The sequence below is a fragment of the Gorilla gorilla genome, chromosome 16 (assembly GCF_029281585.2).
Source record: "Gorilla gorilla gorilla isolate KB3781 chromosome 16, NHGRI_mGorGor1-v2.1_pri, whole genome shotgun sequence".
NCBI classification, from domain to species: Eukaryota; Metazoa; Chordata; class Mammalia; order Primates; family Hominidae; genus Gorilla; species Gorilla gorilla.
Genome location: NC_073240.2, coordinates 20,396,427 through 20,467,500, shown reverse-complemented (window position 1 = coordinate 20,467,500; position 71,074 = coordinate 20,396,427). Strand labels below are relative to the sequence as shown.

The window sequence follows — 71,074 nt, the reverse complement described above, 5'->3', positions numbered from 1 at the left end:
GGTCTCAATCTCCTGACCTCGTGATCTGCCCAACTCGGCCTCCCAGTTTACTATTTTAATATTTATATAAGCTTACTTTTATCTCTTTTTTATTAATGGGGCTTTAGAAGTTATTTATATTCAGATCTGTTATTTTCTCCTTCTATGGCTTCTTCCATTGCTTTTAAGTTGGTAATGCCTAAAATTTATTGGAATTTTCTGCCAAGCACTGTACATGTTAATTTGTTTAGTTATATATATATATATATAATGTAATTATAGATAAATAGACATTCATATCCATACATAAGACTGCATCTATATGTAACTTTGTTTTTGATATCATCCTCATTTTAAAGATTAGGAAACTGAAAGTTGGTGCAAACCAAAGAGCGCCAAAATCTGAATCATATCTATCTGACTCAGAGACCTCGTTCTTAAATGCTACTCTATCATGGAGTTTTCTCTAGTCTAAACAAATCGTATATTCACACATAATAATTTCTGCCTTAAAATATTAATTTCTAATTTACAGAAAAGTTACAAAGTTGCAAACACTGCAGAAAGAATTCTCATATGTCCCTCGCTAGATTCTCAATATTTTACATCTTACCACTTTAGGCTTTACTATTCTCTCATGCTCTTTTTATATATAGATAAACACACCTACAAACACATACCCATATTTTTTTCTGAATCAATTGATAATAAATTGTGGACATGATACCCTCTCACCTCTAAATACTTTATTGTGTATTTCCTGAAAGGTAAAGGCACTTTGTTAAATAACCAAAGGATACCCATTAATATCAGGAAGTTAGCATTAATACAATACTATCGTCTAATTCAAAGACCCCACTCAAATTTCACTAATTACACTAATAAAGTCCTTTCTAGGAAAAAACTTCTTTTGTCCTAAGTCTGTTGAGGACCATATGTTGTGCTTAGTTGCCTTGTTACTTTTAATGTTCTTCAATGTAGAGTAGTTTTTTACTATTTCCTTGTCTTTCAGGACCTTGACATTTTTGAAGAATACAGACCAGTTATTTTTTCAAATACCCTTAAATTTGAATTTTCTATTCATGATGATTCAGGTTTTTCATTTTTACAAGAAATAACACAGAGGTCATATTGTGTCTCTCTCCTTGTATCATGTCAAGGAGACGCATGATGTTGAGTTGTGCTTTTACAAGTGATGTCAACTTTAAACATTTGATTAAGGTATTATCTTCCAGGTTTCTTCATTATAAAAATCACTCCTTTCTCTTTGGTAATTAATAAGTATTTGATGGATAAATACATTGAAACTATATAAATATCCTGTTCTTCAACAAAATTTCACCTGCTTGTTTTAGTGCGCTGATGATTCTTACTAAAAATTATCTTTATTGTGATGACTGACAAATGATGTTTTCTAAGACATTTATTAAGTTGGCATATCTACTGGAAGGAAGAACTTGTTTTACTACTGCACTCTATCTATCTATCTATCTATCTATATCTATGTATCTACCTATCTGTCTACCTGTCTATCATCTTTTATATCTGTATGGACTCATGTATTCAATGTGTTATATCAACAGTTGGCATACTTTCTTTGCAAAGGGCCAGATAGTGTTTTAGGCTTAGGGAGCCATAAGGTCTCTGTTGCACATAGTTAGCTCTGACATTGTATCGCAGAAATAACCACAGAGTGTATGTAAACGAATAGGTGTGGCTTGTTCCAGTGAAACTTACAAAAACAAGTGGCCTGATGGCTTTAGTCCTAGGGCTGTGGTTTATCTGTCTCCTGGGTTGTATCATTATTTTGATGCTTGAGATTTGGCCAGTAGGACCCTTCACATGGATTATGGGACAAATGCCCCTAAGATTATAATACTTTATTACTTTCTGAAACAAGATGTTTTTGACTTTTCTTACACTTCCCTTATCCCAGCCCTGAAATCAGCCATTTTTCCAAGAAGCCCTGGTTTGCTTGGTGGATATGGTTTTTAGAAACCAAGATCTGGATGTGAGGTGTGCTTCTTGGTTTTTGAATGTCGTTGCTTCTACGTACTCTTAGTGGACAGATCTAGGAAATGATGTTTGTATCTATGTATATAGGTACATCTTAACTGATTTATCTATATTAAAACCATGAGTTCACAGCAGTACCTTCAATTCCAGTCCAAAGTCACATGGCTTGACCTAGCCTCAAACTTCTTAAATGTGTAGCTTTCTTCTTCAACAGTGAGAAGTCTTGCTCCTATTGTCTTTAATGTATTTATATATTTTCTTATTCTACTTTACAAAACCAGTGTTTTCATACACATGCCATAACCTTCTCAGCTTTAACATTGCTAGTCATCTCTAACCATACCCTCAGATTTGATTCTTAATGGTCCTTGTTGTCTCCTCAGCCCCAGTTGTTTCTTTGGCGCTGGCCACCCTCCTGACCTCTACTGGCTCCTTGGCCCTGACCCTGAAAGTCCTTCCAGACTCACTTGCCTCTTTGGCTCTATAAGACCCTGGGTATCACCAGGGCCTCTGCTCCCTCCATAGAATCCGTGTCCCTGAGGCCTCACTGGCTCTAGCTACATCAAAGAGAGGGAAAGGAAGAGAACCAGTACCTATATTTTAAGTGAAAGTGACAGGAAAGTGGAATGAGCACACTTACTTTTATCATTTAAATTATTACTTTAACATTTTAATACTTTGAAATTAATTTTGTTATATAGTAGAATGTAAGGTTCTGACTTGAAGTATGTAGTTTTCTAAATGACAGCATTTTTCAATACCATTTTAAACAAACGCTTTCTTTTAAGGACACTCTAAAGATAATTTGCACTACACTAGTTTTCGTAGAACTATTCATGTGTAGGCACTCACCTTGAGAAGTAGGATTTTTTTTTACTTAACACTTTTGTCTCTTAAATTATTATTATATATAGTTAGCTGTAAAAACATTGAGATATATTAAAAATATTATAGGACAGGTAATACATATTCATGGTAGCAAGTGAAATAATACAAAGGTTTATGAATAAAAAGTTACTACTCTCCTAGGTAGCCAATGTTGCCGGTCTTGCATGTCCTTCTACTGCTTTTTGTCTGCTCATGCAAACATGAACTTACTCATGTATACACATAGGTGTTTCAAAGCTTTATTTTGAATACATCACGAACACAAAGTGGTATAATTACCACTGATTACACTGGTATAATTACACTAGTGGTATAATACACAAAGTGGTATAATTACACTAATGTGTAATATATAAACATGTTATAAATATGAAATAAATATAAAATGAACCCTATTTAAACATCACTAAGCCTAAGAAACAGAACATTACCAGTGAGTCTGAATATTCTATTGCGTGGCCACATCTCTTTTCTGTTCCCCGTCATAGAAATCACTCCATCCCAAATTTTACGTTATTTCTTTTCTTTACTTCGGTGCTTATTATTTTTTACTATGCTTTACTGTTTTGCTATTTATGTATGTATTAATTTATTGTTTAGCTTCTATATTTTATTTTACATAAATAGTATTTTGGGATTTGTTTTTTCATTGAGTTTTATATTTGTTAGATAAATCGGTTTGTATTTTGTTTTGCAGAAATGGATTTATATCATACACAAAGCACACATATATATATATTTCTTTGCAACATGCTGTTTGTATTGTGCAGTATACAATAAAAGTAATTATTGCTAACATTTGAGTGCTTATGATTAAAATGGACCTGGTACTAGTCTAATTCCTTTACATATGTTGATCCATTTAATCCTCACAAGATGTCCTATGACAAGCAGTATTATTATTCTTACCCTAACAATAAAGAAGAAAACAAACCTTAGGTACAGAGATGTTACAAAACTTGTCCAATTTTATTAAGTGGTGGCAGAAATAGAAGTAAGATTACAGAAATTATTACTAAGACGGAATCTGTCTTTTCTTGGATAGAGTGGGGATGTGATCAGGAACGGGAATGTGGCAAAGAGCTGAGGTCTGGAGCATGGTGAGGGCTTTGGCATGCAGGGCAGGATGGGAACACAATCAGTTGTTAGATATTCAGGAATTTTATGAGCTGGTTGTTAAACCATTGGTAGCTTGAACTTGAAATCAGATTATTATTAATATGATAGAAATCAGAAATAGTAAATGCTCAAAATCAGGACCTCATCCCTCCACTCTGCAGATAATTCCTTTACCAGCATACCAATAGTTGACGGGTTTCCCTGTCAGGCTACTGTCAGTGTTCAATTTCTTGGTCAAAGAACTGTTTATACAGGTGTTCATTTTATGATAATTCATTAAGTTGTTCATGTATGTTTTCTGTACGTAGGCAATATTTTACAATGGAAAGTTTTTTTTTTAAGTAATACCAAATGTCAATAGAAGGGGAAGAGTACTCTGTGCATCTTGATGGGAGTGGGCCAATAAAAGGTGGAGAGCAGTCTGGGAAATAGGGAAGATATTTCTTTTATTCTAATAGGCAGGATGGATTTTTTGGATAATAACTTGCTTGCAGATGTAATCTTCATGTAAATATTAAGTGAATAAGCAGATGCTATAAATTGTGTATGAAGGGCACATGTACCCTGAAACTTAAAGTATAATAATAGTAAAATTTAAAAAAATTTTTTAAAGCAGTAGATAAATACTAGCTGCTACAAGAAAGGCTTAATGTTAAAGGATTTTTATGAATCTAGCTACATTTCTTAAAAGTATACTTTATTGTATATTATGCATATTACATATATTACTTTATATTTTCATTTTTATTAGTAGATATTTTGAAATTACTTTAAAATTTCTACATTATGATAGAACTGATATGTACATTTGAACATTTTATGCTCATTTTCACTTATTGATGCAGCATTTATTAAATGCCCACCATAATATGTATTTTCTTTATACAAGTGACATAGAAGAAATAGGCTGCAAAACAAATAATTAAAAGAGTGTCACTTTTTCTGAGCTTTGTTAAATAATGTGCAGGGTGAAAATGGAGCTAGTCCTTAAATGAAGACAAGTTTAATTGAGAATGGAAAACATATTGGGAAGCCTATTAATGTAATAAAAACAGAAAAATGTATTCAGGTATTAATGTAAATACTGGGGGATTATACATTTATAAATGCATACTAATATGTTAGAACTTTTTAAACAATTCTTTTTTCCACAAAATCAGACATTCAGTAAATAATTTGAAATTGCCAAAAATTTGAAAGTTAATTTTTGGATACCCATATATTATTAAAATTTTTATACCATTAATATAAATATTGTAATTTTAATAAATATAATTATTCAAGAATGCCATAGTATCCCAACATAACTGCATTAAGCTTATTTAATATCTTGTATTTTTTATTTTTACTTTTTTTCTGTTTTGTTCTAGATGGTCCCCAGCCATCACAAAAAGAAATTATATCACTGAGGGCATTTATGCTACTTTTTCTGAAACAGCTCATACTAAAAGTAAAATAATTTTATATAATTTAGAATTACAGTATATAGGTAGAAAGGAATTTCTGGCATGTTTTGAAATTATTATTGTTAAATTAGTAATAGCTACCTTTAATTAATGAATTGCTTCCAAAATTCTGCACATCTTTTTTTTTTTGCATTAATTTCTTTTAAAATAATCTTTATTTAGGTATAGTTTACATTTAACAACATACTCATTTAAGTGTATAGCTTGATAAGTCTTCACTGTAAACCAAAAATAAAATTCTAAGCCCCCCAACCATCTGAATGGACCCCTCTTCTTGGCCAAGAGCATTCCAAAGTTAACCTGAAAAAACTAGTTCAGGTCATGATGGAAGGGAAGGTTGGACATGCCCCAGTTTACCCTTCTCCCTTTTGGAATTCAGGAAAAGCTGACCAGCATTAACATCAACACAGACCTTATGTCTGATAGGAAACTTTGACAATCTATTCCCTCTGAAGCTTGCTACCTGGAGGCTTCATCTACAAGATAAAACCTTGGTCTCCACAACCGCTTATCATAACCCAGACATTCCTTTCTGTTGATAATAATCTACCTTGTAACCTGGAAGCTCCCTGCTTCAAGTTCCCCCACCTTTGCAGATTGAACCAATGTAAACCTTACATGCATTGATTGATGTATTATGTCTCCCTAAGATGAATAAAAGCAAGCTGTATGTTGACTACCTTCAGCACAGGTTGTCAGGACCTCCTGAGGCTGGGTCACGGATGCATCCTTAACCTTGGCAAAATAAACTCTCTAGATTGACTGAGACCTATCTCAGATACTGTTGGGTTCAAATATATAACTTATGAAACTAATACACAAATCAAGTCATAGAATATTTCCATCACTCCTCATCTACCCCCAAATTTCCTTATGCGTCTTTGCAGTCAACCTCCCACCCCATCCCCAGGCAACTGCAGATCTGCTTTTTGTCTCTGCACCTTCAACTGACCCTTTCTGTGATTTCATATGAATGGAATCATGCGCTGAAAGGTCTTTTGTGTCTGGCTTCTTTTGCTCAGCATAATGTTTTTGAGGTTTGTCCATGTTTTTATGTTTGTCAATGGTTAATTTCTCTCCATTGCAGAGTAGTTTCCTATTGTACATGTGTACCACAATTTGTATATCCATTCCATTGCTGATGGACATTTGATTTGTTTCCAGATTTTGGCAATTATGAATAGAGCTACCATGAACACCCAGGTACAAGTCTTTGTGTGGACTTATGTTTTCATTTCTCTTGGAATGGAACTGTCATATCAATAAGTATATGTTTAACTTTGTAAGAAACTGCCAACAAATTATCTGCGATGTTTATGCCATTTTGTTTTTCTACCAGCAATACACGAGCATTTCAGTTGCTCCACAATTTTGCCAAAACTTGTTTTCTTTAATTTGGACATTTAAGTGGTGTACAGAGGCATCTAATTGTGGTTCTAGTTTTCTTTGCCCTGATGACCAATGGTGTTGAACATCTTTTCATGTGCTTTTTGACCATTTACATATCCTCTTTTGTGAAGTGCCTGTTCAAATATTTTTGCCCATTTAAAACATTTGGGGGTTTGTCTTTTTTTTTTTTTATTATACTTTAAGTTTTAGGGTACATGTGCACATTGTGCAGGTTAGTTACATATGTATACATGTGCCATGCTGGTGCGCTGCACCCACTAACTCGTCATCTAGCATTAGGTATATCTCCCAATGCTATCCCTCCCCCCTCCCCCCACCCCACAACAGTCCCCAGAGTGTGATATTCCCCTTCCTGTGTCCATGTGATCTCATTGTTCAATTCCCACCTATGAGTGAGAATATGCGATGTTTGGTTTTTTGTTCTTGTGATAGTTTACTGAGAATGATGGTTTCCAATTTCATCCATGTCCCTACAAAGGACATGAAATCATCATTTTTTATGGCTGCATAGTATTCCATGGTGTATATGTGCCACATTTTCTTAATCCAGTCTATCATTGTTGGACATTTGGGTTGGTTCCAAGTCTTTGCTATTGTGAATAATGCCACAATAAACATACGTGTGCATGTGTTTTTATAGCAGCATGATTTATAGTCCTTTGGGTATATACCCACTAATGGGATGGCTGGGTCAAATGGTATTTCCAGTTCTAGATCCCTGAGGAATTGCCACACTGACTTCCACAATGGTTGAACTAGTTTACAGTCCCACCAACAGTGTAAAAGTGTTCCTATTTCTCCACATCCTGTCCAGCACCTGTTGTTTCCTGACTTTTTAATGATTGCATTCTAACTGGTGTGAGATGGTGTCTCACTGTGGTTTTGATTTGCATTTCTCTGATGGCCAGTGATGATGAGCATTTTTTCATGTGTTTTTTGGCTGCATAAATGTCTTCTTTTGAGAAGTGTCTGTTCATGTCCTTCACCCACTTTTTGATGGGGTTGTTTGTTTTTTTCTTGTAAATTTGTTTGAGTTCATTGTACATTCTGGATACTAGCCCTTTGTCAGATGAGTAGGTTGCGAAAATTTTCTCCCATTTTGTAGGTTGCCTGTTCACTCTGATGGTAGTTTCTTTTGCTGTGCAGAAGCTCTTTAGTTTAATTAGATCCCATTTGTCAATTTTGGCTTTTGTTGCCATTGCTTTTGGTGTTTTAGACATGTAGTCCTTGCCCATGCCTATGTCCTGAATGGTAATGCCTAGGTTTTCTTCTAGGGTTTTTATGGTTTTAGGTCTTACATTTAAGTCTTTAATCCATCTTGAATTGATTTTTGTATAAGGTGTAAGGAAGGGATCCAGTTTCAGCTTTCTGCATATGGCTAGCCAGTTTTCCCAGCACCATTTATTAAATAAGGAATCCTTTCCCCATTGCTTGTTTTTCTCAGGTTTGTCAAAGATCAGATAGTTGTAGATATGCGGCGTTATTTCTGAGGGCTCTGTTCTGTTCCATTGATCTATATCTCTGTTTTGGTACTAGTACCTTGCTGTTTTGGTTACTGTAGCCTTGTAGTATAGTTTGAAGTCAGGTAGTGTGATGCCTCCAGCTTTGTTCTTTTGGCTTAGGATTGACTTGGCGATGTGGGCTCTTTTTTGGTTCCATATGAACTTTAAAGTAGTTTTTTCCAATTCTGTGAAGAAAGTCATTGGTAGCTTGATGGGGATGGCATTGAATCTATAAATTACCTTGGGCAGTATGGCCATTTTCATGATATTGATTCTTCCTACCCATGAACATGGAATGTTCTTCCATTTGTTTGTATCCTCTTTTATTTCCTTGAGCAGTGGTTTGTAGTTCTCCTTGAAGAGCTCCTTCACATCCCTTGTAAGTTGGATTCCTAGGTATTTTATTCTCTTTGAAGCAATTGGGAATGGGAGTTCACTCATGATTTGGCTCTCTGTTTGTCTGTTGTTGGTGTGTAAGAATGCTTGTTATTTTTGTACACTGATTTTGTATCCTGAGACTGCTGAAGTTGCTTATCAGCTTAAGGAGATTTTGGGCTGAGACAATGGGGTTTTCTAGATATCCAATCATGTCATCTGCAAACAGGGACAATTTGACTTCCTCTTTTCCTAATTGAATACCCTTTATTTCCTTCTCCTGCCTAATTGCCCTGGCAAGAACTTCCAACACCATGTTGAATAGGAGTGGTGACAGAGGGCATCCCTGCCTTGTGCCAGTTTTCAAAGGGAATGCTTCCAGTTTTTGCCCATTCAGTATGATATTGGCTGTGGGTTTGTCATAGATAGCTCTTATTATTTTGAGATACGTCCCATCAATACCTAATTTATTGAGAGTTTTTAGCATGAAGGGTTGTTGAATTTTGTCAAAGGCTTTTTCTGCATCTATTAAGATAATCGTGTGGTTTTTGTCTTTGGCTCTGTTTATATCCTGGATTACATTTATTGATTTGTGTATATTGAACCAGCCTTGCATCCCAGGGATGAAGCCCACTTGATCATGGTGGATAAGCTTTTTGATGTGCTGCTGGATTCGGTTTGCCAGTATTTTATTGAGGATTTTTGCATCAATGTTCATCAAGGATATTGATCTAAAATTCCCTTTTTTGGATGTGTCTCTGCCAGACTTTGGTATCAGGATGATGCTGGCCTCATAAAATGAGTTAGGGAGGATTCCCTCTTTTTCTATTGATTGGAATAGTTTCAGAAGGAATGGTACCAGTTCCTCCTTGTACCTCTGGTAGAATTCGGCTGTGAATCCATCTGGTCCTGGGCTCTTTTTGGTTGGGAAGCTATTGATTATTGCCACAATTTCAGAGCCTGTTATTGGTCTATTCAGAGATTCAACTTCTTCCTGGGTTAGTCTTGGCGGGGGGGGGGAGGTGTATGTGTTGAGGAATTTATCCATTTCTTCTAGATTTTCTAGTTTATTTGTGTAGAGGTGTTTGTAGTATTCTCTGATGGTAGTTTGTATTTCTGTGGGATCGGTGGTGATATCCCCTTCATCATTTTGTATTGTGTCTATTTGATTCTTCTCTCTTTTCTTCTTTATTAGTCTTGCTAGTGGTCTATCAATTTTGTTGATCCTTCAAAAAACCAGCTCCTGGATTCATTAATTTTTTGAAGGGCTTTTTGTGTCTCTATTTCCTTCAGTTCTGCTCTGATTTTAGTTATTTCTTGCCTTCTGCTAGATTTTGAATGTATTTGCTCTTGCTTTTCTAATTCTTTTAATTATGATGTTAGGGTGTCAATTTTGGATCTTTCCTGCTTTCTCTTGTGGGCATTTAGTACTATAAATTTCCCTCTACACACTGCTTTGAATGTGTCCCAGAGATTCTGGTATGTTGTGTCTCTGTTCTCATTGGTTTCTGGGATCTAATTAAACTAAAGAGCTTCTGGTTCCATATGAACTTTAAAGTAGTTTTTTCCAATTCTGTAGTTCAACCATTGTGGATGTCAGTGTGGCGATTCCTCAGGGATCTAGAACTAGAAATAGCATTTGACCCAGCCATCCCATTACTGGGTATATACTCAAAGGACTATAAATCATGCTGCTATAAAGACACATGCACACATGTTTATTGCGGCACTATTCACAATAGCAAAGACTTGGAACCAACCCAAATGTCCAACAATGATAAACTGGATTAAGAAAATGTGGCACATATACACCATGGAATACTATGCAGCCATAAAAAATGATGAGTTCACGTCCTTTGTAGGGACATGGATGAAATTGGAAATCATCATTCTCAGTAAACTATCGCAAGGACAAAAAACCAAAGACTGCATGTTCTCACTCACAGGTGGGAACTGAACAATGAGAACACATGGACACAGGAAGGGGAATATCACACTCTGGGGACTGTTGTGGGGTGGGGGGAGGTGGGAGGGATAGCATTAGGAGATATACCTAATGCTAAATGAGGAGTTAATGGGTGCAGCACACCAGCATGGCACATGTATACATATGTAACAAACCTGCACATTGTGCACATGTACCCTAAAACTTAAAGTATAATAATAATAAAATTTCAAAAAAACAAACAAATTATAAACTCTTCCTTATGTCAGCTAAGCAAATGAAAAAAAGGTTAAGGTGGAAATGTACTTTTACCTCATTTTGACTTTTCTGCCAAAATTCTCATCTTTGTTTTTGAATATTAATCTCTGCTCCTGAAATGTCAATCTTTACTTCAATAATTATTTGTTGGACATGTACTCTGTTTCAGGCCCTCACTGGATGCCAGAGATCCACTAGAATACAAGATGTGTTTCTGTGTCTTTGAGGGACATGTATCCAGCAATTAGTTACATCAGTCCCTTGTAGATGTCAATTCCAGTGTCACAAATTTCTTGTTTTGCAACGTTGAGCAAGTTTTTTTCAATGTTTCTAAGCCCCAGTCTTCTTACCTACAAAATGTGGTAATAATATTTAATCATTAGTAATGTTGTGAAAATTAAGCAAAAATACATGTAATATATTTAACAATGCTTGGTGTTCGTTAATGCTTTAATATATACTAACTACTTATATTATTGTTGCTGTTGTGTTAAACATGCATAAGACAGCAGGTACTAGAATGGAAATAAGGGTTCTTACTTGAAATTAAATGGCAGAATTTCATACTGTAATAGGATGTATCAATTTACCTAGTATTAATTATTGTTAAAATACTGGATTTTTGTCCATTATTATTAGTCTTTGATGCATTTCTGTAGCTAGCATTGTCCTTTGTATGTGTTGGGCTTTGCATATTTTTCCAAAGAAGTATTATATACTTTTGGGGTTTCTTATTTTGAATTGAAGAATATGCCAAGAGTGCATAAAAGGAAAAATAATAAATACACTATGTTCAATAGGTCAATGTCTTGTTTTTTGTTTTTTGTTTTTTTTTCACAGCAATGATTTTAAATAAAATAAACATAGTTTAAAAGTCTGAAGTATTTTGTCCTTCATCTCTTACGTATTCAAAAGATAGTAATGGAAATGCTGTCTTCTATAAATTAACTGAGAAGTAAATGACTTAATAGTTATCTATTGAATTTTTTAAAAACACGTTAATAAACAAGGCAGACTTTGTCCAGATTTATAAAAATATAACAAATTGTTTATTTTGAGACATGGTAGAATGTACTGTTCAGGAAATTGTTAAAAATAGAACCATAAAATTAAAGCATGAAGTAAGACATTTCATCTAATAAAAGCCCTAAAGCTGGAGAATAAATAATCTCTACCGGGGAATTTCTGGTAGTAGAGCTCATTTGGGGGGAATCAGCTAAGCCCTGAACTGTGCCCTCAAAGCCTTACTCATGGAGCCTAGTTAAAATTTCTGGATAAATACAGCACGTCAGATTAGCCATTCTTCAACTTGTTCCACATGCCAGTATCTGAATATGGCTCTCACATTTGCAGTACCCTTGACTCCTCCTCAGACTGCAGTTTAGGTGACACTTTAGAGCCCTTGTCATCAAAGAAGGAAGATGAGTCAGAGGTACAAAGAGAAGAAATTGGAGGTAGAATGAGAGGAAAAATGGATGCAGTCAAATAAATAGTTAGCTATTAATAAATTCACAATTTTGATTCCCCCTTTTTTCTCATCCACTACTCCATACAATCCACTAAATAGTCCTCCTATTTTAAAAATATATATTGACTTAATTTATGTCTCTTCATCTCTGCTGCCATCTCCCTAGACAAGGCAGTTGTCTAGGCTACTAAGACAATGGCTAGCCAGTTATCCCAACACCATTTATTGAATGGAGAATTCATTTTCCATTGCTTGTTTTTGTCAGGTTTGTCAAATATCAGATAGTTGTAGGTGTGTGGTCTTATTTCTGGATTCTCTATTCTGTTTCTTAGTCTATGTGTCTATTTTTGTGCCAGTACCAAACTGTTTTGGTTACAGTAGCCCTGTAATATAGTTTGAATTCAGGGAGCATGATGCCTTCATCTTTGTTAGTTTTGCTTAGGATTGCCTTGATTATTCAGTCTCTTTTATGGTTCTATATGAATTTTAAAATAGTTTTCTCTAGTTCTGTGAAGAATGTCAATGGTAGTTTGATGGAAATAGCACTGTATCTATAAATTGCGTTGGGCAGTATGGCCCTTTTAACGATATTGATTCTTCCTATCCATGAGCATGGAGTATTTTTCCATTTGTTTGTGTCATCTCTGGTTTCTTTGAGCAGTGTTTTGTAGTTCTCCTTGTAAAAATATTTCACCTCCCTAGTTAGCTTTATTCCTAGGTATTTTATTTTTTTTGTGACAATTGCGAATGGAATTTCATTCCTGATTTGGCTCTCAGCCTGACTGTTGTTCATGTATAGGAATACTAGTGATTTCTGAACATTGATTTTGTATCCCAAGACTTTGCTAAAGTCGTTTATCAGCTTAAGAATATTTTGGGCTGAGACTATGAGGTTTTCCAGTTACAGGATCATGTCATCTGCAAATAGGGATAGTTTGACTTCCTCTCTTCCTATCTGAATGCCCTGTATTTTTCTTTCTCTTGTCTAATTGCCCTGGCCAGAACTTCCAATATTATGTTAAATAGGAGTGGTGAGAGAGGGCATCCTTGTCTTGTGCCAGTTTTCAAGTGGAATGCTTCCAGCTTTTGCCAACTCATTATAATGTTGGCTGTGGGTTTGTCATATATGGCTCAATATTTTGAGGCATGTTCCTTCAAAGTCTAGTCTGTTGAGTGTTTTTATCATGAAGGAATGCTGACTTTTATTGAAAGCCTTTTCTGCATCTACTGAGATAATCATGTGGTTTTTGTTTTTAGTTCTGTTTATGGAACATTACTATTTTAAAATTGGTTTAGCTATTAGATTCTCACTAGATCTTATTCAGTGTGTTCAGAAAGCACTTGTATTACTATATCACCATTGAAAAAATATTTGAATACTACAGTTTAGTATAATTGATTTTCTTTGTGTTCTTATATTCTTAAGTTTAATTTATTTTTAATTGACAATAATTCTACATATTTATGTGGTACATAGTGATGTGATACATATAATATGTAGAGATCAGATCAGGGTAGTTAGCATACCCATCATTTCAAACATTTATAATTTTTTGTTGGGAATATTTGATATCTTTTCTTATAGCTATTTGAAAATATAAAGAATATTATTTTTGGCTATAGTCATCCTACAGTGCTATAAAACATAAGAACTTATGTCTCTAATCTAGCTGTGATTTTGTGTCCTTTAACAAATGTCTCCTTTCTCCTTTTTTCTCTACATTTTTCAGCCTCTAGTAATCTCTATTCTGCTTTTTCCTTCTGTAAGATCAAGATTTTGTTTTTTGTTTTTTTTTTTTTTTGAGACGGAATCTCGCCCTGTTGCGTAGGCTGGAGTGCAATAGCACGATCTCTGCTCACTGCAACCTCTTCCTCCGGGGTTCAAGCGATTCTCCTGCCTCAGCCTCCCGGAATAGCTGGGAACGCAGGCGCCCGCAACCATGCCCGGCTAATTTTTGTATTTTTAGTAGAGACAGAGTTTCGCCATGTCGGCCAGGCTGGTCTCAAACTCCTGACAGGTGATCCCGCCTGCTTCGGCCTCCCAAAGTGCTGGGATTACAGGCGTGAGCCACCTCGCCTGGCCAAGATTAACTTTTTAAAATTTCCACATAAGAATGAGAACATGTGATGAACAGCTTTTTGTTCCTGCTTTATTTCACTTAACATAATGTACCCCAGTCTCATACATGTTGTTGCAAATAACATGATTGTTATTTTTATAGCTGAGTAATATTCCATTGTATATTTGTACTGCATTAAAAAAATCTCTTCATCTGCTGTCAGACACGGGTTGATTCCATGTCTTGGTTATTGTGAATAGTGCTGCAATAAATATGAGGCTACAAATGTCTCTTTGATATACTGATTTTCTTTCCTTTGGATAAATGCCCAGTAGTGGGATAGATGGATCATATGTAGTTCTATTTGTAGTTTTTTTGTTTTCTTTTGGTTTGGTTTTTAAAGGAAACTCCTATTGTTCTTCATAGTGGCTGTGCTAGTTTATTTTCCCACCAATAGTGTATAAGAGATCTTTTTTCTGGCTCACGCCTGTAACCCCAGCACTCTGGGAGGCCGAGACAGGTGGATCACGAGGTCAGGAGATTGAGACCATCTGGCTAACATGGTGAAACCCTGTCTCTACTAAAAATACAAAAACTTAGCTAGGCGTGGTGGCGGGTGCTTGCAGTCCCAGCTGCTCGGGAGGCTGAGGCAGGAGAGTGGCATGAACCCTGGAGGCAGAGCTTGCAGTGAGCCGAGATGGCGCCACTGTACTCCAGCCTAGGCGACAGAGCAAGACGCCATCTCAAAAAAAAAAAAAAAAAAAAAGTTCTCTTTTCTCCACATCCTCACCAGAACTTATTATTTTGTCTTTTTGATAATAGCCATCCTAACTGGGGTGAGACAGCCTATCACTGTGGTTTTGATTTGCACTTTCCTGATGATAAGTGATGTTGAGCATTTTTTCCACATATTTATTGGCCATTTGTAATTCCCTGTATATTTTATCTTATGTGTACAAGATATTATTCTGAGAAGGGTCCAGACTTCACCAAACTTCCAAAGGGATATATGATGTATTTGTATATGCACACAAACACACACACACACAGAGCTGAGAATCCCTGGAGTGGGGATCAAGAGCACCGTAATTGAAACTGGATTGCCTGATTTGTATCTAGCTTTTCACCATTTTCCAGGTTTGTGGCTTGGGGAATGTTAATTAGCTTCTCTATTCTAATTTTCTCATCATCTTGTAAGCAGAGTTTGTAAGTTACCAGGCTGCAAGCCATAACTGTCCTCTATTCCCAACATGTTTCGTGTTCCCTCAAAGATTTATAAAGAAATCAAGTTAATTACCAAAATTAGATAGTGGAAAATTTCACAAATAAATACAGATTTATTTATTTTCATGAAAAATGAAACAAACAAATATAAGCCCGACAATATTTGGCCAGAATTCCAAGTTGGAGCTCAGCTTTTAGATCGAATTATAACCAGAGACCTCATCTCTGTTTTGTTTTGCACCAGGCCACTCCATTCATGTATATTACACCAGCAGTTCTGCCTACATGAATAAAGCAGCCTCGTGCAAAAGAGAACATGCCCTTTCTACCACCATGCCTACAACTTTTTTTGGATTTCTAACTCTCACTTTACTGTAATCCACCCTTGTTCCTAGCCTTTCATGCCTTACTCTCAACAAACATTAGCATTTGTTGAATCACCAGGAATATAATGTTTTTACAAATTATTCCTATATGAGACTTTAGGTCAAGCAGGATCATAGAATCTGTTATACTTTTATCCTCTTCTTGTTTTATACCTCTCTTCCTTGTGTCCTGATTCGTTTTCTGTTTGTACTCTAGCAGAAATCTGTTTTCAGTCATTGGCATTTCATTATACACTGAAGAGCTATGCTAGCTCTTCCAAGGATATGTCTAATTATAAGAGGATAGGATTTTTCTCTAGGTGAAGTATCTTAGAATTAGTTAGTAGGGAGGAGATGACTGTCATAAGTTGGATTTTCTGCCTTTTAGGCTACTCTCAGTAAAGATAATCCAAGAAATGTTTTTTGGCCCTTTTTACGTATCAGAATCTGTGAGATGTACTGAGGAAACAGAAATGATAACACAACTTTCCTATCCTTGAAGAGATTATATTCTAACAAGAGGAAAGATAATTGCCATGGTGTAAATTTGCATGTAGTGATATGGGAACCTAGGAAAAGGCAAGTCTAAATGTCCCTGGCAAAGTCAGAGTAAGCTTGGAGATCAGATGTAGTGCTGAATTTGAGATCTGGATGAGAGGTTGGAGTAAAATAAGCCAGGAAGGGAACAGCATGGACAAAGGCAGAGGAGCATAAAATGCCCAATGAATTCAGGACCTACATTTGGTTTACTATTTCTGGAGCACACGATATTAAGTTAGTAGTAGCGGAAAGAGAATCTGTGCTGATAGGAGGTGGTCAGAGCCTTGGATGCTACTATAATAAAGACATTAGGCGTACTGTAGAGGTAATGGGGAAGCATTGATTAAGTGGGGGCAGACTATCAGCAGCTGCTTAACTTTTATCCAGTTTCTGCTGTGAGAACTTTTTACAGACTTCTCGGGTGATTTGCTTAGGATGTTTTATCTTATTTTTCCCTGTAGTGGATAAAAGGATGCTAAACATACAGTCTGCACTTGAAGACTGTATTGGAGCTACAGAAAAAAAGTTATCCTTGTTCTTTTTGTCTCTTTCCACCCCTCCTGTATAACTTTGAATTTGCTTGTTTTGACCAACATACTGAGACTTGGCTTATGTGGAGTTATGTGGACTATTAGCCTAAGTAATTTCCAGACCGAAATCTCTCTTTTCCCTCTTATTACCTTCTTTCCTCAACGCCTTATGTCTTGAAGCAATTTCTCAGAGTCTCTCTACCTCCCATACTCTGAAATGACCTTATTGGTTTATGGAAATCTGTTCCTCTGCATTGCAATTCTTGCATTTTCACTGATGTGGCAGTTGGTGGAAGCCTAGACCTTAAGATGATAGAACACCTGGAGGGGAGCAGGAAGGATTGCCGAAGAGATCTAGATATCCCTCATGAGGGAGGCACTGCTCGGCACTTGTTTTTCCAGGTGTGAAGCATTCTGACTTGATACTAATTTTGACAATTTTCATCCACTATTGATGAATATCATATATTTATTTATTCTCAAATATTTATTACTGAAAGTTTATAATGTGATGGGCATTATTTTATGGATTACAGAAAAAATAGCAGTGAGGCTGGGAAATAGAAAGCAACAAATTACTACAATGTAGGATTCTGCCTACCTCCACAGCCCTATTTTGCATTTTTCTCTTCCTTGAACACTAACTTCCCTTGTCTTCTAGTGTGCCAGGCTCCATTGCTGTTGGGGCCTTTTCCAAATGCTATATAGCTACATAATGATATCCATTTGCTCAATCTGCCCATGTCCTGTACATGTACCCTCAGGACTAAACCTTGATGGAATTTCTCCAAGAAGTCTTCCAATGACCACAGCAACTGGGGAAGGTTCTGGCATTATATGTTCTTTCGCTATTCTATACATGTTCCTAATAGTGCACAGCATAATTATAATTAGAAATGATTTTGCTATTCTTTATTGAATACCTTTATATCCCCCCTCTAGACTGGAATTCCTTCAGGGTAGAGCGAAATACATCATATTTACTCTCTATTGCCAACAAGTAACAGAAGGCCTGGCATACACAGATACTCGTGCACTTGTTGAAATATTAAATGAGCTGCAATGATAGAAGTATCTGCAGGTTAGTTTTGGAATATAGAGGAGGGATTGGCCAATTATGACAGGTATAAAGGAAGGTTAATTGATGTAACAGAATGTGGTAATAGTCTAGTAGAACCTTAAAATAGGATCTTAGGACAGCAGGGTTGAGGGGAGAGCATTCTAGGCAAAAGGAAGAGCATATGCAAAATGTGGAGGGTAAAACAACATGATGTGTTCTGAGAAGCGGATCTCATCCATCAGTTTAGAAGAAAAAGATGCTGGTTAGGAGACTGGTAAGATATGAAGCTAAAGATTTAGGCATTTAGATAAACATTAAACTACTTATAAAGGCAATTTTCTATTTACAAATGTGCATACCTTTTGAAATAAAATCTTATTACTGAGGATTTATTCTATGAATATGTCTGGATACGCAAGAAATGGTATATGTTCACTATTACTTATCGTGGCACTATAATAAAATAAATAGAAAACTTCATTACCTATCAATAAGATACAAAATTAAATAAATTATCCATAGAGTGAAATAATATGAAATGGTAAAAATAATTAGAACTCTCTGTACTGATATTAAAAGCTCTCTTCCATACTATTAAGTAAACAAAAAAAAGTTCAGATATGTAAAATGAATACTCATTTTAAATGATAAGAGGCAAAAAGTATTAATCTATATTTGAATCTTCTTGTATTTGGTTAAAGAAACCACGGATATGGTAATAAAAATTAAATAAAATTAATAAAGTAGATTCAGATGCGTGTATGTTTGTGCATGTGTATGCATACATGCAAGGGAAACTGGAGAGATAAGAGCAGGGATGGAAAGCACACTTTCAATTTTATATATTTTGATATTATTCTGGTATTTTTTTATTATATTACCTTATTTTTATTTTAGTATTATGTCATGCATCAGTTTTATCTTCTTATCAAAGCTGATATACACCTTTCTTTATAGAATTTCTTATCAATATCTTTTTTATTTAAACAGTTACATTTTTAATTATGAACATGACAATTTCAGCAAAAATAATGTACCAACTTTGTGCCAACAGTAGTGGAGGATGCAAAGGAAGGCAAAATCTAGTGGTCTGGAGAATCTTCCAATTTAGTCAGGAAGACATGCAGCACATAACTAGGTGTATGTTTAAGTATTTTACCATAGATCTACAACATTCATGACATAATCTCAGCTACACAGGGCAATAGGAACACCTTAAGTATTGTCAAGTAAAATAAGAAAATGTAAATGATATTTTAGCAGTCAGTTATGCTCACTACCTGGGTGATGGGATCATTTATACCTCAAACTTCAGCATCATGCAATATACCCATGAAACAAACCTGTACATGTACCCTCTCAATATAACGTAAAAGTTGAAATTTTTTGTACATATTATGGGGTACATGTGATGTTTTGATACAGGCATACAATGTGTAATGATCAAATCTGGGTAACTGAGGCATCTATAACCTCAAGCATTTATCATTTCTTTGTGTTAGGAGCATTCCAGTTCAACTCTTTTAGTTATTTTTAAATATACAGTAAATTATTGTTAATTATAGTCACCCTGTTGTGCTACCGAATACTAGACCTTATTCCTTCTGTCTAACTGTATTTTTGTACTCATGAGCCATACCGTCTTTATCTCTCCCTCCGCACTACCCTTCCCAGCCACCATTCTATTCTCTCCCTGAGTTCAATTTTTTTAGCTCCCAAATATGAGTGAGAACATGTGATATTTGCGTAAGTCAGCTTAATAGACAGCTTCTGAACAGCTTGACTAAAGAAACATACATTGTATTTTTTTCTTTTTTTTTCCTAACTAATGTTGGTGAGGATGTGGATAAAAGGGAACCTTCGTATGCTCTTGGTGGGAATGTAAACTGGTACAGCCATTATGGAGAACATTATGGAAGTTCCTTAAAAAACTAAAAATAGTACTACTATATAATCCAGTAATCTCATTCCTGGGTCTATATCCAAAAGAAAGGAAATCAGTATATTGAAGAGATATCTGCTCTCTCATGTTTATTTCAGCACTATTCACAATAGCCCAATATGGAATCAACCAAAGTGTCTATCAGTGGACGAACGGACAATTAAACTGTGGTGCACATACACAGTGAAATATTTTTCAGCTATACAAGTGATAAAATCCTGTTATTTGCAAAGCATGGATGGAACTGGAGGACATCATGTTAAGTGAAGGAAATCAGGCATGAAAAGACAACTATCACATGTTCTCACTCATATTTCTCACTCATATCTCAGCTAAAAAAATTGAGCTCATAGAGAAAGTAGAATGATGGCTACTGGAGATTAGGAAGGGTAGTGGGGAGGGAGATATAAAGAGGATACAGTTAATGGGTACAAAAATACAGTTAGACAGAAGGAATAAAGTCTAGTATTCGGTAACACAATAGGGTGACTATAGTTAACTATAATTCATTGTGTATTTAAAAATAACCGAAAGAGTTGAATATAATTTTAGAAAAACATTTTTTTTCTGTACATATATATATATTTATATATACACATTTCTGTATATCTGTATATATGTAGAAAATATTTTAAGCTATTAAAGTTAACTAGTGCATTTAGCAATGTTGTTTGATAATGGTTAATTTTTCCCAAATTGATCCATAGATTTAATGCAATCTCAATCACATTTCTAATAATATATTTGAGCAAACTGACAAGCTGATTCTAAAATTTATATGCAAGTACAAAGAGGTAAGAATATCCAAAGAAATTCTGAAGGAAGGCATACACTACATATATCAAGACTTTCTTCAAATTTTGAAAGAAGACACAAGAAGTCTTCATATATGGTAGACTATGTCATCCTTTGAAACTTTCTTGACTATTCTTGCCTCTTTGCATTTCCAAAGACATGGAATTAACCTAGATGCCCATAAATAGTAGACTGGATGAAGAAAACAAGATACATATACACCATGGAATACAACGCAGCCATAAAAAAGAATGATATCATGTCCTTTGCAGCAACATAGATGAAGCTGAAGGCCATTATCCTAAGCAAAGACACACAGAAACAGAAACAAAAAACCAAATACCACATGTAGTCACTCATAAGTGGGAGCTAAACACTGAGTAGGAATGGACATGAAAAAGAAAACAATAGACACTGGGGCCTACTACAGAGAGAAGGGTGGCAGAAGGGGGAAAATCCAAAAACCACCTATTGAGTACTATGCTTATTACCTGGGTAACAGAGTAATCTGTATAACAAACATCTGTGACATATAATTTACCTATAAAACAAACCTGCACATATACCCCTGAAATAAAAATAAAAGTTAAACAAAAGACTATATATTGAAATCTTGTATTGGTAAAGAAAAAAGAAACATGCTAGTGAAACACATTAGAGATTCTGGGAACAAAAAGAAAGTATATAGTCACCTGATCTATGAGAAATAGGATAATGAAGAGAAGAAACAAAAATATGATGCTTGGCAATTATACTCCTACCTTGAGCAAACAACTACAAAAAAGCTTGGCTCTAAATTCACTAAATTCACAAAAATAATTCAGAATAATATATATCTCTATATAAATAAAAATAAAGCTTTTAGAAGATGATATAGGAGATATAGGAGAATGTTTTCATGACTTTTGTATATGCAAGGATTTCTTAAATATGACAAATTATTTTAAACTTAAAAGAAAAAATGACAAACTAGACTTCATTAAAATACATTATCAATCATCATTAAAGACATTATGAGAGTGAAAATGCAGCTAATAATTTGGAAAAAGAAATTTACTAAGCATATACGCAGCCCCCAAGATATTCCTCCTTTTAAACTTTATATTGAAAATACTAAAAGTCCGCTCATAAATCAGTAAGAAAAAAGCAGACTAATGGATAAATGGACAAAAACTTGATAAGCCCTTTACAAAAGGAAATATTCAAATGCTCAATAAGCATATGAAAGTTTGCTTAACTGTATTAATAATTATTCATATACATATTGAAATTTTAATGCAATATTTATTTATATACATCAGAATGGCTAAACTGAAAAAGTAATACTCTCCTAGATGTTAGTTAGGATGTGGAGCAACAGAAACTCTCACAGACTATTACTGAAACATGCATTTATACAATCGTTTTGGAAAGCTGGAAGAATATACCAAAAGGGAACACACATATACTACTCTACCACACACTAATTCTACTACTTTTCTCCTAGTTGTATGTCCAACATACAATATATACTAAAAGGCATGTATGAAATATTCATAGCAGTTCTATTAGTAGCAGAACTGTAATACAAGCCATATGCCCATCAACAATAGACTAAATATTGGTATATTAATAAAATAGATTACCGTGTAACAACGAGAATAAAAGAACTATAATTGTACACCAAAACATAGATGTATGCTGAGCAAAAAGTCAGACAATAGTTAAAACAAACTGTATTACTTTATATAAATTCTAAAATGGCAAATGTAATCCATTTTGTTAGAAGTCAGGGGACTAATTACTCTTCAGTTAACAAAGTCAAAAACTGATAGAAAGTTTAAAAGGAAGAATAACTTAGGGGCTGGTAATGTTCTTTAGATCAATCTATTAAATAGTCTTGTGGCTGAGTTCATGTGAAGGTATGGTAGTCTCCCAAAAGGTATTCATGTCTTCATTCCTGAAATTTATAAATTTTACCTTGTATTTGAAAAAAGGGGTATTTGTTGATGTGCTTAATTTATTAATCTTGAAATCTGGAGATTATCCTGGATTATCTAGCTGGGCCTAAAATTCAATCACATGTATCCGTGTAACAGGAAGGCTAAGAGAGACCTTATACATAAAGTGGTAGATTGATATAAAGTTGGAGCAAAGAGATTTGAAGATGTGAGAGTGATGTGGCCAATAGCCAAGGAATCCTCACGGACACCAGAAGCTGGAAACGGCAAGAAACAGATTTTTCTCCAGAGTTTCTGAAAGAAGTGTGGCCCTGTTAACATCTTGATTTTGATCCAGTGATACTGATTTTGAATTTCTGTCCTCCATAACTAAGAGAAAATATATTTCTGTTCTTATGAGCCACCAATTGTGTAGTAATTTGTTACTATAGGAAACTAATACATTGGTGATTCATCATTCATCAAACTATACATACACTTATGATTTGTGATTTTTAATGTTTCTGTTACACCTCAGTAAAGAGTTTACTAAACATTAAATGCATAAAGAACAGGCTTAAGTGATGTATGAATTTCTTCAACAAATATTAATAAAGGTTTTATTCTATCCAGAATTTCTGCTAACTACTGGGAATTTAATGATGAGAAAAATGAAAAATATCTCAGTCCTAGTGGAAAAGGCAGGTTAAACAAATAGCTATAGAGTCTAAATTGCTTTGATACAGACTTAAGAGCAGGTAAGAAAAATCTGAGGCCTGAGGTATGTTAGTAGACAAAGAAGGAAAGTGAAGTTCTTCCTAGTACAGAAATCTACTTACAAAGGAAACTATCTGCAAAGGATAATCAGATAACCACTGCACTGGAGAAATTAAAAGCTCAGATTATAGGAGACAGAGTAAATTACAGGGATCTAAGTATTCATCAATTTTCTTATATCTTCTTCTAGAGTGTAGAGCTGTTACTGGAAAATAGCTCCCCTTCCGGAACTACAATTCTTAGTCACCTTTCTTCTAAGCAAGGCCATATGTCCTATTCTTACCAACAAAATATCATATTCTTATCAACAAAAAGAAATAATTTGACTAACATAGTAATAATGAAGTCTGCCTTAACTCTTTAGTCCTTTGTCTGCCAAGAGGATGCAGAAGACTCTGGGATCCTAAATAAATCTTAAGAAGATGCAAAAGGAAGTGACACCAATAAGATAGCTGACTAGAAGTTCCTAACACTCAACCTCCTCCCCGGCCACCACACAAAAGGACCAAAGAAACAAATAAATAACCACATTTCAACTAAAATATATGAAAGAGAGCCCTGGAGTACAACAAGGAAATGGCAGAGACCATGTGGATCACGGAGACTCAGGATGGCCGTATAAAAAAGGGAATGGAACACTCTGCCTTTACCATCTTTTCTCTCCTAGTGGGATGAGGTCAGAGCCAGGGCAGACTCTCCTTACAGAGAAAAGGTATGCAGGAGGCCCTCAGCAACACAAATTAAAATGTGGACACCCACAGTCTTTGCTCCTGGAGATCACTGTAGTCCTTACAGGTCCTAGGTCCAGCCTGAGGAGTTGCCTGGAGTTCACATGTCTATGTTACTCCAAACAAGGAGCTCACATTGTGTCTCATCCTGCCCTATTATCGAAGCTGCTGCAGTGTAATGACATCTTGAGACTGAAGCCACTGCTAGGGTGCCTTCTCATTTGGGGGCCAGTAGCCACTCTATCTTCCCATATCCTAGGCTTCACTGCCACTACACCACACCTACTCATGGTAGCGCACCATTCTGCAGCTGAGCAGCTACAACTTCTAACCCCATGGAAACAAACTGCCAAGAAGGCACTCCATCTTTCCATCCCAGTGACTGCGGTATCTTGGCTCCATCTACTCAGAGCCTAGGACCAGCACAACAGCTGTAACCTTAGCACCTGAGCCCACGTGGCACCCTGTTCCCCAAGGAACAGGCACTCATGCCCAGTGATGAGGCTGTACCCAAGCTAGCACAGCAGCCTCACAAACTCCTGCAGCCTAAGACATTTTCTTATGAGGAAATCCCCCTATATGGGACTTCATGGCTGTATCTTGCTGCTCAGACTATCAGCATATTTCTCAGAATATTTCTCAACCTTGCAGGCCAGGAAAGAATGGGATAATATATTCAAAGTGCTGAGAGAAAAAAATAAAACTTCTAGTCAAGAACAGTATACTCATCAAAGTTATTCTTTAAATATGAAGGAGAAGTAAAATCTTTCCCAGACAAGCAAAAGCTGATGGAATTCATCACCACTAGAACAGCTGTACAAGAAATGCTTAAAAGACGGTTTCAAAGGATGTTAATTGCCACCATGAGGTGAAACGATGTTAATTACTACCATGAAAGTATTTAAACTCACTGGTAGAAGTAAACTCATAATTAAATTCAGAGTGCTACATTATTGTAGTGGTGGTATACAGTATGAAGGTTAAAAGTCAAAATGGTCAACAATAACCATAGCTACAATAAGTTTTTAAGAAATAAACCATATAAAAGATGTGAATTAAGACAAAAAAATTATAAATTGGGTTGGAGGGTAAAAGTCTAGAATATTTGCAGGCAATCAAAGTTAAATTGTTATTAGCTTAAAATAAACCTTTAGAACTATAAGATTTGTTATGTAAGTCCCAGAGTAACAAAAAAGAAAAAAGTTACAGCATATATGCAAATGAAAAAGAGAATGGAATAAAACCATGAAACCACAAAAGCAAACAGAAGAGAGGAAGAAAGAAACAAAGACCTACAAAATAACCAGAAAACAATGAATAAAATGGCAACAGTAAATCCATAACTATCAATAATAACCTTCAATATAAGTGTATTAAATTCTGTAATTAAAAGATGGCTGAATGCATTTTAAAAACATACAACTATATACTGCTTACAGGAGACTTACTTCACCTGTAAGGACACATATTGACTAAAAATAAAGACGAGAAAACTATGCCATGCAAATGGAAATCAAAAGAGAGCAAAAGTAGCTATACTTAGATCAGATAAAATAGACTTTAAGTCAAAAACTGTAAAAAGAGACAAAGATGATCATGATATGATGAACGGGTCAATTCAGTAAGGGGATATAACAACTACAAATATATATGAATCTCAAACCAGAACACCCAGGCATATAAAGCAAATATTATTAGATGTAAAGGGAGAGACAGACTCTAATGCAATAATAATAGAGGACTTCGATATCTCACTTTTGGCAAAGGACAGATCATCTAGACAAAAATTCAGCAAAAAAAAACAACAAATATAAAGCGCACTCTAGATCATGTGGACCTACCAGATATTCACAGAACATCCCACTCGACAGCTGAAGAGTATGCATTCTCCTCATCAGCACATGGAAGTGTCTTCAGGGTAGATCAGATGTTAGGCCACAAAACAAATCTCAGCAAATCTGTAAAAATCAAAATCAAGTATCTCTTTTGACCATGATGGAATAAAACTAGAAATCACTAACAGTAAAAACTTTAGAAACCATTTAAATACATGTAAATTTAACAACATACTCCTCTATAACAATTGGATTAATGAATAAGTTAAAAAGAAAATTCAAACACTTCATGAGACAAATGAAATTGGAAACGCAGTGTATGAAAACTTATGGAATACAGCAAAAGCAGTTCCAAGAGGGAAGTTTACAGCAATAAACACTTACACCATGAAAGACAAAAAATCCCAAATAAACAGTCTAACCTCATACCTCAAGGAACTAGAACAACAAGAACAAACACAAAATTAGTAGAAAAAAGAAATAAATGAGAGTGGATATAAGTGGAATAGTGACTAAAACAATACAGAAATCCTTGAACAAAAACAAACCTTTAATTAGATTAACTTAGAAAAGTAGATGGAAGGTTCAAATAAAATCAGAAATAAAAAAGTATACATTACAACTGATGTAACAGCAATACAAAGGATTATAAGAGACTATTATGAACAACTACATGCCAACATATACATATACAACCTACCAAAATTGAATTATGAAAAAGTAGAAAATCTGAAGAGACCAATAGTGAGCAACAACATAGAATCTATAATAAAAAGTCTCCCATCAAAGAAAAGCTCCAGATATGATGGCTTCACTACTGAAATCTACCAAACATTTAAAAGATGTTATCAATACTTTTCAAACTATTTCAAAATAATTGAAGATGAGAGAATTTGTCCAAACTCATTCTATAATGCTGACATAACTCTGATACAAAAACCTGTCAAGGACACAACAAAATATGAAACGACAGGACAATATCTCTGATAAAAATAGATGCAAAAATCCTTAAGAAAATACTAGCAAACCAAACTCAACAGCACATTAAAAAGATCATTCACCATGATCAAATGGGATTCATTCTAGATAATACAACCTACATAATACAATAAATGTGATATAGCACATTAGCAGGATCAAGGACGCAAGCTAATCTATCAGTTTGATAAACAGAAAAAGTATTTGACAATATTCAACAATGCTGTTTGATTCAAACTCTCAACAAAATGTACCTCAACACAATAAAGGCCAAAAATGATAAACTACACCTAACTGGAGAAAAGTTGAAAGCTTTTCCTCTAAGATCTGAAACAAGACACAGATGCCAATTTTCACCACTTTTATTCAACATAGTACTAAAGTCCTAGCCAGAGAAATTAGGCAAGAAAAATAAATAAAAAGGATCTATTTGGAAAGAAGGAAGTCAAATTGTTTCTATTTCATGATTTTATACACAGATTTTATATAAAGGTTCAACCAAAAAGCTCTAAGAAGTGATAAATAAATTCAGTAAAGTTGCAGGATACAGCATCAACCAAAAATATCAGTAGCATTTCTTTTTTTTAATAACTTTTATTTTAAGTTCAGAGGTACATGTGCGGGTTTGTTACATAGGTAAACTTGGGTCATGGGAGTTTGTTGCACAAAATAATTTCATCACCCAAGTACTTATTTGTTCTATTGGCTGCAGGGTGACTATAGTTAATATTGCATATTTCAAAATAATTAGAGGAAAGGATTTTAAAAGTCCTTACCACACACTAATGATCAATGTTTTAGATAATGAATATGCTGAATATCCTGATTCTATCATTACTGAATATATACATGTATTGAAACATCACATTGTGCCCCATAAATATGTGCAATTATTATGTGACAATTAAAAGCAAAATAAAACTTTTCAAAAATAAAGATGGAAGAAACCTGGGTTGCTCAATCTCTGACGGGTGACCAGTGACCAACCATAACACTACCGAGCATAGGTACATGAGCAGATATATCATTGCATGTGGCTAAGTACCTAAAATTTTATGATATTTTGTTACATTAGCTACAATTACTCACACTAATAACAAAGAGAGTGAGATATAAGCCTGGGTAGAATAATCAATTTTAGAATGATGTTGTTAAGTCTTACTAAGAAATCTCAACTTTGCTAAAAGGACAATGGAAAGATTGAGGTATTTTAGGAGGATTAATGTTATATATTTAGACTAAGCAATTTGATTGATTACAGAAAACATATTACAAATAAAAAATCATAAAGATAATGAGATAAGTTGATGACACCTATTGCATCAATCCAGTGTGTAATGAAGTTGGGCTAGTTGAGGATCATAGTAAAATAGAATTGAACAGACTCAGAAGTAAAGTTTATATAGATAATGCCTATTACTTGACTACATTTGACAGTAAGGGAGAAACAAAATTGGTGCAAAATTTTCTTGCTTGAGGAGCTAGCAAGACAACACACAACTCCAGGAGTTCATTCATTTAAAAAATGTCTTTATGAATTGTTACATAAGGGAAAGATAAGTTGAATATTGTCCATAATGAATTTGAAGTGTGCATATGAAAACAAGTGGAGATGCTCAGTAGGTAATTGAATATATAGAAAAATATACAGAAAAAAAAGCATGCTATTAAAAAAAAAGTACCTTTAACACCTTCTCACAGGAGAATGACAAAATTCCCCCTAAAACCAGAAGCCATTTATTTAGTGAAATAGCTTGGTGGGTCACATTTTTGTAAGTGTTGAGCAAGAAGCAGACCCATTACAATGGGTCAAGAAGTGTATTAGTCAAGGCCACAGAAGAAAACATAAAACCTATTTGGCAAAGGTTTTCAATATAATATGAGAATCAACTATCTATAAAATCTTGGCAGGATTAAATGAGGCATCCTACCACCAGAGCCAGCAGGAAGCTTTATTACTCTTGGCCTGGAGGGACAAGTAGAGGGTTAGAAATTGTTGAGAGCTAGAGCCATAAAGGGACCTACAAGGTATAAATACTCAAGGATAGATGATTACTAGAAGAATTCTAGTGAAGTGGCAGGGAGGAGAAACTGAGTAAAATCCAGACCTTTCTCTCCTTTTTCCCTCTAATCTCCTGCCAGCTCCTTTTATTCTCCAATCTCAATAAAGGCTAGAGGCAGAAAAGCCCAGATAATGTAGCCATGATAATGAGCCAACAGGGGCCTAGAATAGAAAAGGGTGGAGAATGAAACAAACAACTAAAGAAAACTTCAAGAGAAATCAATGGGAAATGATGACCTGGGGACAACTGACATGATGTAACAGCTGATTTCAAGAATTTAGTGTATAAATGGGAAGAGACGAATTTATAGTTGGGAGACGATGTGTTAAGAAAGTTAGATACTTAAGAGAGAAAGTTGAAGGAATTCATACTAATGGGAATGGGTTTGGTTTTACAAAGTAAGAAATGAATTTATACAGTACATATATACATATCCTAAGAGCCCATGTAAAGAAGAAAATCCAAATATCTTGTTCTAGGGTGTGAGAATGATCATCAAGACTGTTTTCTGTGCTTCCTTCCCCTTATCATTACATAGGTCCATAATGGTTAAATCTCCTTACTGTCCAACTGTACAAGAAGGGACCTAATTCTGAGTGGTCTATTTTGGTTCATTTCTATGCAAATTATCCTGCATTAAAATTCAATTTAAAAAATTAGCTCAGCTCCTGTCGTGCCACCAGGATGATTTAAATTCTGTTTTTTCTTAAAAGAAAAGGAGCAGAACATCTCTAAATTTTTGTATTTCAAATATTTGTTTTCAGTTTTGGGTCTGGTTCTCAACACTGACCACTAGTATTAACATATGGTTTATTAGAGGAAAGTTGTGTGAAATTTTCTATAACAATAGTCACAACAACATATAATGAAAAGAAAAAAATGCAACATCAACTAGGATGGGATGCTAGCGTCGACAGTTTATTTTTACTCCTGGTATTACAACCTATATTTTCACTGTTTAAAAAAAATAACTCAAGTTCCACATGAACCTAGCGGCACACTAGCAATATGACAACAACGTAGCCACTTATCTCAGTAAAACAAAAATTTTACTACTTTTGGTGGTGCCTTGCAGACTCATTTTTTTCAGAAACTGCTTATCATTTGTTTGTTTATAATATTCAAGATACCCATAGGTGATATGGAATGAAATGATAGCCAATTGTATTCATTAGATTTTGCTCCATATTAAGCCACCTCAAAATTTATTGAATTAAACTAGGAACCATTCTATATTTTATATTTGTTCACAAACAAGATGAGTACCTTTTCTGGTCTGGGCCAAGATGTTTGATCTCTACTAGGATATCTGGTAAGTCTGGGTGAGCTGGACAATCTATACTGACCACCCTCATATGTCTGGTAGCCTCCAGGTTAGCAACATGAGCTGGTTTACTGTCAGCCAGGCCCCAAATTCTCTCCACATGGTCTCTCATCTGTCATCAGCTGGAGCTGACTTATACCTGAATGAGAGCTTGTTTTACATTATCAGGGGTTTTGTGAGGTAGTTATTATACACTTGGTGGCTTGAAATCTGCCATAGTGGGAGTATTTGTACCACAGACATTGGAAAATACTACAAATCAGAGCCTTCTCTGCCCCCTTTACCCCAAGAACCAGCTCCTAAACATTTACCAGGACATCATTGCTTCTTGTCTTCCAAAAGACTGGCTTAGGCTCAATTCCATGGTGGCCTCAGTATTCCAGTAGTAACAATAGAGGGCAGTCCCAATGCAAAACTCTCTTGTGCTATTATTCCTTTCAGCAGATCAAGACACATGGCCAAGTCCAGAGTCAGTGCAGAATACCACCCATCAATTTAAAGGAACCAACGATTGATTCACAGAGTAACTGGGATGAATCTCAAAGGCATTATGTTGAATAAAAGAAGCCAATGTCAACAAAAACATATGTATGACCCCATTATAACATTCTCATTTTTTAAAAAAAGTTTTATGGTATTTTTGAAAGGTAAAAAGTAACCACCTCGCAGCTTGTACACTCATTTATTCAGTGAATCAATAATATTCTGTGGGCATCTACTATTTGCTAGGTTCTGGGCCAGGTGTTGGGGTGATGATAGTGATCCTAAGACACTCAGTTTTTCCCCACGAGTCTCACAGTCTTGGAGTGGAGATGCAGGAAGGAGAGAGAAACAAAAACATGTAAGACAATCAAACGAGCAAATTAAAAGTTTAATGAGTGTTACAAAGGTAGTAAATAATGTGAGATGAGAAAAAACGAAGGAGTGAAGAGGGGGGAATGGTGCTGAGAAAAAGCCTCTCTCTGCTCTGTGTAATGAATAATCTTTTATTTAGTTCCAGTGAGAAGGATATACAATAGAAGAGCTGAAGGAAACAATATTCAGGCAGACAAGAGAGAAATGGAAACTCCCTGAAGTGGAAATGGATTATGTGTTTCAGAAAATGAAAGGAGGAATTTAGTGAATGACCAATGAGTGAGAAGAGATGAAGCTGAAGGTTAATATGTAAAATACAGGATATCAAGGGCTCATTATGGAGACTGGATTATATTTCTAGAGCAATGGGGACTATGATGGTCCCTTGGTGTCTATGGGGAATTGGTTCCAAGACCCCCACAGATACCAAAACCCATGGATGCTTCAGTCCCTGGTATAAAGTGGTGTAGCATTTGCATATAACCTATGCACATTCTCCCGTATACTTTTAAATCATCTCTAAATTACTTATAATATCTAATACAATGTCTACATATCACTTCGTTTAAGTGAATTCAATGTAGTACTTGGTGTGTTGCAAATTTCAGTTTTGATTTTGAAGATTTGTGGAATTGTTTTTTTCTAAATACTTTTGATCTGTGATTGATTGAATCCATAGACACAGAACCCATGTATACAGAGGAAAGACTGCATGTTTATCATTTTAAAGTTGTTTGACTTATTTATCTTATTTTTAAAGATTTATCTTATTTTTAAAGACTGCTCTGAGCATTCAGGAGAAACTGACTGGAAAAAAAATCAGTGCAGAGAGTTGGAGATTATTAGAAGCCCTTTGAAACATTTAAGGAGAAAGAAAGGGAAGGTTCAGACAAGGGAAACTGTAATAGAAAGCTTTGATGGAAGTGGGAGTGAGAAAATGGAAGGAGCGAAGTTTCTGGCTGAAGCCGCTGCGGGAATACAAATGCCGTTAACCTGGGTTAAGGGAGACTAAAGGAGGACTAGATTTGGAAACAGAAGAACTGAAATGCCTGTGAAAATTAAACAGAAGATGTGAAGAAGAAACGTGGTCTATCAGTCTGGGCTAAAGATTGGGCTCCTTTCCTCAATTAAGCTCATCAAATTTCCTGGGCATTCACTCTGTGTAACAACATTTACTTTTGTCTTTGTCGCCTGCTCTTCTCTGTAGATTTCCTAAGTCTTTCTACAGCTCTAATGGGCTATGCTTCCGTAACATGCCAAAGCAAGCTATTTTTATATCTGGGCAGTTTTGCCCACTTATGTCTGTTGTATGGTCAAGTACTGTGTAGTGATAATTAAAATATTGGATAATTTTGGCAAAATATTGTGTTCTATGGAATTTGAAAACCTTTGACATAAAGATTTTCAAGAAAAGGAAGAAGTATAAGATTAGAGAAAACAAAATTCTAATTTTCTTAGACCCATTGCTGGATTTACATTTCTTTGGATCTAGTTTTCTTCAGGCCCTGTGCATGTGTGCTAGTGCTTACTGGCACAGTCACTTTAGATAAGGACAAAGCAAGCATAGAGGCAGAACATTAAATGAGGGTAAATGTAGTTGTTGCAAACTTTGAGGTCACTACATTTCTGTCTCATGACATATGTTCTCATTTGCAATTATGGGCAAACAATTTAAAAGTTCTTACCATCTTGATATGGGGGAGAAGCAACCAAAATAGTGTTAATAACTACCATAGCAAGATGAATTCACTTAACGAAGTTTGTTTTTTAATTGGCTTTTGCAATTCATGAGATTGGCTATCTGAGACTTTGGGGAGTATCATGATATTTAAATAGTTCCTTTATAGACTCCTGTGATTCCCTTTTTAAAAAGTTTTGGAAGCTTCTCCTCTTCACCCTTTTGTTACTTTCCTGAGATTTATCTCAAAATTGGTATGTGGAATTTAATCGCATCAAGCTTAAAAGCTACTATACATGTTGCCATTCAGAGAGATAAAGGGATTCTGGGCTAAAGTTATTACCAAATCAAGGCAACCTGGGTTTTTGAGCATGAGGACTTGGGGTTTGGGTGTGAGAGCCTAATATAAAACAAAATAGTGAATTACTACTGATTATTGTTACTGCTAACACAAGCATGGGATTGAAGTAGCAAGATAAAAGTGAGCATGCTGATGTATACTTCAGAAAGAGCAGAGAATATAATTGGGCACAACTTTGTTATTTTAGAGGTAGGAAGATCACTTGAGGCCAGGAGGTCAAGGCTGCCATGAGCCATGATCACATAGTTGCATTACAGCCTGAGTGATAGAGCAAGACCCTGTCTCTTAAAATAATAATAATACTAATAAAACTTTATTTTAAAGACCAGGTAGACATCCTTAGATAGAGGTTTTCTGTAATCAGATCCTTATTTAAGCAATATATAGCAGTTATACGTATGTTCTTTGTGCATTCAAACCCTCAGACTACCAGTGTGCCTTGTGACACTAACTTTAGCACTAAATTGTAGCTGCTTCTAACACAAAGTTAGGATTATAATAATATCTACTTTATAGTATTGTAAGGATAATATGGTAATTATTGGTTACATATCACTGCAAGATAACAAAATAAATCTCATCATACATTCGCATATGTTCTCTTACCCATTATACATGTGTTTAGAACTTAACCCTCTCTGTCAGACTTATTTTATTACCTATAAAGCTTAACCCTCTCTGTCAGACTTATTTTATTACCTATAAAGTTTTGTGAGTCAAATATTATGAGAATATTTTCTAAAGATATACAAATAGAAAACAAACGTAGCAAAAAAATTGATCTAACAGATAATAAAAATGGACCCCTATTAGATTAATAAAGAGTGAAACAAAAGAATATTACTAAATAAGACAGAAAATTTGAAAACATGCTATTTGGTCAAAAATTACTGAACAACTTTTAGAAAGCAATTTGCTGTATTTATCAAATTATGTTCATATTCATGAGCTGATAATTGTATTCCTAGGAGTCTATCTTGAATAATTTCTTCCCTAATTCTGTAACATAAAATTAAATGCATATATATATATGTACATTGGAAATGATGAACTGTGGAAAATATAGCCTCATGAAGAAATGGATAAAGCAAGTCATAAGGAGAAAATAAACTGTTGATTTTCTCAGTGCAAGAGTGTCATCTGAACACCTACTATCTACCCACAAAAACTGAAAATTAAAATTAAAAAATTAATAAAGTGTCATCTGAAATAGACTGACATTGTTTCCTCATTCTGAGAAAACGTTGCTCCACTCACATAATGACCTAGAATAATTCTGACTTCAAAATTTGAAAAGGGTCATATAAGAAGGAAAAATTATAGGCCAATCTCGCTCAAAAACAAAAGTACAAAATTCCTTTAAACACAGAGCAATACAAATTCAGGAAAATAGAATAATAAAATAGTATCCATTTGAGATCACACAACAATGCAATGTTGATGATGAACTGAATGAACATTTGATAATAATTTAATACAATTCACTGTGTTAACAGAATAAAATAAAAACTGTATATATAATATATATAGTTACTTCAATAGGTGCAAAAACTTTAAAAATAATAATTATTGTTGTAAAGAAAACTTTCATAAAGAATATAAAAAGTATATATGGCTGAAAAGTTTAATATCAGCCATAAGCACACAATGCTATCTAGGAATGACACTGTTATCTACTCCACTTATTTGAAATATCAACGCTGAAGGCAAAAATAATTTTAACAAAAAAGTCAAAAATGTAAACATAAAGTAGAAGGAGGTGAGGTTCACAGCACATGAGGTGAGGAGGTGAGGTTTACAGCACATCTAATTCAAAAGGACTTTAGAGGCCAACTAGTTGAGTGGTTATCAGATTCATCTGATCATCAAAATCCCTGGAAATTTTTTTTCCTTTTCAACTTTTATTTTAGATACAGGGGATAAATGTGTAGATTTGTTATAGGGGAATCTTGTGTGATGCTGACACATGTGATGGGATCCATACTCCAAACCTCACATACTGAGTATGGATCTCACAGGTAGTGAGCATAGTACCTGATAGGTGGTTTTTAAACCAAGCTCCCTTTTCACCCTCTGGTAGTCCACAGTGTCTATTGTTACCATATTTATATTTGTATGAGCTCAATGTTTAACTCCTACTTATAAGGAAGAACATGCAGTACTTGGTTTTCTGTTCCTGAGTTAATTTGCTTAGGATTATGGCCTTCAGATCTACCCATGTTGCTGCAAACAACATGATTTTATTCTTTTTTATAGCTGCATAGTATTCCATGGTGTATATTTACCATTTTTATAAATCCAAACTATTATACCACTGATGGACATCTGGGTTGATTCCATGTCTTTGCTATTGTGAATAGTGCAGTGATGAGCATACAAGTCCATGCGTGTTTTTGGTAGAATGATTTATTTTCTACTGAATATATATCCAGTAAAAATGGTAAAAGAAAAAACACCCTACAAAATAGAGTGTTATGCCACCAAAAATGATAAAGTAAGGAGCTAATCTAAAATCCCTCTTCCATAAAGAAATGAAAAATTGACAAAAATTTACAGAGCCACTGTTTCCATATCCCAGAGATTAAGGAAAGGCTTACAGCAACCCAGGGAACATTTATTAAAGAAAAGTAGTTTGGTTCTTAACAGTAAATACTAAAAAGAGCCCGTTAGGTTGAAGTAAAAGTCCTAGACAGTAACTTGAATACATATGAAGAAATAAAGAGGACTAATAAAGGTAAATGCATATGTAAATGTAAAATACATAAACATATATTTTATTTGTAATACTTTTTTCTCCTACCTCATTTAGAAGATAACTTCACAAAGAAACACCTACAAATCCACTTGTTGTTCAGCACAACATGTATAAAGATGTAATTTGTATGACAATAACAGCCCGGAGAAAGGGTAAAAACAGAGCTATATGGAAGCAAAGTTTTAAAAATATTATTGAAATTAAATAGATATTAATCCAAACTTGATTGTTATAAGTTAAGGTGATAATTCTAAGCCCCAGGGAAACCACTAATACAAGATAATTAAAACGATATACTAGCAAACATACGTTTAACATGAAAGAAGACTATAATAAGAAAGAGAAACAGAAAAGATACAAGACATATGGAAACAAATAACAGAGTAGCAGATGCCCTACCTTATTATTAATGACTAAATGTAAATAGATTAAATACTTCAATTAAAAGGCAGATATAAGCAGAATGGATTGAAAACGTGACTTACCTATATGACGCCTATAAAAAACTCACTTTTGATTCAAACATACAAATAGGTTGAAAGAAGATTCATGAAAAAAATATACAGTATGCCAACAGCCATAAGCAAAAGAGACTTGGAGTGGATATATCAACATCAGATAAAATGGACTTTATAACAAAACATCTTTTTTTATATATATATACACACATATATATACACACACATATATATATATATATACACACACACATATATATATATAATACTTTCAGTTTTAGGGTACCTGTGCACAACGTGCAGGTTAAATATGTCTACATGTGCCATGTTGGTGTGCTGCACCCATTAACTCATCATTTAACATTAGGTATATCTCCTAATGCTATCCCTCCCCCCTCCCCCCACCCCACAACAGGCCCCGGTGTGTGATGTTCCCCTTCCTGTGTCCATGTGTTCTCACTGTTCAATTCCCACCTATGAGTGAGAACATGCGGTGTTTGGTTTTTCGTCCTTGTGATAGTTTAATAGAGAGAGAAGGACACTGTGTAATGATACAAGCATAAACCCATCAAGAAGATTAAACAATTTTGTACACGTGTGTATGTGTTTATTTATTTCGTTAAATGGCAACAGAGTCCTAAAATACATAAAGAAAAAACTTACGTAATTCAAGGGAGAAATAGACAGTTTCACAATAATAGACAAAAATTTTAATACTTTTAAGTAGAACACTAAGATAGAAGATCAGCAAGGAAATAAAAGACTTGAAAAACTCTGTAAGTCACCTAGACTTAATATATTTATAAAACACTCCACCAAACAACAGTAGAATACAGTTTCCTCAAGTGCACATAGAACATTCTCCAGGATAGACCATGTATTAGGCCCTAAACCAAGTCTCACTAAATTTAAAAGGATTAGAATCATGCAAACTATGTTTTCTGATTACAATGGAATCAAATTAGAGATCAGTAACACGATAAAACTTGAAAAATTAACAAAATAGTGGAAGTTCAACAACATATTCCTAATATCCATTGGACCAAAGAAAGAATTACAAGGCAAATTATAAAATGCTTTAAAATGAAAATGAAAACACAGCATACCAAAACATATGTAAATCTTTGTGACTTTGGATTAGGTAATAATTTCTCTGATTTGACACCTGAAACACAAGTAACCAAAGAAAAATAGATATTTAATTTTATCAAAATTAAAAACTGTTGAGGTTTAAATGACACAAACTAGAAAGTTCAAAGAAAACTCACCAAATGAAAAAAAATTGTGAAGTTATGTCTGACATGGGTCTTGTATCCAGAATATATAAAGAACTCTCAAAAATAATAACTAAAGACAAATAACCTACTTAAAAATGGGCAATGGATTTGAATAGACTTTTCTCCAAACAAGACATGCACATAACCTTAACCACATAATATTGCTCAACACCATTAGTCATTAATAAAATGGAAATTTAAACTACAATGATATACCAATTCACAACCATTAGGATAGCTGTAAGTAATTTAAAAAATGGAAGATAACAAATGCTGTCAAAATTGTCAAGAAATTAAATTCCTCATCTATTGCTTGTAAGAATGTAAATTGGTATAGCCACTCTGGAAATCTGTTTGGTAGTTCCCCAAAAAGTGAAACATATGCCCCAGAAATTCCAATTCTAGTCAGAGTTCATAGGTTTTTATTCCATTTCAGAGAAATAAGATGTTTATCCAAAAACTTGTACACAAGTATTCATAGCAGCAGTACTATCGACAATCAAAACTGAAAACGACCTAAATTCCCATCAACTGATGAATGAATAAACAAAATTTCTATATCCTTACAATGGAATATTACATAGCTGTAAGAGGGAATACAGTATTCATACATGCCATAACATGGATGAAACTTAAAAACAATATGCCAAGTTAAGGAAGCCAGACACATTATTATTATGTCATATCACTTATTAGAAATGTTCAGAATAGGCAATTCCAAAGAGTCAGAAAATAGTTTAATGGTATCCAAAGGCTGCATTTAGGGAGAATGGGAAGTAAATGCTAATGGTTGCAGGGTTTCTTTTGGGGTTGTGGAAAATGGTTTAGAGTTAGACAGTAGTGATAGCTGCATAACCTTGTTAACATGATAAAATTTACTGAATTGTACACTTTAAAAGGATAAATTTCATGGTAAATGAATTATAAATCATTTTAAAAGAGAAGTAAACAATATTCATGATTTTTTTCTTTAAAAGAAAACAGTATGAACTTCCACTTCCAGCCATGAGGTACTACTGGATTTAATTTCCCTTCATAATCAACAAGAAAACTGGATAAAATATACCGCTACATTGTGTTTAAGCATTAGTCTACATGCAACACAAGACTAAGATCCTTGAAAGAATAAAATATAAGATTAATATTATGATCAACCTAGTTTCCTCCTTGGAGGTACTTTCTACATTTCAGGGCAGCAAAGGCAATTCAAAGCAGAGTACAGTTGACCTGATGAGTTAGAAACAGAAAATGGAGTTCAGAGAGTTGGCGATGGCCAAAATCCACATCCAGGACAACAACAACAACAAAACAGAAAAACTCTCCAGAAGTTTCTATGGGGCCCACTTGAGTTGTTATTGAATAGTAAGATGAATACACAAAGGCTAAATCTTCTAAAATCAAGGAAAAATTTTTGTAGAGCTATAAGCTGAACTCTGTGAGTTTACTCAGGAGACGTATGATGTCTGATCAGCCAGAGAAGACAGTCTTTTAAAAATACCCAAGACTGGCCGGGTGCGGTGGCTAATGCCTATAATCCTAGCACTTTGGGAGGCCGAGGCGGGTGGATTACCTGAGATCGGGAGTTCGAGACCAGCATGAACAACATAAAGAAACCCCGTCTCTACTAAAAATACAAAATTAGCCAGGCTTGGAGGCAGATGCCTGTAATCCCAGCTACTTGGGAGGCTGAGGCAGGAGAATGGGTTGAACCTGGGAGGTGGAGGTTGCGGTGAGCCGAGATCATGCCATTGCACTCCAGCCTGGGCAACAAGAGTGAAAACTCCATCTCAATAAAAAATAACATAACATAACATAACATAACATATAAAATAAAATAAAATAAAATAAAAAATAAAATATAAAATAAAATAAAATAAAAATACCCAAGACGTTAGTCGACCCTGGGCAATTCCTTAAATACCAGATAATTCCTTAATACTAAGGCTAAAGTAGCTTAGAGAAGCCTACTCTAAATCCATCCTAAAGTATTTAAAAATAAAATGACATAATTAGCCTAGCCCACAAGTAACTTTGGGACTGAACAAAGACTACTACTTTTGAATAAAAAAAGAAAGAATCCAGCACTCAGAAATATTTTTAGTGTCCACCATTGATAAATGTAATAAAGCATAAAAATATACATCATAATGAGTAGAGTTGGAAACTGATTCAAATAAGCTCAGAAATTACCAAGATGTGGAAATTAGAATAAAATAAGAGAGCTGTCATAAATATGCTCAAGTATATAAATAAAAAATATAAACAGAATGAAGAGAGGAATGGAATATACTAACAACATCAAGATTTCATGAGGTGAAAAATGTTAGACACCACAAAGGAAATTATCAGTAAACTAGAAGACACAGCAATAGAAAATCTCTAAACCAAAGTACAGAGACAAAAATGTGAAAGGAAAAATTGAACAGAGTCACAGCAATATGCAAGAGAATGCCAACTGGCCTAACACATATGTAACTGGAGTTCCAGAGGAAAGGATAAAATGAGGACCAAAATGTTCTCAATTTGATTGGAAGTTATAATAAAAAAACTCAAGAAGTTCTACCAACCTCAAGCAAGATAAATCAAAAGAAAATCACAAGAAGACATATCACAATTCATATGGGAAATTTGTCATACAGAAAATATCTTACGGTAGCCATGGATAAAAGAACAACCATATACTGAAAAACCAGGATTTGAATAACTGAATACTTATTATAAAACAGGATTAGAATTGTTAAAAAAACAGAATGAAAACGACAGTCAACACAATCATTTAAGTATGGAAAATATCCTTCAAAATGAAAGTGAAATGAAGACTTTGTAAGTCAAACAAAAGCAAGACATATCATGGTTGATGTAATTCTACCACAAAAATGGAAAGTAAAGGAAGTCCCAAATTAAAAAAAAAGTAGCAAGGTAGTAGATATAAACCCAACATATCATTTACATTATATGTAAATAGTATAAGAAGTCTACTAACAGGCAGGCATTGCTAGAAAGAACAATACAAGCAAAAGCCAACTATTTGCTGCCTACCTTGAATCCACTTTAAATATAAAGACACAGACTACTTAAACATAAAAAGATGAACAAAGATATACAATACAATGCAAATAATAATTATGAAGGAGCTAAAGCAGTCACATCAATATCTGACTCTGTAGATTTCAGAAGAAAAAATATAATCAAAAGTAAAGAGAAGCATGTCATGTAAGGGGCTTAATCAATCATGAAGACATACCAATCCTAATCTGTTTGCACCTAATTTCAGAGTTTAAAATAGATAGAATCAAATATTTCTTATCAAATCAAATGTTCCACCTGACTTGAAAAGTAACATAAACATAAAAACCTACAAAAAATGTTTATAGCAGTTTTATTCATAATCACCAAAAACAGAGAAAAAGCAACCAAGAAGTCCTTCAATATACAAATGGATACACAAACTGTGGTAGAAATACAATGGGATACTATTCCATATAACAAAGAAAGAGCTATTAATCCATGCAACAACAAGAATGAATCTTGAATGTATATTGCTAAATGAAAGAAGACAGTTGAAAAGGCTACACATTGTACAATTTCATTTGTCTCATGTTCTGGGAAACGCACATCTGTAGGCATGGAAAACAGAAGAATGATTTCCAGGTCTTTTAGGAGGGGAAGTGGTTATCTGTAAAGGGGTGCACAGGGGAGTTTTGATCATGACACATCTAGACTGTATGGTACTAGAGTCTTGAGTTTTGTATTATGAACCTAGAGTCCCATTAATGCTCAAATTCTTTATTTGAACTCAGAAGTATAAATGTTTGCAAAATTATTTGGAGTCTCTTTACTAGAATCTACTCCATAGGATACAGCATTTCTATTGTATTAATAAAGCAGCTTTCACTTTTTTACTCTAGAATCCTTGCCCTAGAAACCAAGCATATGGCTCTTGTGAAGCTGTCAAAATGCCAAGGTGTTTGCCATGTAATATGCACAGTCACATGATGACTCCCCATCAATTTTTGACACTCCCAATAGTGCTTTTCTAAAGCTCTTTGGAAGCATAAAGAATCAGCTAACAAAATTACTCATTGCTTTTTAAAAAAAGTGTTACATCTCTTACAGAACAAAGCATTTCCATTAGGCCTGCTGCTTCTTCCATTTGTGAAATCCTCAAGGTGATGCACTATAGTTATTGTGGGCAAACAAATTGTCTCACATAATTATCCCTGATTAAGGTGATTTCTGCTATCACAACTCTCCTCTGGGTCTCTTGGTCACTACAGTCCAGTGACATCAAATTCCTAATTAGCTTGTAATAATCGTGATGGCTTTTCTTATATCAGTGTGCTGAGTATACTGATACTTCAGAGTGTAAAGGGTGAAGACTGAAGTCTGGAAAGACATGGGTTCTCTGTCTTTGTCCCTCATCCAATGGCTCCTGGTGAATTTTGTTTTCCTGGGTAGGTGCTGATATTTTAAGGCCAAGGACAGAGATTAAGTCAGAACAGAACAGAGACCAGAGACGGTCAATTATCCTCCGTATTGTTTTAAATAAGTAGATGTTTTATGTAAAGACCTTTTTTAAAAAAATTCTTGAAAATTTGAAGATGGATTAATGCATGTATACAGGGCTGTGCTCGGCAAACCTCAGTTCCCTCCCATTTTAAATTCTGTCAAATGAATCTTGCCTCAATATTTTTATCTCAGATATTATGACTGATAGATGAAGTGAAATAAATAGGTCCTACAGGCACTGCAAAGCAACAGCAGCAGCTCTGCAGTTGCCCATGGCTACCACCCACAGAGTCCTCGAACTCGTCCCTTCCAGTCGAGGTGTGGCTTTGGAGGAAAACTCTGCAGCCTTGATACTGCCCCAGGCAGAAGGCCTCTTCGCAGCCCTGGGGCCCGCAGAGGGCAGCGGCTGGCCAGGACTGGGTCACACGCTGCCGGGAACCATGCGTCCACACTCAGCCCCGACTTGAAGTGGGCTCATCGGGGTCATCTCCGCTGGCCTCGGCCTGCTGCTCCTGCAGACCTGGGTGACTGCACTCGCAGCCCTGCCTGTGTTAGGGCTGCCCGCCTGCCAGCCACCGGCGACCAACAGTAGCTTTTTATAACTTAGATTTTCTATATTTTCCTTGCATATATTTTTGACTTTGATCATGTATTTTATTTAACCTGCTAACAGAATGTACCTACAGTAAGATTACAATACAAATTACCATGGTCCATGACAAATTTACTTGTAAGTGCAGTGGGAAAAAAAGTTTAATAAAAACAATAGAGATATACAATATGTGGCTTTTCACACAGTCTTTTGTCTCCCATATTATTCCTATCATTTATTCTATATTTCTAAGGTTAAGTAATATTAAGATCAGGTACAAGCATTGTAATGTGCTTTTAATTATTATATATAAATGTATCCCATGACAATTACATTATTTCAAGCTATGTATAATTTTAATAATAATTTTACACACGTTGCTTTGAAAATGAGAGCGCATTTGAATATAATCAATAATCACAAAAATATTTACAGTGCAAATATTCTCAGCAAGATTTGAATTGTTGGTAAATTCAAAACATAGAATTAAATAGATGCTAGAGGAATTAGGAGAATGCAATGAAACAAGCAAAATTTTGTATAATTTTCATTTAGTTTATGTTAAGATGTTTTGAATTCAGATTAATCACATACCACGACATAATGTTTTTGGTTTTGTTTTTTTGAGACAGAGTCTTGCTCTGTTGCCCAGGCTGGAGTCAGTAATATGATCTCAGCTCACTGCAACTCCTGCCTCCCAGGTTCAAATGATTCTGGTGCCTCAATATCCCAAGTAACTGGTATTACAGGGGCGTGCCACCATGCCTAGCTTTTTTTTTTTTTTTTTTAGTCAAGACAGGTGTTTGCCATGTTGGCCAGGCTGGCCTGGAACTCTTGGCCTCAAGTGATCCACCCACGTCAATTTCCCAAAGGGCTGAGATTACAGGCATGAGCCATGGTGCCTGGCCCTGATATAATGTTTGAAAGTAATGGGTGAATAGTACATTTGAGATACTAGAGACCTACTTGGAACATTAAGTGAATGTATCTTACTCTCTTCTTTCTTTTAAGAATGTATTCCTTACCATTCTATGCAATAGCTAACATATGTGCATATGTTCTTGGGCTGTCTACATGATATACAAATATTTGGATACATACAGAAACATAAACCACTCATCTAAAAGCTTTTCAATCTGACACATAAACTCGGGTTATTTGAAACTGGAATGCTAAGTGTTACTGAACAGCTTTTACTATGGTTCACGTTTGGTAGTATATGCTAATATCCTAAAAACAAAACAAACACCAAAAATACCTTGATTTTATAATCTAACTTCTCATGTCTAAATTAATCAATAAGATAATTTTTGTATTTTAACTGTATTATATTTTATTTTGATGCTGTGTAATTTCACAATGGATTAAATACTAGCTGATGCTCATCAGAGGTAAACAAGTGAATTATTATCCCATTAAGATAAATTTTGTTTCTGTTAAAGTAACATCTTATTTTAAATGGAGGAATTTACTAAATCAAGTGCTAAGATTTTATTTCTGCTAGTAAATGAAAGATATATGTAAAATTCAAATACATTCCATTACTCAAACTATTCTTTGTAATCATGAGAATATAGACAGCATATTTTACACAGAGCATACATACAAAGGCTTATCTTCATCGAATTACAAGTAAAATATAGGTATGTAAATATATATACATAATTTAGATATTAAATGACAGAATTTACTTATTTACCTGTGCATGACAGAATTTGATTCTATTATTCCAGGTACAGTAACTGGTTGAAAATGGGACATGAAGTAAACTAATAGTCTTAAAAGTGACTACATCCAGTGAATTCATTTTAACGTCTCCAAGCAAGGCAAGATCACCTTCTTGAGATAAGGAATGAGGGGTTACTTATTTTGGCCAAGTTGGCTCAGTGATCTGGGGAACCAAAAACTGTATGTACATGGATACTTGTTTTGTTCCCCCAACAAAAATATTGGGGAACCCATTATTTCCCAATTCATGCTTTTATTTTCATGTAAGAGAAGTTGATGCTCCAGAATCTAAAATTTTAATTAACGAAATACAATGTTTCTAAAGATAAACATTTCCTTAGAGTTAAGCCGGCCAGGCAAGGTGGCTCATGCCTGTAATCCCACCACTTTGGGAGGTCGAGGCGGGCGGACTGCTTGAGGTCGGGAGTTTGAGACCATCCTCGCCAACACGGAGAAACCCTGTCTCTACTAAAAATACAAAAATTATCTGGACCTGGTGGTGTGTGCCTGTAAATACCAGCTACTAGGGAGACTGAGGCAGGAGAACCACTTGAACCAGGGAGTGGGAAGTCACAGTGAGCCAAGATCACGCCACTGCACTCCAGCCTGGTGACAGAGCCAGACTCCGTCTCAAAAAATAAAAATAAAAAAAATAAAGATGGGGGGAAAAGAGAGTTAAGATAACAGAAAGATAGGGAATACGAAACAGAAAAAATCAATAAACCAAAATTAAATGTTTGGAAAGATAAAAAATTGGCAAATGTTTACTTAGGCTAAGCAAGAAAAAAAGAGAAGAAACTCAAATTACTAAAATTGGCAATAAAAGAGAACACATCACTGGCAGTATTACAAAACAAATATGATTAAAAGAGAATGCAATGAAAAATCTTATGCCGATAAAGTAAGATAGCCTAGATAGAATGAAGTCCTAGAATGACAGAAACTAAAATAGTCTAAAGGAGAAATTAAAAATATAAGTAGATCTATGGAAGGTTAAAACATTGTATTGCAATTTTAAAACCTTACAATAAAAATCTCATCTCAGCTAGCTTCCCAGGTGAATCAAACACTCTGAGAAATTAATATCAATTGTTCACCAACCCTTGCAGAAAATAAAAGGGCAGAGAACACTTCCCAATTCATTTTACAAACAGGATTACTCTGACACCAAAACTGAATAACAAAACAATATAGACCAGTGTCTTTAATTGTTTTATAAAATCAAAAATCTTCAACAAAATACTGCCAAGCTGAATCCACCAACATATAAAATAGATTATGCACTGTGTCCAGATGTAATTGACCCCAGGAATGCACCATTGATTTAATATTTGAAAAATCAACGCAAGCACCATATTAACAGAATAAAAGACCAAAATATATGAGCATCTCAATAGACAGAAAGCATTTGAGAAAATATTACACATTTTCATCACGAAAACACTCCAGTTATTGACAGTAAGATAACTTCCTGAAACTAGTGGTAGTTACCTATGAAACCCACAGCTATCATTACACTCTGCAATGAAAGGGTGAATCCTTTCCTAGCAGGGTTAGTTACAAGAATGTCCACTCTTGCAAATTCTACTCAACATTATACTGTGGATTCTAGCGAGGTGTATTTAGTAAAGAATAGAAAATTGAAAACATCCTGATTGAAAAAAATAAAATTATTTATATTTACAGGTGGCATGATCTCATATATATGTAATGCTAAGAAATTCAGTAAAACAGTATTCAAAATAATAAATTTGGCATGGTTTCCAGACATAAATGTAATACTAAAAATTAATTTTATTTCTATATACTGTCAATGAACTGCCTTAAAATGATATAAAAGAAACAATCCCATTTATAATAGCAACAAAACAAGTAATAAATTTAGAAATTAACAAGAGCAGTTCAAAACTAATACTCTGAAACCTCCAAAACATTGTTGAAATAAACTGAAGAAGAACTAAATAAATGAGAAGAGGTGGAGCGAGATGGAGGATAGAATCTCAGTGACTGCGTCTCTGCAGGAATATTACATTGCACCACCGTCCAACAATCCACACAAGATAATACCTTCACAAGAGCTAAAGAAAGCAGGTGACAGATCACAGAACCTGGTTTTAGCTTAAAAACAAGAGAACACACATTAAAGAGGGTGAAAAGACAGTCTTGCAGTGACTGCACTGCCCTTCCCTCAACCCCAGGCAGTGCAGTGCAGAGAATGTGTCCACCTCTTGCAGGAGGGACAAGGAAGGGTCCGTGGGACTTTGCCTTGGAGCCCAGTGCCAGCTCTGCTATAGTAAAGGACAGCACTGGGCAGAACCCCATGGCCTTTCGTTCCAGGCTAGTGCCCATAGATACAGCATTTAGACACGACCTGGTCTAAAAGGGAATCCACTACCCTGGTGGGACAAACCTGAGTCCTCACTTGCTTCACCACCAGCTGATTCAAGTGGCCTCAGGCCCCAAATAAATTTCAGTGGCAGGCAGGCCAGAGTCACTTTGGTCCTTGGGTGAGCTCCAACAACCAACGATGTGCTGGTCTGGGAGGCTGTGGGCTTCCTATGTGACATCAGCTGCAGTGACCAAAGGGCTGCCTGTGTTACCCCAATCCCAACTCCAGGCAGTGCAGTGCAGAGAGAATTCCTTCCCTATGCAAAAAAGAGGAGAACCCAGTATCAGCCCTACTACAGTGGACACAGTGTCAGGCCCTGATCCTAGGCAGCAGCTCCCAGACACCTACAGACCCCCCTGCAGGGAGAAGGGATTCTGCCACCCTGGTGGGATGGACCCAAACCCAGGCCAGCTTCATCACCAGCAGACTAACCTGGCTTAGAAACCTAAATAAGTCAGCAGCAGTCAGGCAATATAGTGGCCACAGGACTCAGATAAACCCCAGTGCTGCTCTGGTCTGGGAGGCTGTGGGCTTCCTGTGTGTTGCGCCAGCTGCAGTGGCCATGAGAGTGCCCAAATCACATGAGAGTGCCCAGATTCACAAAGCTTGGTGCCCAGATTCCTTGTAAGGGGAAGAAGATGGACGTGAATGAAGAACTTTGTCTGGGAACCCAGGGAACCCGTCCCTTATCTTCTCCAAGTGTGTCACGGCCACCAGGGACCTCAGTCTGCAAAAGTCATGGTGAACCTGAGCTTAAGGTGCCCTCTGGTGCTGTAACAGCTGCAGTGACCACAGGCTTGGGGAACTCAACAGTCTTGAATTTCTTGGAATTTCTGGAAGACTGAAGGACAAGCACACACAAGAACAGACTGCAAAAACTGGAATAAATACACACTTATTCAACTCCCAGGCATGAACATATGCTCAAAAGCGTTGAGAACATTCAAGGAAATATGACCTCACCCAACAATAAATAAGTCACCAGTGACCAGAGCTAAAGATGTGAGACTCGGCTGGGTGTGGTGGCTCACACCTGTAATCCCAGAACTTTGGGAGGCTGAGGTGGGTGGATTACCTGAGGTCAGGAGTTCGAAACCAGCCTGACCAACAAGGTGAAACCCTGTCTTTACTAAAAATACAAAAATTAGCTGGGTGTGGTGGCAGGTGCCTGTAGTCCCAGTTATTTGGGAGGCTGAGACAGGATAATTTCTTGAACGTGGGAGGCAGAGGTTGCAGTGAGCCAAGATTGTGCCTCTGTACTCCAGGCTGGGTGATGGAATAAGACTCCATCTCACAAAAAAAAAAAAAAAAGAAAAAAAAGATGTGAGACTCTCCAGACAGGGAAGTAAAAATGGCTGTTTTGAGGATACTCAATGAAATTCAAATATAGAGAAGTAATTCAGAAACTTATCAAAGAAATTTAACAAACAGATAGAAGTAATTTAAGAAGACAGAAACCTCAAAGCTGAAAAATGCAACTGATGAACTGAAAAATGCATAAGAGGGCCTCAACAGTAGAACTAATCTCAGCACAATAAAGTTCATATATGAGAAATCCACAGCTAACATCATAATCAATGCGGAAAAGTTAAAAGCTCTTCTTCCAAGAACTGGAACAAGTGTGGCTACTTTTACCACTTTTATTCATCACAGTACTAGAAGTCCTAGCTAGAGGAATTAGATAGGAGAATGCAATAAAAGGCATCCAAAATGGAAATAAAAGGAAGTCAAATTGTCTCTGTTTGCAGGTGACATAATCATACACATATGCAGAACCCTAAAGATTCCACAAAAAAACCTACTAGAAATAATAAACACATTTCATAAAGTTGCAAGATACAATATCAATATATAAAAATGAGTAGCACACCCATGTACCAATAGTGAAACACCTAAGAAAGAAATCAAGAAAGCTATTTTATTGCAGTAGTTACCCAATGCCCCCCAAAAAAGATACCTAGAGATAAGCTTAACAAAAAGGCGAACGACCCCACAATTAAAATTATAAAACACAGACGAAAGATATTAAAGCAGACACAAGTAAATGTAAAGATATCCCATGTCCAAGCACTAGAAGAATATCGTTAAAATATCTGTATCACCCTATGTGATCTACAGAATCAATGGAATCCATGTTAAATTAGGAAAGAGATTCTTCATACAGGGAAAAAAAAAAAAAAACCGGCCAGGCATGGTGGCTCATGCTCGTAATCCCAGCACTTTGGGAGGCCAAAGCGCCTGGATCACGTGGTCAGGAATTGGAGCCAGCCTGAACAACATGGTGCAACCCCGTCTCTACTACACACACAAAAATTAGCCGGGCGTGGTGGCGTACGCCTGTAATCCCAGCTACTCAGGAAGCTGAGGCAGGAGAATCGCCTGAACTCAGGAAGCAGTGCCTTCAGTGAGCCGAGATCGCACCAATGCACTCCAGCCTGAGCGACAGAACGAGACTCCGTCTCAAAAAAAAAAAAAAAAAAAAAAATCCTAAAATTCACACGGAAATGCAAAATACCTCAGATAGACAAAAGAATCTTGAATAAAAAGAAAAAAGCTGGCGGCATAACACTACCTGATTTCAAAATATACCACAAACCTAGTAACCAAAACAGCATGGTAGTGGCAAAAGAAAAAAAAACACGTAGGGGACAGACAGAGAGAGAGAGACAGAGATACACAGACCAATGACTTGACAGACATAGACAAATGAAACAGAATAGAAAACTCAAAAATAAATTCAAGCTTTTACAGTCAACTCTTTTAACAAAGGCACCAAAAACACACATTCGGGAAGGACAATCTCTTCAATAAACTGTGCTAGGAAAATCCAACACCCACAATACATCTAGGCTGTTATCTTACCATCTACTGAAAATAAAGATTTAAATGTAGGACACGAAACTATGAAACTACTAGAGAAGAAAACACAGCAAAATGCCTCGTGAAATTGGTTAGGACAAGGGATTTTCAAATACACATCAAAAACACAAGCAACAAAAAGCAAAAATAGACAAAATGCAGTTGCATTAAACTTAAACGCTTCTGCAAAGTAGCGAAAGCAATCAATAGAATGAAGAAACAATCCAGAGAACGGAAGAAAGTATTTGCAAACTATGCATCAGGCAAGGGGTTAATACAACACAAAATATATAAAAAACTCGAACTACTCAAAGCAAAAACACAAATAATTTGATTTAAAACTCAGAAAAAGATCTACCCAAAAACTTTGTCCCCCACCTTCTTTTCTCAACCACCTTTGGCCCCCTCCCTCTCGCCACCCTTTTTCTTCATCTACCCCAAAACATTTTCCCACTATTTTTCCCCACTGTCATTTCGCAAAGCCTTCTCTACTCTCCTGCTCACCACCCTTTTCGCCAACCATCTACCCAAAAACTTTTCCCCCCTCACTGGACACCCTCTTTTTCTCCCTTCTGCTCTCATTCCCCTTTTGTTCCTCCATCTACCCAAAAACTTTTCCCTCATATTTTCCCAAAGCCTTCTCCCCATTCCTGCTGCTCACCATCCGCTTTTCCAATCTCCGTCTACCCAAAAACTGTTTTCCCCATCGTCTTTCCCCCCTCCTCCTTGCCACCCTCTTTTCCTTCTCCATCTACGCAAAAACATCTCCCCACCGTCTTTTCACAAAGCCTTTTCCCCACTCCTGCTCACCACCCTCTTTCTTCCTCCATCTACCCCCCCAAATTTCCCTACCGTCTTTTCACTAAGCCTTCCCCCTTCCCACTCGCCCTCTTCTTTCCTCTATCCTTACCATCCTCCTTTTGCCCTCCATCCACCCCAAAACTATTTTCCCCATCGTCTTTTTCCCAACTCTTTCCCTCCTCCCTCTCGCCACCCTCTTTTCTCCTTCCATTTGCCACCCTCTTTTCCCGCTGCGTCTACCCACATTTTACCCACCGTCTGTCTTTTCTTTCCCCACCATCTGTCTTTTCTACCCACCATCTTTTCACAAAACCTTGTCTCCCTCCCACTCGCCATCCTCTTTTCCCTTCTCCCACTTGCCACCCTCTTTTTTTCCCCTCTCCTGCTCACCACCCTCTTTTCCCCCTCCATCTACCCAAGAACTTTCTTCATCACTGTCTTCCCCCCTCACCATCTCTTCGCAAAGCCTTCTGCTCACCACCCTCTTTTCCCCATTCCTGCCCCTCCTCTTACACGCCACCTTCCTGTCGCCCTCCATCTACCCCAAAACTATTTTTCCATCGTCTTTTTCCCAATCGTCCTTCCACTCTCCCGCTTGCCACCCTTTCTCTCCTCCATCTACCCAAAAACTTCTCCCAGTTTTTTCTCCCCAGTCTTTTCTTCCCACCGTCTTTTTGCAAAACCTTCTCCTTCCTCCTACTCGCCACCCTTTTTTCTTCTCCTGATCACCACCCTTTTTTTCTCCAACTACTGAAAAAAAAATTTCCCCACCATCTTGTCCCCACCGACTTTCCACAAAATCTTCTCTCCCTCCTGCTCACCACCTTCTCTCTTCCCCCTCCCTCTCTGCACCCTTTCTTCCTCCCACGTGCCACCCTTTTCCACCTCCATCTACCCAAAATCTTTTTTACACATCTTTTCTTTCCCCAGTCTTTCTGTTCTCCTCACCGTGTTTCTCCCCACCGTCTTTTTGCAAACCTTCTCTCCTTCCTACTTGTCCCCGTTTCCCCCCCCCACCACCCTCTCTTTCCTCCTTCTACATGCCACCCTTTTTTACCCCCTAGATACCCAAAAACTTTTTTTCAACCATCTTTTCCCCACCGTCTTTTTGCAATGCCTTCCCCTGTTTGCCATCCTCTTTTCCCTTTGCTGCTAGCCACCCTCTTTATCCCTCCATCTACCCAAAAACTATATAACCCCTCCTACCACTCCAGCCGAGCTGCCGTCTCTGTCGCCAGCACCCACCACAGCGAGGCGAGCCGTGATGCCACACGCTCCAGCCTCCAGCTGTGGCAAGTGACTACCCCTTCTCCTGGTCCTTTAAGCCGGGCACGGAGCAGCTGCGCAAGCAGCCACAGAAGAGTCTGGAATGGTCTGACGCCCCCTGCTGCATGCTTTATAGATGAGGTTATGCAAATGAGGTTCCTGGACTACATGTTCTGATTGGATGAGAGAAAACCTCTAGGCCTATTCTGATTGGACTTTATTTTCATGCTGTGATTGGTTGTCCTAAGACTTGCTCTCATCCAATCAGAATCGAAGCTGGGAGCTCAGCTTAGAGAACAGGAAGTGGGAGCTACGTACCCGGAGCTGGAGGCTTGAGCCTGTGGCGTCTAGGCTCGACTCACTGCGGTTGGTGGAGGTGACGGAGGTTGCAGCTTGGCCAGCATGGTAGAAAGGTGGCAGGGTAGGTGAGCTATCCAGCGATGCACTACCCTGGATAGGAGCACTATCAAGGTCACATTGCTGGTAAGGGTATCAGGGGCATGGGTTGGCGGAGTTGGTGGGGGCTGTACTGCCTGGTGGTGAGGGTGGTTGTGTGTGCTACAGGGGGCTGACCGCCAGCTGGGGGGAGGGTTAGGGGTGCTATCAGCTCTTGCACGGTCATGGCAGGGGGGCAGGTTGGGGGCCCTATCTGGGCTGTCACTACCCCCAGCAAGGGCTGGTTGGGGGCACTATCCCTGGCTGCACTGCTGGAAGCAGTGGGGCAGTTTGGGGGGCACAATCAGGTTTACATGCCCTGTGGCATGCCAGTGGGGGGGCACTATTGGGGTTTGCACTGCACTGCTGCTTCTGGCAATGGGCTACGGAGGTGGCAGCGATAGCTGTGGCCTCCAAGGAAGGGGCCGTCCTCCTCTTCCCAGACTCTAGATTCTGGAGGGCAACTTCTGTTTGCTCGTGCTGGAGCGTGGCAGGCACACAATGTTTCCTTGGGAATCCTGAGCATGGTAAGGCCCCCACACCCGCCATGGTTCCCGGGCCTGCACCCTCTCACTGTGTTGCAGAGACAATCTGGGACCCCTGGGCACGGAGTAGCGGGCATCACGGGGGAACAGGGCCCTGTGGGTGGAAGCATCAGAAACAGGAACTGGCACTTGGTTGGAGAGAGCTGGCTGGGTCTGAATTTCTGCTTCTCCTGCTCACCAAGGAGTGCAGCCAGGGTGGGCCCAGCAGTTCCTGGCCAGCTGGACCTAGCCAGGGGCCGGTTTCAGCAAAGGCAGTCACACCCACCCCAGGTCCCAGTTGTGCCTTTGCCAAAACCAGCCCCTGCCACCCAGTGGCCAGCATGACAAGGTAAGCCTCTAACACTACCACTCCTTGCATCCTGTTCTAGGCACATCTGGCTTTTACCACCCAGATGCTTCGAGCCAGGAGCTGGAGGAGTCATCTGTTGCACGCTGGAGGCTGGAGCCTGCAGATGGCATGGTTCTGTGGCTCCCCTCGCTGCAGTTGGTGGCAGAGACAGAGACTGCAGCTTGACCGGAGTGGTGGAGTGGTAGGAGAGTGTCTGCGGGGGCCAGGTGGTAGGAGGCTTGTAGGGTGGGCCCGTGCATTGAGGGCAACAGCAGCGGTGGTCATGTTGGTGTTGGCGTTAGTGGTGGCAGCAGCAGCAAGCCTGGGATCCGAGAAGTGGGAGTGGGAATGCTGTGGAGCCCACCGGGCCCAGCCTGGCCTGAAGTGGGGAGGCAGCTGCGGGTGCTGTACCGTGGGCCTAGGTGACAGCAGTGGAGGCCCAGCCACGGCAAGGAGGAGTCCTCCTCCTTCTCCTACAGAATCTGGAGGTGCCCTCCTCCTGCTGGTGTCTGGGCCAGGTGTGAGTGGCAACATTGTCTTATTCTTAGCAAAATTTAGGGGGTGACTATTGGTGTATCTTTTAGCTTGGCTTTGTTGTGAAAAGTCTTGAAATTTTTTCAAATTTCATAAATCAGGAGGGGAAATAAGGTATCATAATAGGCTTTGTAATTCCCGCACCTGTTCTTCTTCCTTTCTTTCAGTCTGTTTTTTCTTCTTCTAATCATCATCTTCTTCTTCCTCTTCATTTTCTTATGCTGCTGCTTCTATTTCTTGTTTATATTCTTGTTTCTCCTCCTCATGTTTTCATTATCCTAAGCAATGGCCCTAACAAACAACAAACCAAAACTGAGTTAAACATAAACTACTTGTCACCGAGTTGTATTCTTAAAATAATCAGTCCATTACTATGCTTTAGAGATGAGGAAAATCATTGATTGCGTAATTATTTGGTTACTTGAATAACTATGCTTTCATGATCCTGTTAATGTGTTGTAAGTAGTTATTCAAGGAATTAAAAATGAAGCATCAAATAAAATATTGCTAGCAAACAGCCGTTTCATCTGTCTCACATAGTCTGGAGCTATGCAAGACTCAGGGGGGTAATTAGTTCCAATTTATGAGATCATTAAGTGAACTGTATTCCTTTCATCTTATTTCTCTGCCACCATTTTCAAGAGTATTGTCATCTGCATGAGCAAATCTGGTTCATCACATCTTTGCAACAGGAAAAGGAAGGGAGGATCATGTGTATAATGTTTTAAGGTCAAGATTCACAGCAAGAACAAAGTCTTTATTAACTTTTGCCTTCAAGAACCTGCAGTGTTGAGCCCTTTTTTATTTCTGGTATTACTATCTTTGGTATGAAATCTTTTTTTTAGTGATTACTTGAAGTTTATGCATTTTATTGACTACTTTAAAGAAACAATCTATATTGTATAATTTTTCAAGCTCACAGAAATGCATAAGGTCTATAATTTTGACAATTTTTATTTTTATGGTTATGAACATGTAAAATACTGTTGATATGTGTAAGGATATGTAAAAATGCCACTAGATAGCTTATGTTGAAGAGATAGTATCTAAATTTTTGTCCAGAATGGATTGGTTGCAGTTTCTTAGGTGTGTTTCTCAATATATTGCCTCAATGTTTTAAAGCATATAGAAATATTAATACTATTTAACCTGATATAGTCCTTTGTTGGTTGTTTAATATTTCTACAGACTAAATATAGCACAGCCTCCATTAATATTCAGTGATATTAATAAAATTTGGGATATATAGCATTAGAATCCAACAAATCCAGAGGAAAATTGTTAAATTATATAGCTGTAGAGCAGGAAATGAAACCCAGGTTCCAAGCTCTAAGGGGGCCACAAGCTACCATACAAGTGAATCAGTGACTGGGCATAGAGTCAGCAAAATTACAGGATGGTTAAAAGAGAGCTGTGGAGTCTAACACTATGTAAACATAAAATTTTAAACTGCATAGTGCCTCAGTTTATCTGTCTTTACAATGAAAGTAGTACTAAGTTTTTCTTTTTCTTCTTAGTTGTCTGAATTACTTTCCTAGTCTGTCTTGTTGCCACTCTCGATGACCACATGAGAGGACCTGAGATAATTTCTGACAGCCTGAGACTCCATGGGAAAAAGAGAAGGTGCCACAGACCCCCTTTTAGGAGAAACCTCTCTTTTCCTCATGGAATCCCAAGAACTGTGAGCAGACAGGTCCCTCTCAAAATCTAAGGCTCTACTGTTTTGCCTTGCATTACCTGATCTTGTTTGATTTGGGTGGGCATAAGAAATTAGTGGGGAGGAGAGATACAAAGAAAATTGTGGATATGAAGATGTGTTTATGGTTAGAAATGTTATGAAAAAATGTTACATGAGAGAGGATCTTGTATGGCAAATTCTTGTCCTAAAGTAGAATGACTAATTATTTAGGAAATAGGGAAAGATAGGACAAGTCAGAAAGTTCAAGCATGTCATAGAGAGTCTCCCTCTGTCATCCAGGTTGGAGTGCAGTGGCATGATCTTGACTCACTGCAACCTCCACCTCCTGGGTTCAAGCCATTCTCTTCCCTCAGCCTCCTCAATAGCTGGATTACAGGTACCTCCCACCACACCCAGGTAACTTTTTTGTGTTTTTTAGTAGAGAGAGTTCACCATGTTGGCCAGGCTCGTTTCAAACTCCTGACCTCAAGTGATCCAAAAGGCCTCGGCCTCCCAAAGTGCTAGGATCCCAGGTGTGAGCCACCATGCCTAGCCTCATCTATGATTTTATTTCACTTTTCTTTCTCTTTTCCTTAGTTTAGTTAAAGCTTGTCAATTTTGATTTTTTTTTTTCAAAAACCCCCAGCTCTTTGTTCCATTGACTGTTTGTATTTTTTTGTATTTTGTATTTTTTTGTTTCTATTTGTAAAATTTCTGTTCTAATCTTTCTGATAGTCTTTCTACTAATTTTAACATTTGTTTTTTTGTTTTTCTCATTGCTTGAGGTGTACTGTCAGGTTGGCTATTTGAGATCTTTTTACTTTTCTGATGTAGGCATTTATAGCTATGCACTTTTCCTCTTACAGCTGCTTTTGCTGCATCCCACAGGTTTTGTTATGTTGTGTTTCTATTTTTATTTATCTCAATAAATTTTTAATTTTTTTATTTCTTTATTCATTGTTCATGAACATGTATTTTAGTTTCCATATGTTTGTACAGTTTTTAAAGTTCCTCCTGTTATTGATTTCTCATACTATTCCACTGTGATCAGAAAAGATGCTTGATATGAATTCAGTATTTAAAAATGGGCTGTCACTTGTTATTTGGCCTAACACATAGTCTGTCCTGGAGAATAATCCATGTGCTACTCAGTAGAATGTGCATTGTGCAGTTGCAGAGTGGAAGGCTGTGTAAATGTTAGGTCCATTCCATAGAGATTACAGTTTAACTGATGATTTTTTCTCGTCTGGATGATCTGTTCATTGATGATAGTGGGGTGTTGATTATAGATTAGTGTTGAGGTACTCTATTGTTGTACTGCAGTCCATCTGTCCTTTAAGGTCTGTTAATATTTGCTTCTGTGTTTAGGTGCTTGAGTGTTGGTTGCATTTGCACTTATAATTGTGATATTGCTGTATTGATTTCTTTCTCATTATAGAATTATCTTTCTATTTTATCTAATATAAGTATAGCTACTCTTGCTTTTTTGTTTCCATTTGTATGGGATATCTTTTACCATCCCTTCATTTTCAGTCTATGTATGTCTTTATAGGTGAACTGAGTTTCTTGTAGGCAGTATATAGTTGGATCTTGTCTTTAAATCCATTCAGCCACTCTGTCTTAATTGGAGAATTTAATTCATTTATATTCAAGGTTATTACTAACAGGTAAAAACATACTACTGCCCCTTATTTTCTGGTCATTTTGCTACTCTTTTTTTCTTTTGTTATTTCTCTCATTTCTTCCTCTTTCTCTTCTCTCTCTCCTTCATTCTTTCTTCCCCTCCTTTCCTCCCTCCTTCCCTTTTTCCTGTCTGTATTTATAGTGAGGTAATTTTCTCTGGGAGTGTGATTTAATTCCTTGCTTTTTAGGTGTTTATTACTTTTAGGGTGTCTGTTACTGAATTTTGTTTTCTGGTTACCATGAGGCTAAAGAATATCATTGTAACAAGTGATTTCAAACTGAAGAAAACTTAAGTTTGATTGCAAAGAACAAAAAAGAGAGAAACAAAAAGCTATAAACATTTATTACCCCGTAACTCTATCCCCCTCAACACACACACACATTTTGACATTTGGATCTCTTCAATATATTTTTATATTGCCTCCCAATTTAAAAATTGTTGGGTTATTATTATTTTAATAATTTTGTATTTTAGCCTTTTGTTATTGTTAATTGCTATTTGCACCTTTGTTCAATAATGTCTTAATTTGTATATATATACGCACACACACAAATTTCTTAGTGGCATGGGCGTTTTCTTCACCATTCTTTTTCCAGCCTCTAGTTCCTATGGCCTAGCGAATAGAACACTTACACTAAGTGCTTGTCAGGTGGGTAAAAGAGCTGTTTACAGTGAGTAGATCTTAACACATTGCTGTATGTAATTTGATTTGAAATAATTTTCCAGTAATTTAACTCATTTTGTTCTTTTTTAAACTTCCATTTTTACATTGCGGTGCATATGTAAGATATGCAGGTTTGTTACATAAGTAAACGTGCATTATTGGGGTTGACTGTACAGATAATTTCATCACCCAGGTATTAAGCCTAGTATCCGTTAGTTATGTTTCCTGCTTCTCTCCGTCCCCTAACCCTCCACTCTCTGATAGGCCCTAGTGTGTGTTGTTCCTCTCTATGTGTCCGTGTTCTCATCATTTAGCTTCCATTTAAAAGTGATAACATGCAGTATTTGGTTTTCTGTTCCTGCTTTAGTTTGCTTAGAATAATAACCTCCAACTCCATCCATGTCCCTGCAAAGGACATTATCTCATTTTTTTTGTGGCTGCACGGTATTCCATGGTGTATATGTACCACCACGTTTTCTTTGTCCAGTCTATCATTGATGGGCATATGGATTAATTCCATGTATTTGCTATTGTGAATAGTGCTGCGACCAACATAGGCATGCATGTGTCTTTGCAGTGGAACAATTTATAATCCTTTAGGCATATACGCATTAATGGGATTGCTGTGTCGAATGGTAATTCTGTCTTTAGGTCTTTGAGGAATCACCACGTTGTCTTCCACAATGGTTGAACTAATTTACACTCCCACCAACCATGTAAAGTGTTCCCTTTTCCCCACAATCTCACCAGCATCTGCTTTTTAACTTTTTAGTAATAGCCATTCTTACTGGCATGAGTTGGTATCTTATTGTGGTTTTGATATGCATTTCTCTAATGATCAGCGATGTTGAACTTTTTTAATATGCTTGTTGACCACATGTATGTCATCTTTTGAGAAGTGTCTGTTCATGTCCTTTGCCCACTTTTTAATGGCCGTGTTTTTTTCTTGTAAATTTGGTTAAGTTCCTTGTAGATGCTGGATGTTAGACTTTTGTCAGATGCATATTTTGCCAAAATTTTATCCATCTGTAGGTATCTGTTCGTTCTGGTGATAGTTTATTTTTCTTTTTGCTGTGCAGAAGCTCTTTAGTTTAATTAGATCCCATTTGTCAACTTTTGCTTATGTCGCAATTGCTTTTGGTGTTTTTATCATGAAATCTTTGCTCATGCCTGTGTTCTGAGTAGTATAGCCTAGGTGGTGGTCTTCAAAAGTTTTTACAGTCCACAAACCACTGCCCAAGGAACTCAGAGACGACACAAATAAATATGAAAAGCATTCCATATTTGGCCATTCCATAAAATGGCCATACTGCCCAAAACAATTTATAGACTCAATGCTATTCCCATTATACTACTACTGACATTCTTTGCAGAACTAGAAAAATCTGTTTTAAAATTCATATGGAACCATAAAAAAGCCCAAATAGCCAAGGCAATCCTAAGCAAAAAGAAAAAAGCTGGAGGCATCACACTACTCAACTTTTTTTTTTTTTTTTTTTTTTTTTGAGACGGAGTCTCGCTCTGTCGCCCAGGCTGGAGTGCAGTGGCGTGATCTCGGCTCACTGCAAGCTCTGCCTCCTGGGTTCACGCCATTCTCCTGCCTCAGCCTCCCGAGTAGCTGGGACTACAGGCGCCCACCACCACGCCTGGCTAATTTTTAGTATTTTTAGTAGAGACGGGGTTTCACCGTGTTAGCCAGGATGGTCTCGATCTCCTGACCTCGTGATCCACCCGCCTCGGCCTCCCAAAGTGCTGGGATTACAGGCGTGAGCCACCGCGCCCGGCCCACACTACTCAACTTTAAACTATACTACAGAACTACAGTAAGCCAGACAGCATGGTATTTGTACAAGAACAGACACATAAACCAGTGGAACAGAATAGAGAACTCGGAAATAAGACCATACATCTACAAATATCTGATCTTTGGCAAACCAGATGAAATAAAGTAATGGGGAAAGGTCTCCCTATTAAATAATCGATGCTGGGATAAGAGGCTAGCCATATAGAAAATTGAAACTGACTCCTTCTTTACATCGTATACAAAAAATTGACTCAAGATGAATTAAAGATTTAAATGTAAATTTAACTCATTTTGATACTGTTTCTTGTGCATAAAAAATGTAATACCTCTTCAGTGTGCTATATCCATCTGCTTGTATTTGTGATTATACTTCTATTGATCCAATCTCAGAAAAATTATTCTGTGTTCAATAAAGGCAATAAGATGGATGGATAATTTAGTTCATACCTTCATTTTCCCTGTCTCGGGGTCACTGTACTATGCTATCTGATGTTCACTGTCTGAAGACCATTGATATGTATATTTTATCAAAAATTTCTTAGTTTATTTAAGGCAAGAGTACAAACCTAGTCCTTATTATGCCATGTGTCTGCAATAAGTTCCAGTGTTATAAAAACATGTGAATTCTAATGTGAATATCAGCCAAAGTAGACTTCACAGGAAAAACAGTACAAAAGAGAAAGAGAAACATTTTATAATGATAAAATAATTGATTCATTTAAAAGACAAAACAATTTGAAATGCATATGCTCTTAATAATATAACTTCAAATTATATAAAGTAAAATTTTACATAACTAAAAAAGAACAGCCAAATTCATAATCTAAAGATTTCAAGTGGAGTTTATACCAGGGATGCAGGGATAGTTTAACATACACATGTCATAAAGGTGATACATCACATAAACATAATTAAAAACAAAAATTATATGATCATCTCAGACACAGAAAAAGCATTTGGCAAAATTCAGAATCCCTTTATGGTTAAAATTCTCAGCAAAATTGGCATAGAAGGGGCATACGTCTAGGTGATACAAGCCATCTATAACAAACCCACAGCCAACATCAGACTGAACAGAGCAATTTTAAAAGCATTCCCCATGAGAATATGATGCCCACTCACCACATCTATTAACCATAGTTCTGGAAGTCCTAGCCAGAGCAATCAGACAAAAGAAAGAAAGAAAGGGCATCCAAGTCAGTAAAGAGGAGGTCAAACTGTCACTGATTTCCAATGATATAATTGTGTATCTAGACAACTCTAAAGGCTCATCTAAAGAGCTCCTAGATCTGATAAATTGACTTAAGTTTCAGGACACAAAACATCAATATACACAAATCATTAGCACTGCTATACACCAACAACAATCAAGCTGAGAATCAAATCAAGAACTTAATCCCTTTTACAACAACTGCAAACTGCAACTGTATCTCTTAGGAGCATACAAAGCCAAGGAGGTGAAAGATCTCTTCAAGGAAAACTACAAAACACTGCTGAAAGGTATCACTGACAACAGAAACAAATAGATAACACATTTCATGCTAATGGATGGGTAGAGTCAATATTGTGAAAATGACCGTACTGTCCAAAGCAATATACAGATTCAGTGTAATTCTCATCAAAATACCATCATCATTCTTCACAAAACTAGAAAAAAAATCCCAAAATTCATATAGAACCAAAACAAGAGCCTGCCTAGCCAAAGCAAGACCAAACAAAAATAATAAATCTGGATGTATCACATTACCCAACTTCAAACTATTTTACAAGGCTATCCTTACCAAAACAACATGGTACTGGTATAAAAATAGGTACATAGACCAATGAAACAGAACAGAGAACCCAGAAATGAAACCAAACACTTAGCAGCCAACTGATCTTCAACAAAGCAAACAAAAACATAAAGTTTGGAAAAGACACCCTATTCAACAAATGGTAATGGAATATTTGGAAAGCCACATGAAGAATGAAACTGAATTCTCATCTCTCATCTTATACAAAAATCGACTCAAGATGGATCAAAGACTTAAATCTAATATCATAAACCATAAAATTTCTACAAGATAACATTGGAAAAAATATTGAAAACATTGTCTTGGTTCTTCATGACCAAGAAACCAAAACCAAACACAACAAAAACAAAGATAAATAGGTTGAACATAGTTAGACTAAAAAGCTTCTGCACAGCAAAAGAAATAATCAGCAAACAGACAACACGTAGAGTAGGAGAATATCTTTGCAATCTATACATCTGTCAAAAACTCATATCCAGAATCCACAAGGAACTCAAATCAGCAAGACAAAAAAAAATTCCATCAAAAAGTGGGCTAAAGACATGAATAGAAAATTCTTAAAAGGAGATATACAAGTGGTCAACAAATATATGAAAAAACACTCAGCATCACTAATTATCAGGGAAAGGCAAGTTAAAAACACAATGAGATATCACCTTATTCTTGCAAGAATGGTCATACTTTAAAAATCAAAATATAATAGATATTGACATGAATGTGGTGAAAAGGGAACACTTTTGCGTTAATGGTGGGAATGTAAACTAGTATAACCACTGTGGAAAACAGTATGGAGGTTCCTTAGAGAACTAAAAGTAGAACCTCCATTTGATCCAGCAATCCCACTACTGGGTATCTACCTAGAGGAAAATATGTCATTATATGAAGAAGACATGCACATGCATGTTTACAGCAGCACAGTTTGCAATTGTAAAAATACGGAACCAGTCTAAATACCCATCAACCAATGAATAGATAAAGAAAATGTGGCATGGAATACTATCCAGCCATAAAAAGAAAGAAAATAATAGGCTGGGCACGGTGGCTCATGCCTGTAATCCCAGCACTTTGGGAGACCAAAGCGGGAGGATCATCTGAGGTCAGGAGTTCAAGACCAGCCCGGTCAACATGGTGAAACCCCGTCTCTACTAAATATACAAAAATTAGCTGGGCGTGGTGGCAGACCCCTGTAAGACCAGCTACTTGGGAGGCTGAGGCAGGAGAATCACTTGAAACTGGGAGGCAGAGGTTGCAGTGAGCCGAGATCATGCCATTGTGCTCCAGCTTGGGCAACAACAGTGAAACTCTGTCTCCAAAAAGAAATGAAAAGAAAAAATATGAAATAATGGCATTTGCAGCAACCTGAATTATTCTAAGTGAAGTAACTCGGGAGTGGAAAATCAAACATTGCATGTTCTTACTTATAAATGGGAGCTAAGCTATGAAGACACGAAATCCTTAGAATGATGTAATGGACTTTGCAGACTTGAAGGGAAGGGTGGTGGGAGGATGAAGGAGACCACACATTGTGTACAATGTACACTGCATGGGTGATGGGTGCATCAAAATCGCAGAAACCATTACTAAATAACTTACCATGTAACTAAAAACCACCTCTTTCCCTAAAAACTATTAAAATAAAATAAAGACAATTTAATACCTTTCCATCACCACTTAATCAAATGAATAAGATATCAGTATGAAAAAAAAGAGTTAAAAAATAAAACAAATAAATCTTTGACATTTATAACCAATTAACAAAATATATGTATTTTTCAATTGGTAAATGTTACCAAACATTTAACAAGATAGAATATATGATGAGTTTTACGTCGTCTCAATATACTTGAACTTTTTATATCATAGAAAGTACATTCTCTGATCACAAGCATATTAAGTTAGAAATAAATAAAAATCAGATACCTAGAAAAACACAAGCTATCTAGGAAATAAACCATACACCTCTGTACATTCTGTAACTAATGTTGTTTTAAAAATTCCTTATATTGTGTGTGTGTGTGTGTGTGTGTGTTTTGTTATTAGACTTACCATATGTCAAACAAATATATTAATCTTTCACAGAAAAATTTTTCTTTGTATTTTTCACTGTCCTTAATTTCTACTTTTATATTTGATCTTGCCATTCTTCTTTTTCCTTTAGTTTTAATGTAATCGGCTTTTGTAGCTTATCGTGGATGTTTAGATAATTGATTTTGCATTATCTTTTTTAGGATCAGTACACAAGACTATAAATATTTTTTAATACTGCTATGTTTGCATCCCACAAGTTGTGATATATAGTAGTATCATTATTTTTCAGTATGAAAGGTTTTCCAACTTCCCTGTGAATTTTTTCTTTGATTCAAGTACAACTTTAAGAGAATGCCTTGAAGGAACACAACGTCTGCGTCTTTTAAGGAAAAAGACAATGATAAGCAATTATAGTACAATGCTACAGTTGGGGACTTTTGATACACGGTAATTATTGGTATTATTAAGTCAACTTTTCTGTAAGTCAGAAATTATGCCAAAATGAAAATTTTAAATTAAGGCTTTTACTCTATTACAAAAACAGTTATATCAGGAACTCAAGGATAATACAGCTTTAAAAAACATAAGTAAACATGTCATATTAAAAGATTAAGGAAGGAGGATTATACAGTTACCTCCACAGTTTTAGAAAAATACACTAAAAAATAAATATTTACTCCAGATTTTAATAATAGTTCCTAGAAACCATAAGATTGAAAGTTCTTGTTTGGATAGAGCGCATCTATGAGAAATATATTGTATATTATGTTTAAAGCAAAACATTAGAAAGATATCTTTTATTTTGGAAACTACCATGACTGTTGTAATTAATTATAAATACAAAATTTGAGATGAATTTTCAATAAAATAAGAGCAATAAAATTAGAAAATATATAAAAGAGTGACTATCAAGCAGAAAGAATCCAGATTCTTATGTATTGCAGAAGTCATAATGATATGCTTAAGATAAAAAGAACTAGGCCGGGCGCAGTGGCTCAAGCCTGTAATCCCAGCACTTTGGGAGGCTGAGGCAGGTGGATCATGAGGTCATGAGTTCAAGACCAGCCTGGCCAAGATAGTGAAACCTTGTCTCTACTAAAAATACAAAAATTAGCCAGGCATGATGGTGGGTGCTTGTAATCCCAGCTACTCTGGATGCTGAGGCAGAGAACTGCTTGGACCCAGGAGGCAGAGGCTGCAGTTAGCTGAGATGGCACCACTGCACTCCAGCCGGGGTGACAGAGCCAGACTCTGTCTCAAAAAAAAAAAAGAACTAATAAGAATGTATAAAACATGGTTAATTGTAAGGTCAGCATAAAACAAATAACATCTTTCTTATACATTATCAAAAGAAAAATGAAAATTATATAAGAAATTCAATTTACAGAGGAAATTTATGTCTACATGCAAATTGCCTAGGAATAAATTAGCAATAAATACATTGGAATATAATCTATTAAAATTTACTGAACTATGTAAAAGAAAAAAAATTAGAGAAATGCTTTTAATGCATGGCATAAGTCAATATTTAAAGACCTCAATTTTTTCCAGTCTCTCTCTCTGTCTTTTCTTTTTTTTTTTGAGATGGGTCTTGCTCTTATCGCCAGGCAAGCATGCAGTGGTGTGATCTCAGCTCACTGCAACCTCCACTTCCCGGGTTCAAGCCATTCTCTTCCCTCAGCCTCCTCAGTCGCTGGATTACAGGTACCTCCCACCACACCCAGGTAATTTTTTTGTGTTTTTTAGTAGAGAGAGTTCACCATGTTGGCCAGGCTCGTTTCGAACTCCTGACCTCAAGTGATCCAAACAGCCTCGGCCTCCCAAAGTGCTAGGATCCCAGGTGTGAGCCACCATGCCTAGCCTCATCTATGATTTTATTTTGGCTTTCTTTCTCTTTTCCTTAGTCTAGTTAAAGCTTGTCAATTTTTATTTTTTTTCCAAAAACCCCCAGCTCTTTGTTCCATTGACTGTATTTTTTTGTATTTCGTATTTTTTTGTTTCTATTTGTAAAATTTCTGTTCTAATCTGACATTCTTTCTACTAATTTTAACATTTGATTTTTTTTGTTTTTCTCATTACTTGCTATTTGAGATCTTTTTACTTTTCTGATGTAGGCATTTATAGCTAACGCACTTTTCCTCTTATCACTACTTTTGCTGCATCCCACAGGTTTTGTTATGTTGTGTTTCTATTTTTATTTCAATAAATTTTTAATTTTTTTATTTCTTTATTCGTTGTTCATGAACGTGTATTTTAATTTCCATATGTGTGTACAGCTTTTAAAGTTCCTCCTGTTATTGATTTCTCGTACTATTCCACTGTGATCAGAAAAGATGCTTGATATGAATTCAGTTTTTAAAAATAGGCTGTGACTTATTTGGCCTAACACATAGTCTGTCCTGGAGAATAATCCACGTGCTACTCAGTAGAATGTGCATTGTGCAGTTGCAGAGTGGAAAGCTGTGTAAATGTTAGGTCCATTCAGGAGATTACAGTTTAACTGATGATTTTTTGTCGTCTGGATGATCTGTTCTTTGATGATAGTGGGGTGTTGATTATAGTTGAGTGTTGAGGTACTCTATTATTGTATTGCAGTCCATCTGTCCTTTAAGGTCTGTTAATATTTGCTTCTGTGTTTAGGTGCTTGAGTGTTGGTTGCATTTGCACTTATAATTGTGATATTGCTGTATTGATTTCTTTCTCATTATAGAATTATCTATTTTATCTAACATATGTATAGCTACTCTTGCTTTTTTGTTTCCATTTGTATGGGATATCTTTTACCATCCCTTCATTTTCAGTCTATGTATGTCTTTATAGGTGAACTGAGTTTCTTGTAGGCAGTATATAGTTGGATCTTGTCTTTAAATCCATTCAGCCACTCTGTCTTAATTGGAGAATTTAATTCATTTATATTCAAGGTTATTACTAACAGGTAAAAACATACTACTGCCCCTTATTTTCTGGTCGTTTTGCTACTCTCTTTTTTCTTTTGTTATTTCTCTCTTCATTTCTTCCTCTTTCTCTTTTCTCTCTCTTTCATTCTTTCTTCCTTTCCTTTCTTCCCTCCATCCCTTTTTTCCTGTCTGTATTTATAGTGAGGTAATTTTCTCTGGGAGTGTGATTTAATTTTTTGCTTTTTAGGTGTCTGTTATTTTTAGGGTGTCTGTTACTGAATTTTGTTTTCTGGTTACCATGAGGCTAAAGAATATCATTGTAACAAGTGATTTTAAACTGAAGAAAACTTAAGTTTCATTGCAAAGAACAAAAAAGAGAGAAACAAAAAGCTATAAACATTTATTACCCCCTAAGTCTGTCCCCCCCCAGCACACACACATCTTGAGATTTGGCTCTCTTCAATATCTTTTTATATTGTCTCCCAATTTAAAAATTGTTGGGTTATTATTATTTTAATAATTTTGTATTTTAGCCTTTTGTTATTGTTAATTGCTATTTGCACCATTGTTCAATAATGTCTTAATTTGTTCTAATAATTACATTTTATATATATATACACACAAATTTCTTAATGGCATGGGCATTTTCTTCACCATTCTTTTTCCAGCCTCTAGTTCCTATTGCCTAGCGAATAGAACACTTAACACTAAATGCTTGTCAGATGAATAAAAGAGCTCTTTACAGTGAGCAGATCTTAACATGTTGCCATATGTAATTTGATTTGAAATAATTTTCCAATAATTTAACTCATTTTGTTCTTTTTTAAACTTCCATTTTTACATTGGGGTGCATATGTAAGATATGCAGGTTTGTTACATAAGTAAACGTGCATTATTGGGGTTGATTGTACAGATAATTTCATCACCCAGGTATTAAGCCTAGTATCCGTTAGTTATGTTTCCTGCTTCTCTTCCTCCCCCAACCCTCCACTCTCTGATAGGCCCCAGTGTGTGTTGTTCCTCTCTATGTGTCCGTGTTCTCATCATTTAGCTTCCATTTAAAAGTGATAACATGCAGTATTTGGTTTTCTGTTCCTGCTTTAGTTTGCTTAGAATAATAACCTCCAACTGCATCCATGTCCCTGCAAAGAACATTATCTCATTTTTTGTGTGTGTGGCTGCGTGGTATTCCCTGGTGTATATGTACCACATTTTCTTTATCCAGTCTATAATTGATGGGCATTTGGATTAATTCCATGTATTTGCTATTGTGAATAGTGCTGCAAGGAACATATGCATGCATGTGTCTTTGCAGTGGAACAATTTATAATCCTTTAGGCATATACGCATTAATGGGATTGCTGTGTCGAATGGTAATTCTGTCTTTAGGTCTTTGAGGAATCACCACGTTGTCTTCCACAATGGTTGAACTAATTTACACTCCCACCAACCATGTAAAGTGTTCCCTTTTCCCCACAATCTCACCAGCATCTGCTTTTTAACTTTTTAGTAATAGCCATTCTTACTGGCATGAGTTGGTATCTTACTGTGGTTTTGATTTGCATTTCTCTAATGATCAGTGATGTTGAACATTTTTAATATGCTTGTTGACCACATGTATGTCATCTTTTGAGAAGTGTCTGTTCGTGTCCTTTGCCTGCTTTTTAATGGCCTTGTTTTTTTTCTTGTAAATTTGATTAAGTTCCTTGTAGATGCTGGATGTTAGACTTTTGTCAGATGCATATTTTGCCAAAATTTTATCCCATTCTGTAGGTGTCTGTTTGTTCTGATGTTAGTTTATTTTTTCTTTTTGCTGTGCAGAAGCTCTTTAATTTGATTAGATCCCATTTGTCAATTTTTGCTTTTGTTGCAATTGCTTTTGGTATCTTCAACATGAAATCTTTCCCTGTACCTATGTTCTGAATGGTATAGCGTAGGTGGTCTTCCGATGTTTTTACAGTCAAAAAACCGCTGCCCAAGGAAATCAGAGATGACACAAATAAATATGAAAAACATTCCCTGTTCATGGATAAGAAGAATCAATATTGTTAAAATGGCCATACTGCCCAAAACAATTTATAGACTCAATGCTATTCCCATTATACTACTACTGACATTCTTTGCAGAACTAGAAAAATCTGTTTTAAAATTCATATGGAACCATAAAAGAGCCCAAATAGCCAAGGCAATCCTAAGCAAAAAGAGCAAAGCTGGAGGTATCACACTACCCAACTTCAAACTATACTGCGGGACTACAGTAAGCCAGACAGCATGGTATTTTTACAAGAACAGACACATAAACCAGTGGAACAGAATAGAGAACTCGGAAATAAGACCATACATCTACAAACATCTGATCTTTGACAAACCAGATGAAATAAAGTAATGGGGAAAGGTCTCCCTATTAAATAATTGATGCTGGGATAAGAGGCTAGCCATATAGAAAATTGAAACTGACCCCTTCTTTACATCATATACAAAAAATTGACTCAAGATGAATTAAAGATTTAAATGTAAATTTAACTCATTTTGATACTGTTTCTTGTGCATAAAAAATGTAATACCTCTTCAGTGTGCTATATCCATCTGCTTGTATTTGTGATTATACTTCTATTGATCCAATCTCAGAAAAATTATTCTGTGTTCAATAAAGGCAATAAGATGGATGGATGATTTAGTTCATACCTTCATTTTCCCTGTCTCGAGGTCACTGTACTATCTGATGTTCACTGTCTGAAGACCATTGATATGTATATTTTATCAAAATTTTCGTAGTTTATTTAAGGCAAGAGTACAAACCTAGTCCTTATTACGCCATGTGTCCAGAATAAGTTCCAGTGTTATAAAAACCTATGAATTCTAATGTGAATACCAGCCAAAGTAGACTTCACAGGAAAAACAGTACAAAAGAGAAAGAGAAACATTTTATAATGATAAAATAATTGATTCATTTAAAAGACAAAACAATTTGAAATGCATATGCTCTTAATAATATAACTTCAAATTATATAAAGTAAAATTTTATGTAGCTAAAAAAGAACAGCCAAATTCATAATCTAAAGATTTCAAGTGGGGTTTATACCAGGGATGCAGGGATGATTTAACATATACAAGTCATAAATGTGATACATCACATAAACATAATTAAAAACAAAAATTATATGATCATCTCAATAGACAGAAAAAGCATTTGGCAAAATTCAGAATCCCTTTGTGGTTAAAATCCTCAGCAAAATTGGCATAGAAGGGGCATACCTCAAGGTGACACAGGCCATCTATAACAAACCCACAGCCGACATCAGACTGAACAGAGCAATTTTAAAAGCATTCCCCATGAGAATATGATGCCCACTCACCACATCTATTAACCATAGTTCTGGAAGTCCCAGCCAGAGCAATCAGACAAAAGAAAGAAAGGGCATCCAAGTCAGTAAAGAGGAGGTCAAACTGTCACTGATTTCCAATGATATAATTGTGTATCTAGACAACTCTAAAGGCTCATCTAAAGAGCTCCTAGATCTGATAAATTCACTTCAGTTTCAGGACACAAAACATCAATATACGCAAATCATTAGCACTGCTGTACACCAACAACAATCAAGCTGAGAATCAAATCAAGAACTTAATCCCTTTTACAACAACTGCAATATATATATATAAACACACACATATATATACATATTATATACATATGTATAAGTATTATACTATACCTGTTATATACATATGTATATGTATTATACATATTATAGACATATGTATATGTATTATACTATACATATTATAGACCTATGTATATGTATTATACTATACATATTATAGACATATGTATATGTATTATACTATACATATTATATACATATGTATCTCTTAGGAACATCCAAAGCCAAGGAGGTGAAAGATCTCTTCAAGGAAAACTGCAAAACACTGCTGAAAGATATCATTGACCACAGAAACAAATAGATAACACATCTCATGCTAATGGATGGGTAGAATCAGTATTGTGAAAATGACCATACTCTCCAAAGCAATATACAGATTCAATGCAATTCTCATCAAAATACCATCATCATTCTTCATAAAACTAGAAAAAAATCCCAAAATTCATATAGAACCAAAACAAGAGCCTGCCTAGCCAAAGCAAGACCAAACAAAAATAATAAATCTGGATGTATCACATTACCCAACTTCAAACTATATTACAAGGCTATCCTTACCGAAACAACATGGTACTGGTATAAAAATAGGTACATAGACCAATGAAACAGAATAGAGAACCCAGAAATGAAACCAAACACTTAGCAGCCAACTGGTCTTCGTCAAAGCAAATAAAAACATAAAGTTTGTAAAAGACACCCTATTCAACAAATGGGAATGGAATATTTGGAAAGCCACATGAAGAAGAATGAAACTGAATTCTCATCTCTCATCTTACACAAAAATCGACTCAAGATGGATCAAAGACTTAAATCTAATATCATAAACCATAAAATTTCTACAAGATAACATTGGAAAAAACATTAAAAACATCGGCCTGGTTCTTCGTGACCAAGAAACCAAAATCAAACACAACAAAAACAAAGATAAATA

General features: G+C 36.1%; 1 long non-coding RNA gene across 1 annotated transcript; it reads right to left on the bottom strand.

The window, feature by feature from the left end:
• Positions 1–10,786: 10,786 nt before the first annotated feature.
• LOC129527253 (uncharacterized) lies at positions 10,787–52,236 on the bottom strand. The gene is made up of 3 exons (XR_008672221.2): positions 52,035–52,236; positions 26,208–26,324; positions 10,787–11,308 (listed from the first exon to the last, which is right to left on the bottom strand). It is a non-coding gene; the product is annotated as an uncharacterized lncRNA (long non-coding RNA).
• Positions 52,237–71,074: the final 18,838 nt, after the last annotated feature.